Raw genomic sequence first — 72089 nt, 5'->3', positions numbered from 1 at the left:
TCCTCTTTTTGCTCGTTTATTTTGGAAAAATGGGTAAAGTTTTTCGTCTACAAGATTAATGTTATAATGAATAATTTTTAAATAATTTTGAATTTCTTTTTGAGTTTCAGTTTCATTAGCCGTTGAGTTTTTCACGATTTCTAAGTAGGTTTGCAATTTATTATATTCTGTTAAAAGACCGGAAATATCAAAATAGTGGATCATGTGATGGGAAGAAGATTGAAGCCTTGCTTTACCTAAATTTATGGGAAGGATGCCAGGGTTATTTGTAATGTTTCGGTCTGACGAAACGGTAACCATTAGCCAGGTTACGAAGATGTACCTGCAATGGAATTTTCTTGTTTAGTTGGTCGTTTAACATTATCCATATGGAGTTTATTAAATTTTCTGCCGGTTTTTGATTTATTGATTTTAGGTTTTATCGTTTTACGGTCACGATTTGTCTCTAAAATTTCTTCTTTCTTATATCGGTTTCGAACTTTTGATCTAAAATTACTTTTTACGAAGACTGTGTCAGGTAATTTAGTTGGTATGTTTTCCCTATTTTCATTTAATTTGGTTATTAATTTTTCTTTGTTTTCTGTTAGTCGTTTGTTAATTTCTTTAAAAATGATTTGCAGTTTTTCTTTATGAGACTGTAAATGGTTGTTTAAAATTACATATTCTAAATTAATATCTCCAATTTCTTGTTCATTGTTCAAATTCAAAACATTGAAAGGGGTTAGTTTTGTGGTACTGTGGATGGAATTATTATAGGCAATTGTGGCATATAAAATTTTTGTTGAGATTGGGTCTTTAGAAAATTCAGGACGATTGTTGAGTAAATTTAGATGTTCTAAAAATGTTGAATGGAAACGCTCTATAAGTCCATTACTTGCTGGGTGATGAGGGCTACAGAAATGGACATCAATTTTGTGAAGTCGGAAAAATTCTGTTACAACACCGTTATCGAATTCTGATCCATTATCAGTTATAATCAAACTGGGGACAGAATGATGACTAAAGAAAATCAGTAATTTTTTCATTATTTCTATTGCTTGCATGTTTTCGAGTAGATATACTTGAGCATATTTACTGAAAGCATCAATGATTGTTAAAAATTTGTGGGATTGGTATTTTAATACGTCTATATGAACAATCTCGAATGGTTTGGTTGGTGTCGGAGTCAAATTGAATTTTAGCTTCAATGGTTTGCGGTCGTATTTTACAGCTTTACATATTTCACATTTATTGATAAAATTTTGAATAGCTTTTTGCATGTTAGGCCAATAGTAACGGGATGAAATTTTCTGTAAGGTTTCATTAATGCCACGATGATTAGATTTACCGTAATGGTAGTTTTGAATTATAGCAATTTGTTCTTCGGGTGATTCGACGTCTTCTAAAATTTTAAGGTGTCTTTTAAATAGTATTGATTCATTGAAATGTTCTCTTAAAATGTTTCCGGTTATTTCATAAAGTTCGTCCGATGCGAAGTGACATGCATATGATACTTGGGGTATAACATAATTTTTTATAAAGTTTAGGATATTATTTTTCGAATCATTGCGTGAAATTTGGACTGTTATTCTTTGTTTTGAATTTTCAAATAATTTGATTACTACTGGATCTGAAGGATTGTTTGTAACGGAAATGAATTGAATTTGATTTTTGCCAAAATTTAACGGGTCTTCAGAAATAGGTATTAAACAGACGGGGTTTTCTTTGTTAGTATGAATTGTAATGTTATCGTCGCTTTCATGGATATTTTGGTCCAAATCTTTATCGGGTTCTACGCGGGTAGAACTTATGTCATCTTCTTTATTAATGAGTTCTTGATTAAATTTTTTTATATATTCGAATATTGGTTTATCCGAATAATCTGTTTCTGGTTCGGAATTGTCTGGGGTTGTAGCCATGTTTAAATTTGGAGGTCGCGATAAAGCGTCGGCGTTACTATTTAATTTTCCTTTTTTATAGTGGATTTCGTAATCAAATTCTTCAAGACGTAAACGCCATCTGACTAATTTAGAGTTAGGCTCTTTAAGCGAAAAAAGCCATTTTAGTGGTTGATGATCGGTGACTATTTTAAATTTTCGTCCATACAAATAAGGGCGAAAATATTTGGTTGCCCAAACAATGGCAAGCAGCTCCTTTTCGATTGTGGAGTAGTTAATTTCATGTTCGTTCAGGGTTCGCGAGGCGAATGCGACAGGTAAATCGCTACCGATGGTTCCTTGTGAGAGAACAGCACCAATGGCGTAATTACTTGCATCAGTCGTCAAAATAAATTGTTTATCAAAATCTGGGTATTGTAAGATAGGATCATTGGTTAAAAGGTTTTTGCAAAATTCAAAACAATTTTTGTAATCAGTTTCATTTGGGTCAATTTTATGGTCTTTCTTTAGTCGAATAGTTAATGGTTTTGTAATTTTTGCGAAATTTTTAATGAATTTTCGGTAGTATCCAATTAAACCAAGAAAACCTTTGAGTTGTTTCGGTGTTGTTGGAATACTATAGTCTAAAATAGCTTTAATTTTGTCTGGATTTGGTTTTATACCTTCCGGGGTAATGACGTGTCCTAAATAATTTACTTCTTTTTTTAAAAATTCGCTTTTATCCAATTGTATCTTAAAGTTAAATTTGCGTAGTCGGTCAAAAACAGCTGTTAATTTTTGAATTTGTTCTTGTAAGGATGTCGAGAAAACAATTATGTCGTCTAAATACACGATGCAACAGTTATTTACGATACCGCGTAATACATTGTCCATCACACGTTGGAATGTTGATGGGGCGTTTTTCAAGCCGAAGGGCATTCTGACGAATTCGTAATGCCCATTTTCTACCGTAAATGCAGTTTTTTGGACATCGTTTGGGTCTACTTCTATCTGGTGGAAACCGGAAGCAAGATCGATTGTGCTAAAATATTGGCTACGACCCAGCTTATCGAGTATGTCATTGATATTTGGTAAGGGGTAACGATCTTCGACTGTTTGTTCGTTAAGTTTTCGATAGTCGATGACTATTCTCCATTTGCGTTGCCCGGAAGCGTCTAATTTTTTGGGTACTATCCAAATTGGAGAGGACCATGGCGAATCAGAAGGTCGGATTATGCCTTGTTTTAGCATTTTGGATATTTGATTTTGTACCTCCGTTTTGTGAATGTGGGGGTAACGATATGTTTTAGTGTGTATGGGAGTCTCGTCCTTCAAATTAATTTTGTGTTTCACTGCATTTGTAAATGTTAGGTTGTCAGAATCAAAATAAAAAATGTCTGAATAAGATTTCAGCAACTTTACTAAATTTTGACGCTCTTCTTTGTTACAGTGGTCTAATCTTACTTTGGAGAAATCAAAATTTTGTGCTTGAGGTTCAAGGTTGTTTAAATTTGGTATATCAAATTGGTCCTGTGGAATCACTTCAAATGGATGAGAGATGTCGACTTTTGTATGTTTGTTAGTAGGGTTTATTAACGACGTTAAAGCGAAATTATTTTCGACTTTAATGAGACTTTCGTGAATTTCTAGGTCTGAAAATGTATGTTTTGGTAAAAGGGCAGTTCCATTTTTAACGTTTGCAATCTTAATTTTTATTACTTGTTCGGAATTTGGCGGGACTTCGATATGATTATTGTAATCACATAATTTTTTAAAGATTATATCGATTTGGGTATTGGGAAGAAAGAGTTTGCCCAAGTTAAGGTCAATGTTTGCTTGGAGTTGTTTTAAATTATCAATGCCAAGTAAACAATCGAAATATTTGTGAAATTTGAATATATGGAACTTAACGATTTTAGTTTTACTTTTAAAAATTTTGGGACAGGGTATGGAAACGCTAAATTGTTCTTTTGTACAACCGTGCGCTGTAGAAATAATAAACGGGTCATTTTTTATTAATTTAGCAAAGTGAAGTTTTGCTTTTTCTGGATTTATAAACGATTTCGTGGAACCAGTGTCGATTAAGCATTTTAATTTACAGTTTGGAAAGGGTATAACGATATAAGGCAATTGTGAAGGGTTGTCGTCAATATTTAATAATTCAACATGTCCGAGGCTGCTTCTTCTAAAAAAGGTTCTGAATATTGTTCAAAATTTGGTTCAAAAAATGAGGTTGATGCACCGTTATTTGTTTCATTATTATCATCAGGACATTCTTGAATTTCAGATTGGTCATTTACTTCATTTTCGTTGTTGTGCAATTCTTCCGCGTACCAATTTTGCTGAGGTTGTCGAAAATTATAATTTGGTTTATTTGGAACTGTGTTTCTGGTACTTATACTCATTGGAACTGGTTTGTCTAATTGGGTTTGTCGTGGTTTAAAAACGTTAGATTGATTTCGGTTTTGGTTGAAATTTTGCTGACGGTTAAAATTTTGGTGTGGTTGAGGTAAGGGTTTGTACACCATTGGGTTTGGTCTGTTGTGATTAGTTTGGGGTTTTGTAAATTTGGTCTTGTCATTTATGTTGAAATCATTGGTCAAAATTCGTAAAGCGTCGCCCAAACTTGCCGGTTGTCTAGTGGATAAATAATCTCCTAAGGGGTTGTTTAAATGTTTTAGAAAAACTCTTAGGGCCAAATGATTCGAATTTTGAATTAATGCGTCTCTGGCAGTAACGACTACTTGGGTCGAAATATAGCTGATTTGCAGATTCAAGTTTTCTTGAATTCTTGTGAAAAATTCTAGTGGTTTCAGGTTGCCCTGTCGCAAATTACACAATTCGATGGTTAACGTCTGTAAGTCACGTTTGTCCGCGTATGTTGCTAATAACGCAGTTTTGAGGTCGTTCCAGTTTTTAATTTGATACGAAGCTATGTGAGCAGCAGCTTCACCTTTTATTTTATTTTTTATCGATTTTATTAATAAGGTATTTTGAAAATCATTTGCATCTTGTACATTGTAAAACTTATTAATTAACTGTTCACTTGTAGCAATGAACTCGCTTAATAAAGCTTGATTTCCGGTAAATTCCGGTAAAATCTGTAAATATTCAAATTTAAATAATTGTTGATTTTCTGGCATTTTTAATTTTTATTTTTCTTAATACTCAAAAATTTCAAACAATTAATTTTTCGGTTTTCGCCCGAATTTGATAAGATTGGTGCAATTTTTCGAGTCCGAATTTGTTGCAAAATGACATCTACGACTCACCAACTGTACTCCATCTGCCAACGTTGTCTTCAGGTTTTTTCGATAGGCGTCAAAGCGTTGAAACGCACCGTCTTTTGATTGGAAGTCCGTGGAGTTGTCCAGGTCCAGCGGCCACTAGGTGAAAGTCCTCACGCACTTGTTGGGTTCACAATTTTTCGGTGAAAGTCCACAACTTAGATTTTTGGAGGTTCACTTTTTTGGGCACAAGACGTTTCGCCTATCCTACTGACTGCGCCAATTATGTTTCTGAATAAGCAGTTGGCTTTTTTAAAAATTTTATTTCAAGTAATTACAAGCGCGGTGAGACATAGAGTGTCTCCCCTCTACAATTTAGCATATATTTATAATATAAAAAATGTTTACTAAGCATTAAGCACTAAGGGGATATTTTGCACATATAATTTCGATGGATAAAATGAAAATTTACAGTGGAACTTTCACAACAGTAATGGTTATATTATTTGATGATCGTAGATAAAGTAAATTACCGAACAGTCCGGACGAAATCAGGACGGTTGGCAACCCTACACAGAAAACGTTTATATACCAACCTTCAGTCGAAAATATGCTGGAGCCAGTTTGATCCAAATACGTATTGCTATTTTGTTCATATTAAAAGACTTCGATATTTATTAGCTAAAATAGCTTATGGAAAGTTTTAAAGTTAGGGGTAATTTTATTTTTGGTCGCACTCCCAACCCACATAGCACCAATATTCCCCAGTACTTCCTATTTTAGTCCCACATGGGAATATTCCCTTAGGATGATGATGGGAAAGATTTGGGAATTCTATGCTAAGCCTATTGGGAATTCTTAGGGAATAGTTCGGGACCAACCTAAGGAAATCCTATTGAGAATCAATCAAAATCCAAAATATTGATACAGTTAACAGCTAAACTGACTCATTCGTATTATCAATGGTGCCATGAATTTCAACACTTTCAAATTAATCATACTTGTATAAAAAATGAATAAAATTTTACTTTTAAAATTATGTTATACAACTTAACTGAAACTTATTGGCAGCAGAATTTAAATGTACTAAAATTCTATTTTGGTATTAATTAAATATTAATTTTATTTGAAATATATTTTAAACTGAACAATTTTAGCGCCCATTAGTTGATTCAAAACTATAAAAATGTCAACATCGCATTTCACTGAATTATTTTTTTAAATAAAATTATTAAAATTGTAAAATAGTTATTAATTATTGGATCTCTGATTGAAATTATAAATTACATTATCTGTTATTTTTTTGAAGTACATGAATAATTTATATTAGCTAATTTTGAAAGAAAATGCGACGTTGGCTTTTTTATAGTTTTGAAACAGCTAATATATTTAAAATAGGCATCGGTAATCATCGAGATTCAAGGATTCGACCTCGGTGGTCGAATGTGATTGGCGACTCCAAGCGAAGCCGTATTTATGAATGATTCTGGAGTCGCCTTTCTAGTGAAATTGTTGGTACTAATTAGTTTTGCCAACCCATTTCCCTAATTTTTTACTACGTGTTTACTATGTTCAAACGAACAATTTTCTTCTTTTCTACAAAATTACAAACTTTCTAGCACGGTTGTCGCAATCGTGCACCGACCCAGGCAAACACCGACAACCAAACTACTTCATAATTACATTTAACTTTTGATTACAAATTTCACATTAGGATAACCATTGTTTTATATTTACTGTTTTAGTTTGTAGTTTCAATTTGTATATAACAAAATTATTTTTATAATGTAGTGGGGCGTAGTCAGGATGAACATAACACATAAACATAAACACCATTTAGATGATTTATTAAGATGTCGATAGATTAAATGATTAAAATGAAAAGCATGTTAACCGGCCGGCAGCTGTCTTAGGAGAGAGCACAGAATAACAGGTTTTACAGAAACGCATCTGTCCTTGTCCCGATAGAGCGAAAGTGTCACTAGCACATCTATTGTGGCCAGCGCGTACTAAGTGTTATCGCGGGCGATTTGAATTGCCCGTAGTTACTTTTCTTTTAAAGTTTGATTGCATTTTTCGTATTGTTTGTAAATATTCACAACAATAGTTGCTAATAACACTTTCTGATGTTAGACAACTATTGTTGCTGAATATTTACAAAAAATACGAAAAATAAAATATGAGAATAAATAAAGACAATAAACTTTTAATAAAAATTTATTATCACTAGTCAATATACACAATTCGATAACTATAAACTAATGATTGATCCATCAAATTATTTATATTTCCACAATAAAAATGTTCAAAAAAGCACACACACGAAAAAAACCACAAAACAGTACTAATTTCACATAAAACAAAGCCGAAGGCGAACACCAAACAAACCAAGCACAAAATAGCGATTTGCACAATGGCAACTGTCACAGGTCCACTGTTAATTTCTGCCGATATTATAGGTAGCTTCGCTAAAATTGACTATACGTGTGTGCGACATCTGCGATGGCAAGCCGAACTACAGTCGATTTTGAATTTGGCGCCTATACTTGGCTTGGTGCATTTAGGTTTCACCCTTCGACCATATATCATATAGACTGGGCAAGGTGAGATTTGTTTTGAAGCCAACATGTGCAGGTGGGGCAAGTGGTACGCGAATTTGACCCTTAGGTACCCCTTCTCTGATTGGTTCATTCAAAATATTTCCAAGTGTTTCGTTAATATTCGTTAAACTTTGTGTTTCACGATTGTGATTAAAGGGAAAAATTGTGAATTTTAGGCTTAAAAACACTTGTGAATGGGTAAAACTTGGTTCTTGCGTCGAAATATACAGGAGAAAGTATCCACAAGGGCCTAATAATCGGTAATGTCATTCGTAAGTAAAAAACTAATCGTGTTAACCTAAATATGAAAACACACTAATGGCGTCGTAACGTATTCTGATTTTCCGCTTTGATACTGAATATTTTTGAATATTATAACTCTGAGCGCATGTCATAAGGTAGAATTAGAAGTATTTTAACTGAGGCATTTTTTTTCAACTCGTATACATAATTTATTTCTGAAACTTGTCATGTTTTTTCAATTGTTTGCCCCTTGACTACGAGCTGCCATTGAACAAGGAGTAAGCTACCTCTTGCGCCTCACTCCTCTCGCCGTTACATGTTGGCTTCAAACAACCTGCCTACAAATTCGCTTTACGACGAGTCTATACGATATATGGTCGAAGGTTTCACCACCCTGGGAGAGAGCTTCTCCCTCATCGCTGCCAACCTAGTCGCGGAGGACCCCAGCCAGTGGCGGGAGATACAAATCCTACAACTCGGCCATCCTGACTGGTGATCGTCCGCGATCACAAAAATAAGACATGTAAAACAGAATACTAAAGAACTAAAACATTGCAAATCATTTGTTCAACACAAAAGAACCTAAATTGCTAGTTTCCTAACATACAGTGTACATACATAATAATATTTCTGTCCAACAAACCCTATGAACAAAACGTCAAATAAGTACTGAGGATATCATAATTCATAATCTGTATCTCTCTTTTTTTTCACATAAATGTATCATAATCATGCACTCATAAATACATTGGAAAATTCATAATTTATTAAATCAGTTCATAATTCGTAAGTTATTCATAAACAAGTTGGAAGTTACACATAAACAAGAAACTCAGTTTATAAATTCATAAGTAATGGTGAAATGACAATATTCGGGAAAAGGACAAAATTGGGTATAAGAGTAATATCAGAAACGTGTTACTTATTCGTTATTGTTAAGCCAAAGTTTCATCGTGTCCGGGCCACAGACACTTTCGAATGGTATTTGGGTAATCTGAAAATCGTCTACGTCTGTAATCAAATACCGGTCGTTGCCTAGTACCTTCTTCACCTGATAAGGTCCTCGAAATTTCATGATTAATTTTTTACTTACACCTGGTGTAACGTCGACATTTTTGATAACAACATAATCGCCTTGCTTGTATTGAACTGGATTTTTATGACGTTTATCAAAATATGTTTTATTAACTTCCTGTATTTTTGAATTACTGGCTTGAGCCTCGTCACGTAATGTTTCAAGATCAACATCACTGGTAGAATTCAGATAAAGTTGATTTCGCAGAAGATCGTAAGGGTCGTTTTGACTAATTCCAAATAATAGCTGGGCCGGCGTCTTGCCAGTGGCACGTGAAAAAGTATTGTTTACAGCAAATTCGACTTCTGGTAGAGCACGGTCCCATTTATTATTTAATAATGTTAACTTGGACAACATAGGCGTTAAATCTCTGTTAACTCGTTCGATTTGTCCATTTGATTTCGGGGAAATTCGCGCAATCTTAATATGAATTATATTATGTTTTTCCAAAAATTTATCAAACTCGTTAGAGGTAAACGAAGAACCTCGGTCCGAAATTATACGAGTTGATTTACTGTAGTATTGAAAATAATGAGTTAAGCAATTAATTGCCTCTGTTGCTTCTGTGGATTTGACAGAAAAAAAAATTACGAATTTTGTAAAAGCGTCAATTACTTCAGAAACATAGCGTTTCCCTGACGAAGTTTTCTCTAGTGGGCCGTAATGATCCACATGTAATGTCACAAACCGTTTATTTCCCTTATCTATGTTATGCAAGTTCCCTTCTGTTTTGCCGCTTTTTGGGGAGTACATAATACACTTGATGCAATTTTGAATGTATTTTTTGACTTTATCTCTCATGTTGGGAAACCAGTAGACTCGACTAATATAGTCTATTGTTTTATCTAACCCTAAGTGACCTAGGCTATCGTGGGAGTTTATTATTACTTGATTTTCCATAACTTGGGGGACATAAAAAAGAATTTTATCTTTGTTTTTACGGTAAACTAAAGAATTGCGTAATTCAAAATGAGAATCATCGCGGTTTTCCAAATCACATTTAATTTTTTGTATATTCTGATCCAAATTTTGTGCAATTGATAAATTTTGTTCAAATGTGTTTTCTTCTAAAACTAAAATGTTATGGCATCTGGACAAAGCGTCTACATGAACCATTTTTGAAGATTTCCGATGTTCAATGTTAAAATTATAATTCTGTAAGAAAAGTGCCCACCGTGCAATACGGGGGTTAACATCCTTTTTCGCAAGTGTAAGCCGGAAACTGTTGCAATCTGTAATAATTTTAAATGGGATGCCTTGTAAATATACGTGGAAGCGTTTTAGTGCATAAATAACAGCTAAACATTCAAGTTCAAAACTATGATATTTCGCTTCTGTTTCACTTGTACGATGGCTAAAGAAAAATACTGGGTGAAATTTGCCAGATTGCTGTTTTTGTAATAACACTGCCCCAAATCCGTGACAACTTGCATCGCAATGGAGTTCCGTCTCAGCTGTAGGAGAATAAATGCACAAAACTGGTGCTGTAGTGAGGCAAGATTTTAAGACTTCAAACGATCGTAATTGGTCTTGACCAAAGTGAAATTTTGCATCTTTTCGTACGAGATCATAAAGAGGTTTTGCAATTACTGCGAATTGATTAATAAATTTTCGAAAATACGACACTAATCCAAGAAATTGTTGTGTTTCCTTCGTGTTCTTAGGAACTGGAAAATCGAGCACTCCCTGAACATTCTGGGCATTTGGTTGAATGCCTTCATAATTTATTACGTATCCTAAATAAGTGATTTTATAATTTAGGAAAGAACATTTATCTAAGCGGAATTCTAGTTCATATTTCGCGGCTCTAGTGAAAATGTCAGCGAGAATCTCAAATTGTTCCTCCAAAGTTTCAGTTGCAACTAAAATATCGTCTAAGTATACCAAGATTTTATTGTCACGAATTAGGTCATCGAACACTATTTGCACACACCTTTGGAAAACTTTAGGCGCGTTCGTCAGTCCAAAAGGCATTTTTAAAAACTCAAATTGACCAAGAGGTGTGACAAAAGATGTGTATTTTATTGAATCTTTTGCCATTTTTACGTGATAAAACCCGTTTTTTAGATCTAAAGAGCTAAAATATCGCTTGTTTTGCAACCTATCCAACTGATCTTCAATTAGAGGAGTTGGAAAGTTATCTTTCACTGTTATTTTATTTAGCTCCCAAGAGTCAACGCAAAGTCTGACGTCCCCAGACTTTTTCCTAACTAAAACCACTGGGCTACTGTATGGAGAATTACTGGGACGAATAATACCACCATTTATTAGATCATCTAAAATAAGTTTCATTTTTTCTTTTTCAAAAAACGATAACCTTTGTGGTCTGAATGTGATTGGCTGCTCATGGTTTAAAATGATGTTCATCTCAAAGTCATTTTCGATTTTTTGTTTACCAAAAGAAAGTTGATAGTTGTTTCTGTATAAACTCGTTAATCGAATTTTGTTGTCTAAACTTACATCTGGACTAACGCGTAACTCGTTATTAGTTAGTTCTGACTCCGACAAATAATTAATATTCAACATTTTGAAAAATTCGTCGCTATTTTGTAGAGCATTAGCCGGCTTTTGTTTTATGGTAAAAGAAGTTCCGAAAGTGATTTCTAAATTTGACGACATCATAAAATCACGACCCAAAATAATACCAAAAGTCATGGTGTCGTCGGGGACTACATAGAAGCTTATTGGTACCGAAATATCGCTCGCAGTGATTGTGGTCCGGAAACGGGCGATAATTTTCACTGGACTAAAATTAAGACCAGAAAACTTTTGATCGACTGACTCACTTTCATACATAATAGAGGGCACGTATTGTTTTTTAATTAAACTAATCGGACTACCGGTATCAAGTAACGAATCAATTGAAAATATATTGGTGTTATCGTACTCATCTTTCGTTGAAAAATTCACCAGGACTGTATACGGACTGTAGGATGGAGATTCAACCACATGTGTTACCGATCGCTGTACAGGAGGAACGTCCCGCTTTTCAATCTTCACTTGCATCAACTTCTCGTTGCTCAACGGTGTTCCACAGATCCGCAACCGTAACACGAGCCTCGTTCCCTCTTCGGTTTCCGGCAGTCAGCAGCCCTATGACCTATGCCATTACAATTGAAGCATCGAAATACTGACTTTGCATTATGGACTTGTGTAGGCTGGACAACTTTGGAGATCGAAGACGTACTGGGTTTTTGTGGTGGCGATGCTGCTGCCATCCGCTGGGAAACCTTTGATTTTACCCTACTATAGATGTCAAGTTTCTGTTTCAATTCTTCCCATGTGGTGGCTTCATACAAAATGATCTTCCTATCCACCTCATCTGGAATTCCATCAACTATGTACTGAATGACCGCATCCATTTCGATATTTCCCCTGGAAGCCAGTTCTTTCATAATAAGAGAGTATTCTTGCACGGATTCATTTCGCTGCATTTTCCTTCTGGACAACATTTGGTGCAACTCAGCGCTGTTAATTTTTGTGTGGAACTCCCTTATAAGTAATTTCTTCAAGTGAATCCAGGTCTAAATTCCTCTTTCTCCTTGAACTAAGAGTTTGGCCAATCCTGTCAAGGATTTCTTCGCAAACACTAACATTATTCCAACCCATCAACGAGGCAACCTCTTCAAAGTCACTAATCCACTTCGCTATCGGATACGATTGATCGCTATTGAACGGTCTCATTGAATCTTCGATGTCTCTAAACGTCATACTAAAATGAGGTGTCGAATTGGAGCGCATTGAAGCACCGCTTGCTTCAGATAAATTGTCGTCATCTGGTTCCTTTTCTTCCTCTTCATCGGCGGAAATTAACGAATTCAAGTCGGTTAGTTTGGTACAAATGTGGCCTGCAAGCTCCCCAATGCTGCCTTCATAATCAATATTTAAAATCGAGCATACAGCCGTTAAATCTCCTAATGTTAAATTGGTTGATACCCAATCCACCTTTGCGTTAAAATCTTCATCATTTTCGAAAACGAAGCCGGGAAATTCTCTAAGACGCCGTCGATTGCTTCTTCCACTGTCTTTCTCAAAAACTAATTGGTGTAACGCGCGGATTACCGTCACCGATGATTTATTAATTCGATCGGAAAGGCCAGGCACATCACTTAACTTTTCCATGTCGATCTTTTTTTTTTCTAAATCCTCGGTCTTCTAATCGTCGGTCCTCAAATCTCACTTCTGATGTTGTAGTGGGGCGTAGTCAGGATGAACATAACACATAAACATAAACACCATTTAGATGATTTATTAAGATGTCGATAGATTAAATGATTAAAATGAAAAGCATGTTAACCGGCCGGCAGCTGTCTTAGGAGAGAGCTTCTCCCTCATCGCTGCCAACCTAGTCGCGGAGGACCCCAGCCAGTGGCGGGAGATACAAATCCTACAATAATAAACGAGTTTTTTTATATCGAGTACATCCGACTCGAAGGACCATGTGCCGCAAAGCAGGGTGAAGGCGGAGTAAAAAAAATTCTCAAGTCGCGGATGTACTCGATATAAAAAAAAGTCATTTATTATAAAAATAATTTTCTTATATACAACTATGACAGTAATAACTATTACATAACCTTAAAATTGTTCTATTATTATTATTATTATAAAATGTGTTATAAGTGTTTAATTACATTATTAGAACAAAGAAAATTAAATCTGCTGCGTTAAAACAATTTCCAGTAGAAATGTGGTAAATCTGAGTCCATTTTAAATTTGATCACAATTTTGCTGGTCGAAACTTAATTTGATCGCCTTTCTAAAAAGGAACATTGATTATGTAAATAAAGTGTTACGAATACTCATCTTTAATGAAGGAAAGGTCTAATAACAAAAACTGTAACTTGTTGATCTGAAATTTTTAGAATTAGATATAAAAATGTAAGTAGAACGAAAATATCTTTTTGGAGTTACAATTTTATGTTGTAGCTACATGGGATGAATCTGCTGCTTCCTGCTAAGAATGAATAAATAATACCGGTGTGTAAAAAAGTGATACTTAATACTTATCTTTAAAAAACTCAAATTCTATCTCGCCTTTGTTAATCTGAATTTTTTGAATTAGGTAATATAAAAATGTTAAATGTATGAAAACTTATCTTTGGTGTTGGTTTTCCACTTCATTCTTTTCGAATTATACTAAAAATAAAGAAACAATGATTACATACACAAATTATACCAATACTTATTATTAAAAACTGTAAAAATGATCTCTCTATGCTCAACGATGTGAAAGAATGATCAATTTTCGATTTTTCACCGACGAGTCTGTAAGGTTCGTATTGGCATATTTGAGGATGTAATAACATCGCATCCTGCCAATAAACCTTATCAAATATTCAATAGGAAAATTACTGCACGAGTGTGAAAACTGAACTTTTTTCAGTATCTGAAGGAGTTGATCTTGGGCATTCGTTGTGCACGCAATCCAACGATTTTTTTTCATCAGGGCTTTTTCCAATTTGTCGATGAAATCTACAAAAGATTTTGCAGGCATTAAAAGTTTTCCAAAAGTAGTACCCGTGCCATCGTATTTTTCTGTGTGTCTCTTGAAGTGTATGAAAAGTGTAGAAGCGTCAAGTTTATCCATTGCTCTGGCGTACTCTTTGCAGGTTGGGCATGTGTGTTTGCCCAGACACTTCCTGGCCAGATACCCACTGATGTAGCGAACGACGTTTTTCTTTGGAAGATCGTTTCCTCGAAAATCTGTGTTTGTGATGTATAATTTATACATTTATTAAGAATGCTGCATAATTTATTTTTAACTCAAACACTCGTAAATCTGGAAAAACCCGTAAATTGGAATAACTTGCGTGATTTTTTATTTTCGGCTGAGAAATAATAGACCAATAAAATTTCTTAAAACCAATTTTTTTAAATAAGGTACCTTGAGAGATCCTGTTTGACGTGGCATTGTTCCATCTTCCTCTTCTGCTCAAATTTGGATGTTCCCTGGGAGGTTGTTCATCAGCAAGACGTCCACATCCTCGGCGCAGTTGAATGTGTAGGCGCATTGCAATAAATCCACGCAACACACTTGCTTGAATGAACGAAGAAACTGAATTGGTGTTGGATTTACTGAATTGCCACTTTGCTGACGAATTTTTCCGAAGAAATTTTCCAAACAGTCCTGGTTGATTCTTCTTGTCTTCAAATTCCGCCATCCCTCTTCTTTCAATTCTCCCCACAGATTCATCGTTGATTTGATTGTGACCTGGAAACATTTAATGCTTTTTATTTTATTCGTGATTTCTCTCTTACCTGTTTTCGCGTCTGAAAAAACACGATTTTTTTTGAAAAATTGGGTCATTTCATGACGAAATCCGTTCTACTGTGGGGTCCCCTTGTATGGCCGTCGGTAAAGATTTTTCGAGGCTTGGGTACTGGAGTTCAAAATGTCGAAAAGATGATCTATCTTTTCAATGAACTTCGCTGTTCCCAAAGCCAGGGTGGAGATCTCTCCTCAGGCCATGTACGTTGAAAGGGCTATAATGTTAACAATAGTATTAATATTTTTTTAGTTTTGTACGAACCAGACGAAACTGTAGAACTAAGAACTTGTGCCACGTACTTCACCTTCATCTTCTGGAAATTTGTTGGGTGAATGTGAGCTTTACTTAATTTTGGTGTCATCCTGAGGTTTTTATTCTTCTCCAGAACAACTGCTCGACGAACTTCCATGATGCTTTTTTCCCGTCAAAGTGGACGGTGTTCTGCAAGAGAAAATTCCTCATGCACTTCTAAAGGTGTGGGGTGTCGAAGAAGTAGCGTATGGTTTTTCCCTACACCTGAAAATCAGTGTTTAGTCTTGATACCCAAATCACAAGAAAGTTGAATAAAATTGGATCCCATGTCAGACACGACGGCCTTAACACTGAAACCTATATTCAACATTCTCGTAATGCACTCGTGAAAGATCGACTGCAAATCCTGGGCTTTGCAAGTCAAATTGACGAAGAAAAATGCGAGTGGCTGCTCCCAATTTTCTTCAATTCCTCGTGCCATCAAAACCAAGGCGTTTTGTGCTGGTTTGAATTCTTTGCTTTTCCCAATATCGTGGAATCCGATGATCTCGTCTCGCTTCTGGTCGTAGAACAAGTTTGTCTTGAGCGAGACTTCGTCCATTGTGATAATGCACAATTTGGCATTATCATTTTTGGATTTCAGTCTCAGCTGCAAGCTTCTGAAAAGAAAATCAATAAAATCTGGACTATATTGCACATTTTCAGTCATTCTCTTCAGGGTTCTGACTGAAGGAAAGTGATACTTTTTAACCATGATTCGATACGCTCTGGGGCTTGCAAAGTACAATCCCAGAGCGTGTTGTTTGAATTCCCTTGTGAATCGCTTTCTTTTTGTTTTTCTGTTCTTCAAATTGCTGAGGACTTGGGGTGCTTTGCTGAATTGTGGTGGCAGGAATCTGTCGCACGCTTGCTTGAATTCTTCTCCGGAGATTTCCTCTTTCTTGTCTTTTTTCGTTTTCTTCTAACGACTTGTTTCTTGTGTCCAGTTTCTTCCTGAACTTCTTCACGTCTTCTCCTTTGGATCTGATTTCTGCCTTCAGCTTCCTTTTCCTTGGTGTTGCCGCTGAAAGTTCCTTACCTGTTTGTGTTTGCATTGTCCATTTGGAAAGCTCAAACAGTTCAGTCTGAGTTTCAACGTGCTTTTTCTGAATCTCCGATTCGGTTTGGGTGCTCATCTCACAACCCATGATTGGACTGGCTGGAGACCCTACCTCGATGTACCTCCCAACAAAGATCTGGTGTTCATTTAGGATGTAATCGTGGTCGAGTCTCACTGAAATTTCCTGAAATAAATTTAATGTAGGCACAGAGCTAGATATTAAACTGATATTGTGGATGCACTTATTGTCAAAATGAAATCCACAAACCCTAATATTTTTAAGTGGGGTTGATGGGAAGTTAGGGCATTGTTGATTTTATGTTTTTAATAAAAAAACGAATTTTATATTAAAAACCATTAGAAATGAGTTGAATAACGACACTGATTCTTATTTTCACAAAACCTTTATTGTTTCAGCCATAAAAATATTTTTATCGTTACAGCAAATGTGACTAATATCATTCAATACTTTATTCATTAATATGCATGTATGCATGTCCAAGGTCAACAAGCCTCACAAAGCGCGGGAAAATAGTGGCAAATTTGTGGTAACCTTTAATCTGTGTTATGGATTCTCTCAATTATACAGGGTGTATCAGAAATGCGTGTGTTATTTTAACAGATAACAGAGCTCAACAAATGAAATATTTTTTCAATTTGTGATTTTTTAATAAAAGTTTTACAAATTTACTTAAAATTTGGATAAGATAACATACTGCAACGTGTACCCGCCTATGAGTACAAAAACAAAATAACCGAACTATTTGTGTTGTGATAGAAATGGACATATTAAAACAGTGAAAATTGTTGTTATGGATACAAACTAATTATTAAACACTGACCGGCTCGTTTGCACAAAAGAAAGGAGAAAAACAGTGAAAATAATAATTAAGAATTTTGCAAAATGTTATATAGCAAAGTTGTTGAACTTGATGAGTTTTATTACGTGGAAAAATTAATACACATTTTTTTCTTACACCCGGTTTAATATATAAAACAAAAGAATAAGAAAAAATAAAGAAAAATATAATAAACTTTAGTAAAAACAACATGAAACTAACGAAAACATAATTCTCATAGATGACATTAAATTGAGTAAAAAGGAAAAAATTGGAATTGTAGTTCTAAGTCATCTACTTACAAATCGTCGTTGCAATTTTAAAAGAGGATGTTTTTACGTTATCTCTTGTTAAACGATTTCACTTTTCTGAAATAAGCCAACCTGCTTTGGAAAAAAGTGTTTTAAATTGTACCGACGTAGCTGTTATACACAACAAAGCTTTCAATTGTCTCTTTTAAGCATTAAGTTTTTGGAAAAAAATAATTTGTTAAAGTGCAACGACTTGGCATGACATATGAAGGTTTGAGACTGTAGATGGAGGCTTTAAAACCCCTTCAAGAATTGAAGCCTGCGAATAGTTTTTAACGATCATATTTAAAATTAGATACTTAATTTTGTGCTGTTTTTCAAACGAAATTGGTCTGACTAAATATCTTAGAACAGAAGTTTGTATTTGCCTTTTTCTTTGTTTTATATTGATTGACTGCCAGCCAATCCAGTTAGGCAGTTATACCTTGTGAGATGGAAAGGGTTGATTAAATCGACCGCATAGATCTTGTCTCTTCCTACCTTTGAAGCTTTTATTTTCTAAAATAATAGATAATTAAATTATATCGATATTTTTTTTAAAGTTTACCTCCGTTAGCGACTGAACTTTATTTTATGGTCCAACCACTCATTTCTTTTTAAAAATAAAATTATAGTAAAGAAATAGCATTTTTTATTACATTATTTAAATAAATTAGTCGTCGGGAGGTACCCATTTATAACAACTTTGGCTTTTTAACTATTACTTGATCAGTAAAAGCACGTCGCACGTGTAGATTCATTCATTACATAGCTCAGCATATTAAAGCAAGCAACGTCGTCAAATGCGATGTCTAGTCATCATTTGACGGAACATTTTACAAAAATTTCTATATAGGTTGACAGGAAGCTAATTCGCGACCGTATTTTTGTCAAATACAAATTTCAAGGAGAATTCTGGCAAGATTACCTTTATTATTATCCATACTCTTGTTTTCTGACAAAATTTGGATAAAAAAAAAATTTAAATCAATTATTTACTTTCAAAATTGAGACATTACAAACTGTCACAAAAATTCCTGAATGGACTAAAATAACAATTTTGGTTTTAAATTGGCAAAAAGGGAGCAAATTGTTTTTTATTGCTTTTATTTGCTTTCCACTTTCAGATATATTAATTTTTAGAAATCCATGGAATTCGAGCAGAATTTTTTTTAACTTGTTTTTGACATTTTGAGAGTTGGTGTTTGATTTTAGATTTACTAATTCCGGGTATTTCGAGTAATAATCTACGACTACTAAATAATTTTCATTATTAATATAAAATATATTCCGTCCTATTTTTAACCAAGTTATTTTAATTTTCTCATGTGGTATACTAGTATATTACATAACGAGAGTTGTAAGTAACATATTACATACGAGTGGAACGAGTTCCGCACGAACCGCTAGGCGAGTACAGTACTTCCATGAGTACGTAAGTGACTTACAACTCGAGTTATGTACTATACTTTTCCCACGACCATCCATTTTATATCTGTAACTACGAGCTATAATCCATTTTTTTCGTAATTTTAGAAATTATAATTTTTCTATTTTAATTTAATCTTGGTTTTTGTAAATTAGATTAATTTCGAATTTCACATTGATTTGAAAATAAGTACTTATCCTGTTTTCAATAATATTAAGTGAAACAAAAAACATCTTTTAGTTTATATTTATTAAAATTAACTTTTAAATATTACAACACATTTTTTTTTCAGTGCAGGAATTAAAATTGATAGTGAAATTTTTGCAATGTTTCAATATTAATGGTCTAGATGAAGCGTTATACAACAGTTGTAGATGTTGTTGAATTGTTTTCCTCAACGGTAAGTTTTAGATTTTACTCCAGAGAAGCTGAAGTCGCAGCTGTGGTCTCTATTATTTCATCTGCAGTTACAGTCTGACTGTTTTCCTCGACAACTAGAAGTTGAAGCTATTGCCCCCATTATTTTATCTGCAGTTGTAATTATAGTTTGATTGTAAAGAAAATTATCTACATAGCCTTCCGCCACCGCCGAAGAGCGCCGTTCACAATGGCGCTTAAGGGCAAGTAAATCTCCACCAGCATTCACTGAAGAGTGGCTGAGGTTCTGCGAAAACAATGACTTGTATACGCCGAAGGAGTTTGCAGGTTTAAATAGTGCGCAATTTGTGTCGGGACATTATAAATTAATTCCAACAATCTTCTTAGTACATCGTTCTTTTTGGTAATTTATAAAAAATTGGTTAATGTTTGTCTTCTTTAAGTTTAAGACGAGTCTACGTGTCTTTCGCACCCATTATAAACGGCTCCAGATATAACAAATGATCTCTCAATTTTTGTCTTACTTGTGGTAATATTTACAAGAAATTTGTTACCTAAATCTTCAACATCTTACATTTGGAAGTTTTTTAATTCCTGCTTTTGACAGGCTTCGCTTATTTCGATAATTAGAACAGTCTGCAATAAACAAAGAAAATATTGAAACACGGAGAGGGATTTTTTTAAATTTAAATCACTTATTTTTGTTAGCTGTAAATTGAAATCGGGGGCGTCTTCTATAAACTTATTCACTTCAGCAGCTGTTAATACTTTGGATTTTTTAGTTTTGAATTCATCGTTTCAAAAACGATTTTAATTTGCAATACTTACTTAAAAATATTGAGATAATGTTTTACTAATAAAACACTGCGCAGCATCGACTACATAGCTCAAAAAGATGATGGTTTGAATTGTTTGCTTATTTCGATAAATAGGCTAACAACACATTTTCCGAGAAACAATCAACTCCATTTCTTAAACGCCAATCTATGAACCTGCGGTAAACAACTTCGTAACGGGGTTTGGATTTCTCATTTCTGTCTAATTCGCAAAGATTCCATGCATGCGTATTGTGTAGTGTAAAGTTTTGAGTATATTTGATTGTAAAAATAAATTATTTTTTGTAAGAGCTACGTTCCGAGTTCTACGTTTTCGAATTTAATTTAACATTTCGTGGTGTATGTATGCGCCCTAGTTACCGGCTATGAACTGTACGCTGCCTCAGTTCCATAAAAAATACTATTCCACGTTTCGAGTTCCACAGTTTCGAGTTCGATTGTTCGTGTCGTTAGTGGTTTATGTTTCCTTTTAGTTCGCTAGGGCGAGGCCTCAGCCCACTGGCCGGCAAATTTTGTGTTTTGTGTGTTTTATTTATATTTGTAAAGCAAAATGCTCAGTTTTGTCATGTACGTATGCGCGAAAGCTTTGCGAATTAGACAGAGCTGGATTTCTCCGGGAGAAGATCCGCTGTGGCATATTCCGCCCTATTTCTTCTCTTCTCTTAATTGTGGTCCGCAGTTTGGTAGAGGCGATGGTGTTTACTTGAATGTCTGTCGTCGTTAGCATTCTCACTGCCTGGATAATTACCGCTACGTCGATTGAGTCGGCGACATGAAGCAGGCCAGCTCCTCCCTTATTCCATGGTAGGTATATGAGCTCCGGGCTGGCCGGTTCAGGTAGGAAAAGCCATTTCTTGGCGTAGGCTTTGATCCTACTGTCTAGCCTGTTAGTCTTTTTCTTTTGGATCGTCGTGCCTCATAGCAAGAATCCTAGCTTTGGTGATACAAATGTGTTCACTGCATCAATTTTCTGACAGGGGGCTAGAAGAGATTGGTCGATGCTCTCTACCTCCTTCGTCATTCGTTCTATGGTTGCCTTTGGGGTAGTGTCAACATGGTATCTCGTGGGGATGCCTAGGTGTTGGTAGGCTTCTCCTTCGTGAAGGGGGCAGATCTCTTTATTTTGGATCTTCAGTTTTGTCATGTGGCAGGCGTTTCCCTTCGTGTCGAGGTCAAGTATTGCGCATTTGGTAACGTTGAATCGTATCTGCATGTTGTTAGCCACCGCGGAGATGGCATCCATTATTCTTTGGAGGTCTTCGTGATTGGACGCTATTAGCACTATATCGTCTGCATATGCAAGAATTTTAATGACTTTGTCGGCAGTGTTAAACCCACCTTCACAATTCTCGGCTGCTTTTAGCAGAGGATCTGTTGCCAAATTGAAGAAGATGGGGCACAACAGGTAGCCTTGTCGGACTCCCGATTTCATGGGGATAGGGTCGGTCGTTTCCTCACTGCCGAAGCATATTGTTGACGTTATGTTAATGTACATGTAAAATACGAGGTGTAAAATCTCTTGCGGAAGGTTCAAGTTGTTTAGTCTGTCGATTATGCGCTTCTGAGGGATGGATGCAAAAGCACGTTGCAAGTCTAGCCAAGCTATCGCAGCACGTTTGCGCCGTCGTCGTGTTTTGTCCAGGATATATTGAAGTATGAAATTGTGCTCGTGGCAGCTCTCCCAAGGCCCAAATTCTTTTTGTGATGGTGACATAATGTTGTTGTCGATTGCTCAGCGTGCGGGCATCCAAAGGGGGTAATAACTTCTTCATAGAGGGCTTGGGTAACGACTCGGGCTGTGGCTCGTCGGATGGCTCGGCACTGTACAACCCATTTGGTGAATCGGTCTTGCATTACCACCAAGTAACAGTTACCCTTGCTGGATCGAGGTAGCGGTCCTATTAAATCTGTGCTGACGGTTGCCCAGGGTAGAAAGTTCCAGGATGGACACATCTTTCCGGGCGGTTGTTGTTGGGTCGACTTGTATTGTTGGCAAGACGTGCAGTTTCGGACATATTTTGCGGCGTCTCGGAACATTCCTGGCCAGTAATATCGGAGGGCCAGGCGGGCGGTGGTTTTGGCAATTCCTAGGTGTCCTGTGGTCGGAGCGTCATGGTTTTCTTCCAATACTGTGGATTGTATGGGCTTTGGGACACAGAGTTTCCAAGGGTTTCCCAGGTCGAGTTTGGTTGACTCGGACATGTCCCAGAAATGTCGGTATAATCTACCGTTTTGGATTTGATACTCCGAAAAGGCCTGGGGGTTGTTTTCGACTTCGGCTAATTTCTTAGTATACCACGGGCAAGTAATTGTGTCGTCCCACACGGCGGCGAGGCTTGGCGCGGTAAGGCGGTGTGATGCGGCAGTGCGGTCTGTTACGTTTTTGTTTTCGGCTGGTTGTCTGGATAATGCGTCCGCTACGCGATTAAGGACACCCCGGCGGTATTTGATCTCAAAGTCGTATTGTTGAAGGAATATCGTCCATCGGTCGGTTTCTTTAGTGACCTTAGCCATTTTAGTGACTGGTGAACCGTTAGGACGGTAAAATGGTACTCCTCTAATTATGGACGCAGTTTCTTTATACCCCACACGATGGCTAAGCACTCTTTCTCGGTAGTGGAGTAGCCTGTTTCCGGGTGCGTTAGACTTTGACTGGCATCAACGATGACGTGATCTCCCCCGTCTATTGCTGTGTTAGCGCTACCCCCAGTCCAGTGTCTGCCGCATCGGTCTGTAGGACAAATGGTTTGTTAAAGTCCGGGCATGCTAGAACTGGCGCTTCGGTGAGGCTATTTTTTAAGGTCTTGAAAGCGGCCTCCTGTTCACTTGTAATGTGATGGAAGTTGTACCGTAATTAAGAGCCATATTACTTCGTCAAAAAAATTTTTTTGTTAGAAATTTCAAATTTTGTTTTTTTTTCAAATTAAACTAACTTACATACTAATTATAAAATACATTACACTATTAACAAATTTATTAACAACTATCACTGTAAATACATCGTCGACTCTAATAACATTGTATTACACGAAAAACTGTTTATAGAAGTGCTGATGACACACAGTTTGTTTTGACACACTATGCGTTTTATTGTCGTTGGTCACTTTACTCACGTGTGATACGGTTTCACTCTGTTTTTATGCACTGTCACTTCCTTATTATCTATTCTAATATCTATATTTGGACTCTTATCTTCTACAACAGTGTAGGGTCCTTTAAACAAGGGTTGTAATTTATTCTGAATATTGTTTTTAATTAACACTAATTCTCTTAATTTATATTTTGTATTTACGTTACTTTCGTCATGACGAGTTTTACGTGCAACTTTTGATTTCATGAAGTTGTTACGAGCATCTCTATTTACTTCTTGTAACCGATATTTTAATTTAAGAGGATAATCTTCAAAATTGTACTACGGATTTTTTGACATTGAAATTTTAGATAGTAAATTGACAGTTTTCCCAAAAACTAACTCGAATGGAGTATATTTTGTTTCTGAGTGAACAGTATTGTTATAGGCAAAAAAACACCAATATGATACCCAAGAGCTCCATGAATTTGGATGTTTCGCCGCTTACTTTCTCAAATACGCTCCTAAACATTTATGCCAGTTTTCTAATGCTTCTAATGTTTCATGGTGGTAAGCAGTAGAATTAAGTTGTTTTATGCCCAAAAGTTTACAAGTCTCGATCAATACAGAAGTTAAAAATTCAGTACCCTTGTCGATAACAATTTCTTCCGGAATTCCATAACGTAAAATAAAATTTTCAACAAAACTTCTAGCAACTGTTGTCGCTTCTTTAGCAGGATAACCTGCTATGAATTTGCTGAGCTCGCACTGCAAAGATATACAGGATGTATCAGAACTCACTCCCCACCGGAGAGGTGCTAGTGGTAACAGCAATAGAGATGGCAAAAATGCAAAAAAAGTAGGTCTTTTATTCTTAGTTTGCGAAATAGAGAGGTCTCAAAATGACCAATTCCAGAAGCTCTCTCCCAGGTGTACTGCATATAGTAGATGCGTTACTAAGGAATAAAAAATAATTTAAGTGCCCACTTGTATTGTCCGTTCTACTTATTTTTGTTTTCCTAGCAACGTGTTTTGTTTCCCTAATCCTCCAGAGCAAGGCCTTTTGTGATTGGGTATTTTCAAACGTTCTTATCTCCCAAACGCAAAGAGTTAGAATTTTTTTGTAAAGGAACTTTAGCTTCAGAATTGCCTAAATTATACGCACATTTCCTGTGGGGAGTGAGTTCTGATACAGGCTGTATTTATTATCTTCGTAATCTGTTGTTTTTTTTTTTTGAAATTGAAATAAATTTTTTCAAATGCAGAAGTTGTTGTTGTCATAATTACCATTGGTTTTTTTAATGGTCTAGAGTGTTTGTTTTGCTGACAATCATCACATTTCTTTATAAAATTTTTGACATCTTTATGCAAATTACTTCAAAAATAATACCGTTTTATATTGTTGTACGTTCTATGTATGCCAGCGTGACCTCCTGTTGGTAAAATATGAAAATCGTTCAATTTAATTTGTCTCGTTTCCAAACCCTTTACTGTACGAGTTTCTTTGCTGACAGATATCTTTAAATCTTTTCTTTTAATCTCTTTATTAAATTTTATCACATTCTCTAGTAACATTGAAGACAATGACTGCTTATCATCATTATGTTTTATAATTATTAAGTCCGGATTATTATATTTTTCACACATACTTTTCAGGTCTCTCAACGATGCTAACGTTGATCGAAGATCCTGTTTTAAACAAATAAGTTGCAACTCTTTTGAACCAAGTAGGTTATTTATTTTGTAGTAAAAATTTTTATTATTTATAAGTGTTTCAAATTCTTCTCTTGAAATAAGTCTAAGTTCAATTGATTTTTTAGGTCGTTTCTATAATTCCACAACGCCAGGGTGATCAATCCTGTCGCCAGGACCCGAATTAAATCTCCTACTCTCGTTTTGTTTTTTTCTGCATAGATCGTGTTAAAGCGTATACTGTGCCACATACATTATAACCTAGGTTTAGAAGTTCATCTGATGTTATAACAATTTGTGATAAAGCATCCGCAGTAACATTATGTATTGAATTATATATTGAATGTATTGAATTGAAAAATTGTATTCCTCGAGAGTTAACCGAAATTTTGTTAATCTACTCGACGGATTAGTCATGCCAAATAAATAAATTAATGGTCTATGTCTGTGTAAATTATAAATTTTCTTCCATAAAGGTATGGCCTAAAATGTTTTACTGCCCAAACTATCGCTAACAGTTTTTTCTCGATAGTACATTAATTTTGTTTTGCTTTCTTTAAAGAACGACTTGCAAAAGTTACAGGCTTATCATCTCCGTTGGAAAGCACTGCTCCAGTTGCAAAACCTGAAGCATCTGTTTTTTAATGTGAAACAATTATCTTCCGCAAAATTTGGATATTGTAAAATAGGTGGATTAACAAGAGATTGTCTTAACATGTCAAAAGGCGTTTGACATTCAGTTGTCCAATTAAAATGTACATTCTTTTTTGACAAATAGTTTAATGGTGCTGCAATATGAGCAAAATTTTTAATGTATTTTCTGTAATAGTTTGCCATTGCTACAAACCGTTTACATTCGTTTGTGTTTATTGGGACTGGGTAATTAGAAATAGTATGAGCTTTATCTGGATCTGGTAATACACCGTTTGCAGTAATTATGTGTCCTAGATATAAAATTTATAATAAAATTGTAAGTAATTATAAAAAAATTACACTGTTCGGCGATATAAAAAAAACTCGTTTATTATAAAAATAATTCTGTTATATACAAATTGAAACTACAAACTAAAACAGTAAATATAAAACAATGGTTATCTTAATGTGAAATTTGTAATGAAAAGTTAAAAGTTATTATGAAGTAGTTTGGTTGTCGCTGGCATTCTGACCCAATTTAAGGCATTTTGCTGATTGTGCTGACCGCGCAAAAGTGTTTGCCTGGGTCGGTGGACAATTGCGACAACTGTGCTAGAAAATTTGTAATTTTGTAGAAAAAAAGAAAATTGTTCGTTTGAACACACACTTGCTGGGATTTAATTTTAAATTAACATCACGTAATCTTTGTAAAACCTATAAGATTTTGTTATGATTTATTAAATTATTTCCAAAAACAATTAAATCGTCTAAATAAATGAAACAACTTTCGTAATTTAGGCCTGCCATGGCTATTGTCATAGCACGAGAAAAAGCATTTGGACTAATTTTTAATCCCATTGGAAGTCTTTTCATTTGATATTGTCCGCGTTCGGTTGTGAAAGCTGTTGTATATGATCTACTTTTGGGAGCAAGTTCAATTTCATAGTAACCTTGAGATAAGGTCTAAATGTCTAAAATACATGGCTCCTGAGAAAAAATTCAAAATCTCGTTAATACACGGAAGTGGAAATTTATCATCTTTTAGTTGTTTATTTTATAGTCTATTACAAGGCGCCATTTTTTGACACCGTTTTGATCTTTTTTTTTGAAACTATAAGCAGAGGTGCTGATCATTCTGACCTTGCTTCTTCTATTATGTCATTTGCTAACATCTAGTTTATTTGTTTGTGAACTTCAGCTTTTTGAGACTGTGGTAACCGATACGGTTTTACGTATGAAGGAATTGCTGATTTTTATAATTGAAAACGTTTGTAAACATTGAGTGGTATGATTAAAAATAGTATTGGCTTTACTTCAAGTAAATACTACCTAACGTAGCATTTACTTCACAGTATACTTGAAGTAAGTAGTAAAACTAAATACTTCAGATTTTGCTTTATGTACTTTGGTATATAGAGGATAATACTACGGAAATTTCTAATTATCTGTAGTATTTGCTTTATCGTGAAGTATTTACTGAAGTTTTTGCAAAGTTGCTCAAGGAGTAACTTCGATTTCGTGATTACATCAAAAAACTGTTTAAAATAGCTATTTTTACCAATTATAATACAAATCATAGACAAATACGTAAAATTTTATGATTAAAGTAATGCAGAATTCTTCTAGCTTTAATGCAGAATACATAAAATGGATCAGGACCACTATAATCTATAAAAAATCAAATAGGATCAGAAAATTTAATAAAAATGGAAATATTAAAAAAAAATCTCGTTTATCCTGGGTTTCAAGAAAGTGATAAGGATTTTCTTCTTAACCAGTGCGTAAAACGGAAACTGCAAATAGGATAGCGCACACCCAGAGACCCAGAGCAATAAGGCTTACAGATTTGTACCTACTAATACCAAAATAATAATAAAAAAATCCTTCGCATTTGCTTCCCAACACTAGTTTTACTCTCACTCATAGTCAAAATGAGAACTTATTAACTATTGTTGGGAAACTTTATTAAAATTAGTTAAATAAAATCAAAAAGCTCAAATTAAGATTCATTCACTTTGGTAATTAACACGTGTGAACTCTTTCACTGTCTAATTGTGTCTGCCCTGGGGACTGTTTCTGTCCCTCGTCTTCCAGAAAACCGTCTCTCTATTTCCTTGGTACTTCATGATCTGGGGAGTCTCTCCCTGAGTCTTTTTGAGCTAGACACTTCCCATAAACTTAAGTATCATACCACTAGGGCGAGCAAATCGTCACAAGGCTACAAACGCCATTTCTAACACTATTTTCACTTTACAAAAAATAAAAAAATAAATGTCAACTAGTTGACATTAGGAAAGCCGTAACATTTACTACGCACCGAAGTTTTTACTTTATGTAAAAGTTTATACTACAGTAAATGCTACAAAGTAAATGCTTTTACTTCAAGTAAAAAAGAAGACAAGAAAATAAGAAGAAAATAAGTGTGAGTGAGTTAACTCACACAGTCACATTCCTGGAATTGGCCGAACAAGCACTGAACAAAACTGAACACTAGGATTAAACTTGCTGTGCTCATTGTCCATCTAGAAAGTCTCGACTCTGATGCAGGTCACTTCGTAAGACCTCTTTCCGGATCATCTTCCTCAGAGTTTCTTTGCAATATTTTGTTATGAAACTCGCGCCAATTAATGCAATCCCCAAAATTATCAACATCCATTCAGTACGGTTTAAAGAAGCTACTTCGGTGGCATTATTTTGCCCATTTCCAGACTCTTGCACTATAATTCCCTCCTGTTTTGACTGTGTGTTTACCGCCATTTTGACGTTTCTTCAACAATTTCGTATCATCACTATTTCACTATTTTTATTCATTTTTTTTTTAAATCCATTTGGCTGCGCTGGCAGGGTCGCCTTGTAATGTGATGGGAGTTCTTCCGTAATTAAGAGCCACACTACTTTGTCTAAGTCTAATTTATTCGATGTTAGAATACATAATGCCAAAATATGGCGTCGAACTTGGTTATAAGCACAAATAGTAAGGAATACAATCACTGTCGATCTTATGACTAAATTGGGTATTTAATACCTCGGTTGCAGTACCGTCAGCAATTGAGGTGCAGTGGCCGGTCAAGACATTGGCTCCCGATGTGTCTAAATTACTTACATGCTAAAACCTAATTAATTACACATTTTTATTGAAATAGTTTGAAAAAGTAATTTCGACATTTCCTACACACCGAACTTAGGTCACACTACACTCGAAAGCTCAAAGCTCGGTCTTGAGTGAGCTTTGGGTGTGGAGCTTTCGGTTACGTTACTTCTCACCTGAGTGGCGTTGGTTTTCTTTGAGCTTTTAGGATACGGCGGGATTTTTTGGACGAACCACCGATGCACGGGTCCAGACCCGTTGACAGTTGACCACCGCGTATGGGTCCTCTGGGTTCTCGGCTTCGTCGGGCTCGGCTCTCGGTACTTGCTTCTCGGTTTTCTTTCTTCTAGGCTTCCTTGGTCCGATGGTTTCCTGGGGCTCTCCTGCTTCCTCGGCTTTCGCTGGGGAGAACTGAAGAAAAGTGTTTCCTTTTCGCCCTTTTATAACCGGTTTTGGCGTGCAAAACCTCAGCCTTCATGTGATTGGCTGTTAAGACGACTGGTTTTGATTGGTTTCTCTTTATTGGTACTGATGGGTTGCCCTGCAAACCGGTTTAATTAACAGCTGGTTGCATACGGTTGTTTCCCATTGGCGGTTTTTAGTAACTGTGTTACAACTACATGAAATTTTTAACAAACATATTACTACATATCACATAATTAAAGACACATGCAAAGATATCTCTTCATAAAGCCTTTAGTGATTACATTAGTGTTGTTCTGAGGATGATGGAGATAGTGGTACTGTTGAGCAAGTAAAAATATTCAGATTTTCAGCTAGATCTCTAGTTTCCATTTCTCATTTTTCGTAAAATATTAATTTCTTGGTGTAATAATGTGGAAACATTATCTTATATCAGTGTGCGCTTTTTCAAACTGTAGTCGTTCAGAAACGACAAATGATACTCTTGTAGGGCGGTTTTCTTCAAATTCACTCTCTCTCTTTCTCTCGACTTTATCGTCTACTAAATTCAATAATTTGTTTATATGATGCAATTTAACCTTACTTGGTAACTACCTCGACAATACATCTTCGTCGCTATCTATTTTCTTCAAAAGAGATCTTATCTTAGCAAGAACGTTATATAATTTTTGCCTCGTATCTTTATACACTCTTGCAATACTATCAGTAATATGAACCGTCGTTCCTTGTATAACTCTGATCGCATATTTAAAGTTATGTACTCCATTCTCATGTACCGGATGACTTTCAAAGATTGAAGCAAAATACTCTATTGGCAACACTGAATTATTGGCCTCCCTGCTTGCTAGTTATATGGAGCCGTTTCAGCTGACTTCCGTGCCGACGATCGTCGCGTCAGTCGGAAAGTAAATGACAATTGAGTATAAAATTTTGACATTTAAATTTGATAGTCAAAGTTGTCAAATTAAGATTTCAAATTTGTTACCAACCTGACGACTAGAATTACAATCTTTTAAAGTCACCCGGTATTAAAAATTGAATATTCTTCACATTCTTTTCTAGGTCAAGTGTCGACACAATTTCTTTTCTTCGAATAGGCTTAGGATTAGTAGCCTATTCGTATTTACGGCTCAATAACATTAAAAATGCCTTTTATAACGTATATTCAGGGAACCCTGTGTAATACAAGAACATCTTCATCATTATGAGTAAAATATTCTTTCATCTTATATTTATTTACTTCTTCTCTTAAATTTTAATTTTCATCGTTGGCATTACGAATTGCAAGCTCCATAGGAAGGTTTTACATTTTTATTGTTTTCAATTTCTGCTACTACTACTACTCGTCAAGTTTTACACTCAGGCACCTTACACCTCTTAGAAAAAAAAATTAAATAAATAAATGCATTCCACTGCACTCACATGTAATCTCGTTAAGGAAAACATTTTTTTCTATTAATTTTTTGTTCAATAAAAAAGAAAAAACCATTTGACCAAAAAAATCACATTGCTGTCTTTTACATCAATGGATCGAAAATTCGAAATAAAATTATTCTGTAAAAATTTTACTTGAAAAAAATCATTAGGATTTGATTTAAAGCCATTTTGTTATTATTCATCGGGAATTTCATACTAATTTATGAGGGACAAGATTGACTAGTAATAAATATTTCCGCCACTACTTGTTGCTTGTTCCTCATTAACCATCAGCATATTTTCTTTTTCAGCCGATTCATTCACACTAACTTCATTATCAGCATCTTTATTATCCGATAAGGACAATAAGCTAAAGTTAGTATCAGATTCAGACTCTGCTAACGAAATTATCACGAAAGGAATATCATCCACACTGGTAAATGCACCCATATATATCCTATATCTTGCCCAATCGTCTTTAATCAGTTTCTCACAGTGTTTCACAATATTCCTCCACATGTCCACAGTAATACTGGAAAGCGCTTCTTGCCATAAAGCCCCAACCGTGTCTTTCGAGGGGACCTTATGTACTTATTATAGTAAGTTTTACAATAGGCCCATACCAGTTCAATAGGATTGTATTTGACAATGGTAAGAGGATATTTTAAGAACCTCACACCCATTTTGCTTCAGTAGCTCATCAATAACAAATTTCATATTAATTTTGTCGGACAAAAATGGTTTAATTAATCTCACAATTGTTTTTTTTTATTAATCTCTCCCCAAATTCAATATTATGACTTATCAACCACTCTTGCATTACGTTCTTGTTTGCATTAAAAGTGGGTGGTTCACGAACTACAACAGAGTGGTATGGAGCGTTGTCCATAACCAATACGTGTTTTCCTAATGCAGGGATAAGTTGTTTTCCAGCCACCTTTTAAACAATGCGTGGTTCATATTTTTATGGTAGTCACGGTGTTCAGTTTTGCTGTCCAAAAAAGCTACAACCCTTTATGAACCCCCCAGATTCACATCCTGCATGTAAAGTGGTAAAGCGCTTTCCCTCATTCTTTATTTTGCTAGGATTAGCTCGATGGTCATTAACTTTCAACCACATTCGCACCTGTCTTCCATTCTGGTATATCCACGTCTCATCCAAAAATATAAAATTATTTTTTTCATTTAATTTCAGGTGTTGCAGGTACCTTCGCAAAAAAGTATTTTTTTTTAACAAAATGAGGACTTTCCGTCAAAAACCTTTCGGCCATTACATTTTTTGAATCTGTACGCTACAGATTTTACCAATTACACAGTTTTTTTGGATGCCTCTAAATTCATATTTTCTCTGGCATAATCAATCAAATCCTTCATCGTAAAGTACTGTTTTCCATGCAAGTCATATACTCTTTTCAACAGGTCTTCTGTAAAACACATCTGCGTGATAAGGAAAATTCTTCTTCCGTTTTCCAGTTTTGACCATTCTTATTTCTTCCCCACGTTCTGATTGTTGGACGGACTATTGTCCTAACTTGATTGGCACAAATCCAAATAATTTTTTAATTATACTAAGCTGAAGTATTGTTAAATATCACGGCAAAAATATAGGCTACTTTTTCGTAAATATTTGGCTTTTTTACGTAATGGCTGTAAGCCTCTTCCAATTCCCGTATGACCGCTTTTTTCACATCAGCGGTCAGTAGTTTCCGGGTTCGCGTTTTAGTTTCCATTTCAACGAATTTTAATACAACCAACCAAAACATTAATCTGATAGGTACACATTTTCAGTCAAGAAAAGAGAACTTTCACTTCTTGTTGGATTTTCTTGGCGTGGAAATTATCAAAAACAAAGTTTAAAAACCCGACACACCAAGCATTTATTTGAAACACAACGGGTTTCAACCACAAAGTGGTCATCCGCAGGTGAGATACCAAGGACAGCAAAGTGGAAATGAAGTGAACAAATACGTCCATATTTAATTTTAGTATGCGTCAGATCTTCTCTTCTTAAAGCTTTGATTCACATTTATCTGGCGTAAATAAAGAAAGTATTCTACAAATGTAATAAGTACGCACAAACGTTAATACTTGCTTAATACTTACTAATACTTAATAATAATACATAGTACACAAAGCACAGAAATAGTAAATCACCAAAATACTGATGTAAATATCAAAATATTTACCTGAAGAAACGTATATTAGCATATCTGGAAACAACACTTCCACAATTTACGACCATACAAAAGTTTGTCACAGTTTCTAGGCATTTGGTCAATTTAGTGCAATTTAGGGTGTAAGGTTAGTAGAATTGTTTGTTCTTCAGGCTTAGTTACTGTCAAAACTGCTTGCGCTCAATTGCAACTCAGAAACTGCAGCAGGTCAAAATGACAAAAATCGATTGCAATCGATTAATGTATTAAATGTCCCTAAAATGTTATACAAAAGTAATTTTTGGGAAAAACTAATTAAAAAAAAATTTTTAATCTGTAATTTTGATAAACATTTAGCGCAAATGCTCAAATTACCAGTCTCCAACCATTTGGCATTGACTAAGTAAGGTATGTGTAGATATATACTTTGCATAATGTTACGAATACTTTCTTGGACAAGCGAATTCTTTCTGTTAATTCTTCGAAGGTCTGTTAAAATAGACTCTTGACCAATCTAGGAAATATACGCACAGGAAATAAGGGCATCGGGAAAAAGCGCTCAAAGAAAAAAACGCACAAGGAAAAAAAGCGATCATAATTTTTATAATTATGAAAACTTTACAATTTTTTGAAGGGGTGAGAAGGGGTGAGCAAACTAGATAATACTATAAAATTTTTCAAAATTTGTAATCGAGTTCGTGTCGGACTATTTATTGTTAAATGCGTTTTACAGGCGTAGACCTCGTAAAATTATGTGAAACAACCCGTATAGTATAGTATTATTTATTTAATTGTTTTTAACCGTATTTCCATTAGTTAGTTTAGTTTTACTCTCAACATAGCCCTATGTTCCTTCTGAAAAAAAATCATATCAAAGTATTGATATAATTTACGTTACCAATGATTCGTACCAGAGGGCATTCTTTTAAACTAGTTGAGGATAAATTCCGGACTAGCGAAAGACAAGTTTTTATAACAAATATGGTCTTCCATCTATGGAATCTCTTACCGGAGGATGTAGTTTATCTCACAAGAGAGATAAAGCTGTTTTTCTACTCACAAGTTAGTAAATCTGACAGCTTTATCTCTTTTGTGAGAGAAATTTGATTTTTCTCACCGAAAACAATGGTATAATGTACAATGGTATAAGATAAAATAAGATAAGATAAGATAAAATGTATATCACACGCAATCGAAATGCCATTATAAAACTCGTGATAAGTGTCCCACTAAATTAAAGAAAGCACTGATCACATTTTAAAAAGACTTCTAGAAGAATATATAGCTTATAAATAAGTTTCAAAAATGTTACTTAAAGCAGTTGTAAAACACTGAAAAAAATGGCTGAAATTCGACACTTTAAATCATAGTCATAAAAATATTTTTTTCGCAACCCATTGTTTTGCATATTATACAGGCTGATCCATAAAATAATTGTGGCAACACAATTCAACAATCTTGTGGGGTTGTTCGTAAAATAATTTATTGTCAAGAAAAACTGTACCAGGTTGCAGTGTGGCAAATTATGAACAAAAATATTTTCAGATCTGTTGCCAACAGACTCAGTTTTTCTGGATCAATCTGTATTTGATAAAAAATAAGTTTCATTCCGTAAGCAGATGGGTGAAGGACGACCCTAATTCGTATTCTCTATTATCAATTATGGTACAAGTACGTTATAAATAAAGAAAATAAATCACGAGAAAAAATTAAACTGCTTAGAACCTTGAGTTTTTATTATCAATCATTTTAAAATAAGATGTTTTAGTTTAACTAAAAATTCGGCGATAGCATTTTTAATGTGTGTACTTTTCCGTGTCATTTTGTTGTGCGCTTTTTTCTTTGTGTGCTTTTTTTCTTGTGCGCTTTTTTTCTTATGCGCTTTTTTCCTTGTGCGCTTTTTTCCTTGTGCGCTTTATTCCTTATGCGCTTTTTTCTTTGTGCGCTTTATTCCTTGTGTGCTTTTTTTCTTGTGCGCTTTATTCCCCATGCGCTTTTTTTCCTTGTGAGCTTTATTCATTGTGCGCTTTTTTTCTTTGTCCGCTTTTTTCCTTGTGCGCTTATTTCCTCGGCGAATATTTCCGGTCACCACTCTTGACTTTAGGTAACCTCAAAGAAAAAAACATGATTAAATCAGGTGACTATGGTGGATACTCAATCGGACCTCGACGACCTATCATCACCTTTCATTAAAATTGTCATCTTACGGGCCAATTTCAAGTTGTGAGATACGACCGGCGCAAATCATGGTCGCAGCGCAACGTTGCGCGGGTGATTAGCGCCCACACTGCGACCGCGAGATACGACCAATTTTAACTCCAAAAACTGCTATGTCGCAACGTCGTAGCAAACTGGTGCTGTGACGCAAAATTTTGCGCGGGTCACGTGACTTTCGAAACGTCAAATTTTTAATTTGTGATTTGAGTTTCCTCGTTCAAATTCCAAACTGACATGGAAAATCAAGCGTAAGTATTGTTATCATAAAAAATGTATTAACTACTATTTAATTAATGCTAAACATAATTCAAATTATTTGTGTGATTACTTTCAGAACGATTAAAAAAGGCCGGCGGGCGAAAAATTTCACTCCCACGGAGGTCGAAATTTTAATCGTGGAAGTTGAAAACCGAAGAAATATTTTGTTTGGCCCATTGAAAGGGCCATCATTAACGCAATACCATCGCGACAGGGCCTGGGATCAGGTCCTGTCGCATGTAAATTCGGTGGCCCCCTGCGTCCGGTCTGTGGGCGAATTGAAAAAAAAATTTAAAGACCTCAAGTCGAGGACCAAATCGAGAGCTAATGCCCTGCTTAGGGAATCAAGAAAAACGGGCGGGGGCGAAAATGATGCGGCTCCCCTCAATGCATTTGAGGAAAAAATGCTTACCTTTGTGGGAAAGGAAAGCGTTGAGGGAATACGCGGAGGTATCGACACCTTTGCATTCTGTAAAGTTGGTAAGTATACGAACAAGAAAAACGCAATAGTTTGTGACATATTTATTAATGCATTTTACATTTTCAGACAAATATAGTTTTTCGCAACTTACAATTTTGTTTACATGTAATAATCCGTGTTCATTCAAATTACAGAGTCCCATGATCCAGTTCCGCCCCGTCCTGTTTCGCCGCCGCCACGTACTCTTTCCCCGCCGCAATATCCTCTAACCCCGTCTCCACGACATCTTACCCCGCCGCCACGACTTCCTACCCCACCTCCACGACTTCCTACCCCACCGCCACGACTTCCTACCCCGCCGCCACCACTGCCTGCGGAGACTCCAGCCCCCCAAGTACAGAAAAAAAAATTTACAAAGAAATCTGCACTTGATGAAATAAAAAAAACTTCTGCGTTGCAAGCAGAAACAAATGTACTTCTGGGGCAGCTGGTGGCGGAAATACGAGAATCAAGGAAGGAAATCAACATGCTTGTAAATTTAAAAAAGAGAGAGCTAGAGATTAGAGAGGAAGAGTTGGCTATTAAGAAAAAAAAAATTTAAAATAAACTTTTTTAACCAAAAATTTTGTAGTTCAATTTACTTCTAAATTTTTTGTTTATTTTAACTATAACTGCTTGAACCACTTTTAAAGATATAAGGAATTAAAAAAGAAAAACATTTTTTAGTTTGAACAGACTAATTTTAAAGTGGTTATCAAGTGTAAATGTTATCAAGTGTAAATAGTTGCCAATTTTGTTATTCCATTAAATATGGAAATATCTGGTGGGACCACGGAGAGGATGGCAAGTTCCCACCGGGATAGGAAAGGGACAAGGTTTAAATTAATTGGGAAAAACAGTTAGTTGTGTTATTGGGAGAAGTGTTTAATGAATTACGATATAACAAAAAATAACTGTACTTACATTGAATATTGAAAAATTGATCAAAAACGAGTGAGTCAAAATCGAGAGAAAAAAAAGTTTGTAATAGGTAAAAATAAAGTCAAGATCAGGTAAAATGTCGCTTATCGAGTAAAATGTTGTCTAATCAGGTTTCCTCTAACGTCGTTATAATCGGGGTTTTGCGGTCCTTGAAATGGCAAGTCGTCATGAAGTGGATGTTCCTGGAGATCCTCAACTTCTAGGTTGTACTCTGTGCAGATATTGTGCAGCACACAACAAGCAGTCGTTATGGCACAAACCTTGGCTGGACTGTAAGCAAGAGGAGAATCTAAAACATGCCATCGACTTTTGAGAACACCATTTGTTCTCTCCACAGGATTTCGAGTAGAAATGTGAACCGCGTTATAAAGTTGTTCAGGCACAGTGGTTGGGACTGTGACGGGTGTCATAAGCCACGGTTCTTGTGGATAGCCTGAATCACCCACAAGCCAACCTTCTGTAAAATTTCCTGCAACTATTCCATCTCGTACAGCTGAGTTTCTCCAGATGAAGGAATCATGATTTGAGCCAGGAAATGCTGCAAAAACATTAAATATCTTCAAGCTGGAACTTACCACCAGCTGAACATTGATAGAATAATACAAGTGACGATTAAGATATTGTTCAGGAGCCTCGGTACTAGGTTTTTGAATCCTCACGTGGGTACAGTCAATCGCACCCAGAACGTTTGGAAAACCCGCACCATGGCGTGTCATTCCCAAAGCATAAAATGCTTGTTTCACAGTTGGATATTCTGCTGCTGCTGGAAACCGAATAAATTGTGGGGCTACCTCGACCAAAGCTGCAGTCACTTCGTGGATGGCTTTCGACGTTGCACTTTGAGAAATGCGACTGCTGCTGCCTACCATCCATTGGTATGTCCCAGTGGCGTAAAACTGCAGAGCCACATACAATTTATGCATGGGGGTCAAGTGAGAATAACGCCCTTTTTTGGTATTTTTCGTCAGAGCCGGCGAAATGAGCTGCAAAACATAATTAAAAACGGTTCGATCAAGCCGAGTTCGTTGAAAAAGTAGCCTCTCCGGAATGTCGTTCATCAAAAATGGTCTCACTGGATGTTCTTCATTATCACTACGTTCACTATCATCACTGCTTTCACTAGAATTTTCAAGTAAATCATTGGCCAAAGCGGCCAATGCTTGTCGCGCAACCGCCATTTTCACTTGAAATTCAAAATTTGACAGGTCGCAAATCGACTTACAACTGCTCGAGAGGTGTCGCAGCCAACGGTTGCAAATTTGCGCGCAAAATTTGACTTGAAATTAGGAAGCGACGGTAGCATCTTTCATTGCGCCGTTGCTATGTCAATCATGATTTGCGCGGGTCGTAACTCAACTTGAAATCGGCCCGTAAGAACTGACGCACTTAATCCTAAAATCTGGTGGCATTCCGTTTTGCTGAAAACAAATCTTTTCAGCGCAGAGATCTTAAGGACAATGTTTTGTAAAAAAAAAGAACAATCTAAATAATGATGCAAAATGAGCGACTGAAAATGTAGTTAAAATGTAGTTACCTATATTTTGGTAGCATAAGGTTTCAGAATACGAAATAGATTATTGAGAGAACCGATGTATTAAAAGTTGTAAACTTTTTCTAGGGATAAATCCAACTCATCGAATACCACTTTGTCAACTCGCATCTTACATACATCAACAGACAGTTGCTATAATGTGGCAACTCATCGAAAGAACCAAAGAACATTTAATATACAAGTGTTAATTCTATAAACACATGATTACAGTATTCTAGGAACTAAAATGATAAAGTCAACTGTTATAGATTTTTGAACTCGGTGGAAATTACGTTCACATAATGTCTTAATCTGTGAATAGGTATTTTAATACATAAAAATAACATACACGTTTTATCAATTTAAATATTTTATTGAATGAAATAAAATAATTTAAACCAGCAGGTAGTGATTTAAACAAAACAATATAAAATTCTTAAAAAAAAATAAAAAATAAAATTCTTAATACAATAAAAAAGTCTTCTCTAAAGAACATAAAAAGAGTACATGCAAAGCCTTACTGATAGTGTATGTAATGACTACAAGCCTGCAGAAAATCACCAATATTTCAGTCTTTCATCAGCCTTTTGGTATTTATTTCGAGCATACAGTTGCACAACTTGTTCGGCTTCTAAACGAGTGCATATAAAATCGATCCTCATTTGCTCTCTTATACGGTGATTGTATACGGATTTGGGTGATGAGAACTAAATATATTTGCAAATGCGTAATGCCAGGATTCTGCTGAATTGGATGTTCCTGGTAAATCTTCCAACGAAATATTGTTACAGTTCCACATCTCGATTGGAAAACGAGATCTTCTGCGTGGAACAGAAGGTCCAACCCAAGTTGCTATAAAATATTCCAAAAATTCGTTACTTTCTTCTTCCCCAAAGCTTTCTAACAACTCCTGGGACAAAACTTCAAAAGCATCTGAAACTTGCTCTGGAGGGACAAATGAGAGTGCACTGAATGATTTATTGTTCTATTATTGTTCTAAAGTATTCATCATTCCTGTAATTCACAACCATTCCGAACTCGGAAATTTTTCGCCAAATTGCTTGTGAAAAAAACATCCATGTATATTTATATTGGGGATTAGTCTTTTGAAAGTGTTAACTACCGCCATTTCAAAGTCAATTATGACAGTTCTGCTGCTGGACGAATTGCGTCTATTTTTGCCAAGACAGTTGTTAAAGCCCGCTCATAAATAACTTCACTTTTACTGGGCAAAAATGCAAAAATAAAAGGTACTGTTTTATTGAAAAAAACTCCATGGATTACCCATAACTGGTACCATAAATTGGGAGCGCTTTTAAAAGTCCCATCAACAACCCAAGTATCACATTGTATTAAACGATTGACGTCAGTTGTGCAGCCAAATATTATTATGTGATTTGCGTCCTCCGTGCCACTATCACTTAGTATAAAATTTTCTTGGGTTGCTGTTTTCGTTCGTCGAAGTCTAGGTGGTATGTCTATTTCCACCAATGAATGAGGTACCAAACAAATAGCACCTACATTTTTACGTTTTCTACTAACGGTCTTCTGTAATTTTTTTAATTCGGGTAGATGAATTTTAACTCCGTCAGATATTCCCTCTAAAGAACTATTAACTAGATCTCGAGGTGTATTAGGACTTGTAACAGCATTTTCTTTAATAGTAGAATTGACTCTTTTGACAGCAATCTTTGTTGGAGATGGTGCATGATTGTGTGGCTGCCCAAGAAAAACACTATTATTTCTATCAGTAGTAGCAGTTCCTCCGTATTTTAAAGGTATTTCATCGCATCTCCAGTAAGTTTTACCATCAGGACCATCCTTCACTTTATTGTAAGAGTATTCTTGAAAAATTAATTTCCTAGCGCCTCTTTGGGTTTTTATAAAGGTGATCATTTTGATTTTGATTTCTAGAAAACGCATAAGAGTGGGTAACTTCAGCATTATTAATAAATTTACCTGGCAACTCTACGACCTGTCACTCGGTGAGTTGGTTTGTATATAGGTTATGTTGTATATGTTTGGCGCGTATATGATCTGTCATTCGACGAAAGTCAGTCGATGAGTTGGGTACGACCCCTTTTTCTATACCTATTTTCGTCAATCAGGACAGGACCACAACCCGATCTTTCACTTTAGCGTTAGCACCAGGCGGTCCCTTCTCAAAAAATGCAAATAATGTAAAGACACAGAATTTCAAAAATAAGCGATCCATGTTAGTTACTGTTTACACGGAAATTCTAAGATTGTTACTTTTTTATTTATTTTGGCCAAAAACTTGTTAGTGCTGAATAATAACATACCATTCTGAAAATAAAAACTAGTCATATTTATTACTTACAACACCATTTGTCTTTTTTTTATTCTTTCAACAAACAATTCATTTTTATCCCCCGAATGTACAATAAAAAAACAGACGTCTTGAGATGTAGAAGCTAATTCTCTCACGATTTAAATACGTTACAATTATAGAGACTAAGGCCCAATTGTACATTCCACGGTTAAGCTTACGCTCACCCTGAACCTGCCCTAAACTCAAAAACTTACACTTTTCTGATTGTACAAATGACGCTTATCAACTAAGCCTATTTCAAATACAAAATTATTTGAGGGGTGATATTTGGACGTTTCAGCAGAGCTTATGTGGTTCGTAACATTGAGATTTTACGCCACAGGGTCGTTTTTGCAAATTGTTTCGGATTTTTCTGCTACTGCTTGTAGAATTGTATACAAGGTTAGCAAAGCTATTGCTAGATTAGAAACAATTTTTATTAAGTTACCAAATACAAATCAAGAGATCCAAAGCAACAGCAGAGAATTTTATAACATCGCTCGATTTGCAAAATGCATTGGTGCATTGGATTGCACTCCTATTAAAATAACGTCTCCAGGTGGAAATCAGGCCGAAATTTTTAGAAATAGAAAAGGATTTTTTTCGATGAATGTCTAGGCAGTATGCGTTGCACATGCAAAAAATTCAAGACATTGTCGATGGCCAGGTTGAAATCACAATAAATGTTTTTCGGAGAAAAGTCCAAACCTAACTTTGTTGGCGAGTTGGACCCCGGTTATAGAGGGTCCGCAAATCCTACGACAGAGCTGGACCACGATATTAATACGCATATTTGGAATCTGCACTTCCTCTATTTATGTCATACTTTTGCGACCTTGGCTAAAAAAAACTGTTTTTATTACCATTGTAAAGCTCTAATTTCCTCTAAGCTTTCTTTTTATTTGTTCAATATTTTCATATATTACACCTTTAATCACAATTTATTAAAGTACTTACAGATGGCGGCTCAAAGCAGAATTAGGCTAATTCATTCATAAAGTGTTGAAGTACTCTGAACTTTCAGCCTCTGACAACGATTTACAGCGTTTTTTTATTTTCTTCGCACAACATAGCTCTTTTAAAGGTTTGGCTTCGTATTTGCCTTGACAATTTTTTTTTCCGTTGGACCCAATAACATTTCAAGTCTGTGCTTGAATGTTTTTCAAGGTTTGTAATACTTCCCCTTATAAATATAGGGGAAACAAAGTAAATTTAATTGCAAATTGCAAGTGTACGAAAATTTCACAACCGTCACTTGGTTTTTGTCTATACGAAATTTACCAGAAATTTGATGTAGGTTCCAGTGAGAGCACTAGTTTGAAGGCACAATCCGAAAATCTTAATTATAGATGGCTTGTCTTTAACTCCACATTGATCACACAAAATCACATGCTTCGCATTTAGTACTTTCTTTCCTTCAAGCACACATCTACTTTCAGCATTAGCTTCCAAATACTGAAAGATAGCTGAAAGACCTAGGAATAAAACTACGGCTGTCTCAATCGGGACAACATTAAGTTCATAAAAGAAAGATCCTAGTACGCAAGATAAGAACATATGCACAATGAGTCATAAGGCTGACGAACCCCGAAAATTTGGTATCAAATCATAAAAATATATCTAATAAATTACCACTTTTTTTTCTATTTATGTTGTTTTCTCCTATTTTACAGTTGACAACAGAACGATTTTTTCACATGAACGAACTGTGTCGTTGGCAACCGCCAGCCAACACTACCTAGATCTTACCGTACCAGCAAATTATTTTCTTTTAGAATTATCACTTCTGCCGCTTGAGAAGAAAGCTTTGTTTGCATCTTGGGTATAAACCTTCGTTAATTCCTTAGCTGACGATGCCCTCGCTTTCTGCGGTCGCTCTTGCATCACTACAGCCGGGGGATTAACATGGCGGTTTATTTGCTTGATACATAAATAACTATTAATTACTTACTTTAAAGAGCCTGGGTTGTTTTATTTTCATAATCATTCGTATTTTGTATCATTTCCGTATAAAACAAGAAATGATAGTAATTAATAAAGGTAATAACATTTTTATTCAAAACTCAGTTCAGTCTTTTTTAATTAATTACAATTGGGTGTAAGTCTCTTACATATACAAGTGTGTGAACCTGTCTTTGGGAGCCACTTCTTGCGAAAATTTTACATACACAGGTACATTAAAATTACACAGAAAACACAAACCACTACAAAATATCAGTTTGATGGTCCCGTCACTCAATTAAAAACCGGTAATAGTGTCACTGTCTTCCCGTTTTAATCTTTTCTGCCAAAATGCTACTCTCACTGAAATCTAATTTGAAGCATTTTTGAAGTTCAAAATGTGATCGGTAATAAGGATACCTTTATATCAAATTCATAAAGCGCTGTTGTCTAATGGCCATTGTATCAAAATGGTTCCCGATCTCATCAGTTTGTTACAGTTTAAAACAAATGAGAGGAGTTGGGGCACCATACCTTCTAGCACCATCTTCAAAACGTTACTGTTTTTGACTCACTCAGTGGCGCCCCCAACGGTAGTTTTAGTTCCGAATAAGTTTCAATATTTTGTCATGACGTTTTGTCGTCATTAAAACCAACAATAAATGCTCTGAAAACACATGTTACAACTTTTTTTTATTTAAAGGATGTGTTCTGTATTTGGATTGTAAGGAGTTGCAAGTAAAACACAGAGCCCATAAACGAAAACTTTATTTGCTCATGGCTAGAGCCCTACTGCCACTTATCTGCAACTGATAAGCTAATATAAAAAGTTTGATCCACAGCATATCCCCCCCCCTTAAAATAAAAAAATATATATATTTACAACAATTTAATTATATACAAAATTACAATTTACATCGTGGCTTGATATCTGTCTGGAGGGTGTATCCGACTACGTCGTCTAACTTCTCTTGTAAGTGATGTGTCAGATACATCCTCCGCCCCTGGTACTATTTCCCTAGAATTCACAAATTCAGACCTTAAATCAAACCGTGTGGTAAAGGTCTCTCTGATTTAATATTCAGGATAGCGTTTATTTAATTGGCTAATGTGTCCTTTCACCTTTACACCACAATCTAATTCCACAAAATACGTGCCTAAAATTTGTGTAATTCTACCTTGAGTACATTTAACATCGTTTTTTCTAAAATCGCGTACTCATACTGTTTTGTTGCACTTGATTTTTTTATTATCTAAGTCAGTTAAAATTTTGGTTTCTTTTCCATTTTCATTTGCTGGAAGTAATAAAGCAAATCTGGATCTCAGTCGACGACCTAATAACAATTTCGCGGCTGCTACTTTCGTAGCTGCATTGCGTTATTAAAATAAAAATCGATTAATAACTAAATCGAGGTCAGCGGCCTTATTTTCAAAAACACACTTCGTAACAACCTTTTTTATTATACCAATACCGCTTTCGGCTTGATCACTTGTAGATGGATGGTAAGGTGCTCCTGATAATTGTTTCCCAACGAACCGGTATCAGAGACTTCGCCATTCTCTTCTACATATTCCGTCCGGGCTACCACCTTGCCTTTAGGCCACCTTTCAAATCTATCGCCTAAGTTGGTGAGTTCCAGGTACGTTCTTAGGTTAGTTGATCGTACTAATTACATCACGCCACCGTCACGCAGTTATTCCCATCGCCAATTAGCTTTGGCGATATCGCCCAATTTCCCTCCGCTTCAAACTCAGAAAGCACCACCTCAACCATTGTTACACAGTCCGGGTTCTCGGACAACACCACCTTCCTCTTCGGCATCTCCCCATAATCGCCCACGGACAGACTCCCCAAGAGGTCGCTTACCTGGGACAGCTCCGTCTCGCCTCCCAGCACCACGTCACCTTTGCTTAGTGTAGGCTGGCCTAAAATCAAATCCACATTAGAAATCATCTTCTCGACTACCAGCGCCTCTAATTCGATTTTTACAGTGTCGATAGAAATCGACAGTTTCACCTCGCCTTAGGCCAGCGTGAGGCTCTTTCCGAACCTCTTTAAAAACATCTTCGTCGGCTGGACCTGCACCTGGATTCTAGTCAAAATATTAAATTCGTTGCCTGTGTTTGTTAACACCACCAACTCGTGTCCGCCCTCAGTGATCGCCTTTTTCGTAAAAATTGAAAATTTACTCACCGCTTTCACTCCGCCTTCGGGCACTCCTCTTGATTATTGATTTGCTCACCCAAAGCCCCAGATAAAAAGCTATCCAATTTTTTAAAATACGTGAAAATAAATAATTTAACAAATTTTTCACACAATTGGGCTTTCATTAATTCTGAGTGCGGGCAAGTGTCAAAATCAAAATCCAATGTCTGCCTTAGATGGCTAACTACCCGCGCTCGAATTTGTTGTTCATGATAAACAACATTAGGTACAAGTACCTTAAGATGATTATAAGTGGGGAGTAGAACTTTAATCACGTTAACGTTCACATCCATCAATTTTTGTTTATCATGCTGATATTCTAACGTCTGTACCAGCTGATGATGAAGCGGATCTGGATCGCCACTATGCTGTAAATTCATTTGACAGATTTCACATTCAGACACCTCAGATGGGATGTTCCGAATAATAAATCCGGCAATGTAACCTACAGCATATGTTTCAATAAGATCGTCAGTTTCATCATCTGGAAATGATGGTGGGTGCCACTGATCCCTGCGACACTGTTGTTGCAGTGACTCCACTGACCTTAAAGGCTCAGTCGGTGAAAGAAAATCTCTAATTGTGGCCAGCAGAAACTCATCATCTCCCTCACAATTAGAGCCCCGAGAATGGTAGGTCGAAAAATTCCTAATTAATAGAGATTTGTAGTAAGGAACAAATGCCTTACAGGTGGGATTCGTATAGCGAACACCGTATTGCCTCACCTGACCAAAGAAATTCTCCAGCGGATCCTGATTAAAAGCCCTTGCTGGAAAAAACTCATAACCAAGCTTCTGGAGAGTTTCTCGTATCAAGCAAAACCCTTACAGAGTTTGCTGTCATCCTTTTAAACTCTTTGGACGCGCCTGGTGGCGGTCCGCTGCATTTTTTGGGAGGAATTTCATACTGCCAAACATTTGTTTACCTTCAAGCCACACTCTATAATGAAGACTATTTAGTCCTACCATTCTACACAGTGGTTTCTTTGCCGACTTTCCTTTAAACCCACCGTTAACACTGTCAAAAATTTCGTCTACCTTTAAAAGAATCTAGGTAGTGTCACATGCATCAGGTGGCAACCTTTCGTTCCCAGAACTAGCAAACTCATACATTATTGAAGTTATTTTTTGGCTTAAGACCTTTGTTGCTACTGAAACTTTCATCTTTGGAATGCGATTTTTTATCACATGGTAAAGAGAATGCTGCGGTAACAGCCGGAAAACCTTGTCTTCTCTAACTTTTCTATGTACTCCCACTTAGCAACCCCAGTTACTTGCTTCCCCTCTACATGGCAGCTAAACCGACAATCATGTTCTAATAAACGGTTCCTAAGTGCCCTCAAAAGATGAGGTGGATCAAACAATGGAATCACTTCCTGATATTTTCCATCAGGAAGTGGAACCCTGATTACATTGTTTAATACCACCTCATCTTCCGAAGATCGAACTCGTTTCGAACTGTCTATTAGATCCGCAATTGCCTTAATGTTATTGCTCCCCATATTGCATACAGAGGCAATAACATACAACCCGGCTTCAGTAGCTTCAATAATAATTTGTTTAAAGAAACTGACAATACTGCTAGCTTTCATCGCAGATTTACAAAAGGCAAAAGTTACAGGTTGCTTCCACCGTTTGTAAACTCCACGAATCACAAAGATAGCAACATGGTCAGCTACCGCTCTAGTCCTCGTAGTCCCGTCATCTTCAAACCCTACGACTTTATCCTCCTCAAGCAAGTAATCTATATGAGGTTGAATTTGTATCTCATCAAACATGAGAGTACAAATTCGGTTCCTCTCATCTTTCCACTTTCGCTTGCTGAGGATTTTAAATGTATGTTTGGGAATGCCGGGCCTGATTGGAACTTTGTTCAGAGTTGCCTGCAGTGTACGTACTGAAGGGAGCGCCCGTATTGAGGACAGAAATTTGTACCCCCGAGAACTGCTTTTGTAAAAAGCAAAGGCATCAGCCTTCTCTTCGAAGGTAAAGTTTCTGCCCTGAGGTGCACACCCTGCATTCCTTAATTGACTTAAAATATATCTTTGCTGTACAGGAGTAAGATTTTCAATGACATGCCTTACATTTTCCTCTTTGTATAACTTATGAGCAGCCTTGGTGTTTTCTAAAGTTTTTTCCAAACGTCTTACCCTTGAGTTTAAAATTTTTGCAAATTTTAATAGTTTCTTCTCGCGTTCATTGAGCACTGCCCCCTGCGATATTTCCGCGCGTTTTATTAAAGCTGTAAAAATTTAATTAAAATCACTCGCAGTATTTTAAGTTTAACTTACATTCTGTTTTTTTTTTGTATTTTTCGGCTCCTGCCGTTTTTCAAATAGATCTGTAAAAAACATTAAAAATTAATTATATTAAAAACTCATATTAAGAATAATAAAATAATAATTTCGATAGTCTACTAAGCGGATCGTATCATTAGCCAAAATATAGTAGAGTACGGCAGAGTAAGTTGAAACAGCGAAAATGAAGAAGAGACAATGACTTATTAATTGTTTCAAAACTACATTAAAACCAATGTCGCATTTTACCGCATTATTTTTTTAAATAAAATATTTATTTAATTATATTTATTCATTCTTTGAAGTGCATGAATAATTAATACCAACTTAAGAGAAAATGCAACGTTGGCATTTTTGTAGTTTTGAAACAGCTAACACTTATTTTTTTACCAAGTGTTTAGAAATAAATGACATCGTAGTGTGTCTTGCTAGGCTAACGTAAAGTAAATCAATTGTCATTGTCAAAAAATTTGAAATTATGTTGGAACCCTGCCACATTGCCATAGGAATGAAGCCTGGACGACTAATTTTTAATGGAGTTACCAACGTTGAAACAATTTGACAATTGATTTTAATTCCGAATGACTATAGGTCCAATTTAGACATACGCTAGCATAATCATTCATTTTAGATGCCTGTTATATGTCTAAATTATATGTGCAAAATATCCCCTTAGTGCTTAATGCTTAGTAAACATTTTTTATATTATAAATATATGCTAAATTGTAGAGGGGAGACACTCTATGTCTCACCGCGCTTGTAATTACTTGAAATAAAATTTTCAAAAAAGCCAACTGCTTATTCAGAAACATAATTGGCGCAGTCAGTAGGATAGGCGAAACGTCTTGTGCCCAAAAAAAGTGAACCTCCAAAAACCTAAGTTGTGGACTTTCACCGAAAAATTGTGAACCCAACAAGTGCGTGAGGACTTTCACCTAGTGGCGGCTGGACCTGGACAACTCCACGGACTTCCAATCAAAAGACGGTGCGTTTCAACGCTTTGACGCCTATCGAAAAAACCTGAAGACAACGTTGGCAGATGGAGTACAGTTGGTGAGTCGTAGATGTCATTTTGCAACAAATTCGGACTCGAAAAATTGCATCAATCTTATCAAATTCGGGCGAAAACCGAAAAATTAATTGTTTGAAATTTTTGAGTATTAAGAAAAATAAAAATTAAAAATGCCAGAAAATCAACAATTATTTAAATTTGAATATTTACAGATTTTACCGGAATTTACCGGAAATCAAGCTTTATTAAGCGAGTTCATTGCTACAAGTGAACAGTTAATTAATAAGTTTTACAATGTACAAGATGCAAATGATTTTCAAAATACCTTATTAATAAAATCGATAAAAAATAAAATAAAAGGTGAAGCTGCTGCTCACATAGCTTCGTATCAAATTAAAAACTGGAACGACCTCAAAACTGCGTTATTAGCAACATACGCGGACAAACGTGACTTACAGACGTTAACCATCGAATTGTGTAATTTGCGACAAGGCAACCTGAAACCACTAGAATTTTTCACAAGAATTCAAGAAAACTTGAATCTGCAAATCAGCTATATCTCGACCCAAGTAGTCGTTACTGCCAGAGATGCATTAATTCAAAATTCGAATCATTTGGCCCTAAGAGTTTTTCTAAAACATTTAAACAACCCCTTAGGAGATTATTTATCCACTAGACAACCGGCAAGTTTGGGCGACGCTTTACGAATTTTGACCAATGATTTCAACATAAATGACAAGACCAAATTTACAAAACCCCAAACTAATCACAACAGACCAAACCCAATGGTGTACAAACCCTTACCTCAACCACACCAAAATTTTAACCGTCAGCAAAATTTCAATCAAAACCGAAATCAATCTAACGTATTTAAACCACGACAAACCCAATTAGACAAACCAGTTCCAATGAGTATAAGTACCAGAAACACATTTCCAAATAAACCAAATTATAATTTTCGACAACCTCAGCAAAATTGGTACGCGGAAGAATTGCACAACAACGAAAATGAAGTAAATGACCAATCTGAAATTCAAGAATGTCCTGATGATAATAATGAAACAAATAACGGTGCATCAACCTCATTTTTTGAACCAAATTTTGAACAATATTCAGAACCTTTTTTAGAAGAAGCAGCCTCGGACATGTTGAATTATTAAATATTGACGACAACCCTTCACAATTGCCTTATATCGTTATACCCTTTCCAAACTGTAAATTAAAATGCTTAATCGACACTGGTTCCACGAAATCGTTTATAAATCCAGAAAAAGCAAAACTTCACTTTGCTAAATTAATAAAAAATGACCCGTTTATTATTTCTACAGCGCACGGTTGTACAAAAGAACAATTTAGCGTTTCCATACCCTGTCCCAAAATTTTTAAAAGTAAAACTAAAATCGTTAAGTTCCATATATTCAAATTTCACAAATATTTCGATTGTTTACTTGGCATTGATAATTTAAAACAACTCCAAGCAAACATTGACCTTAACTTGGGCAAACTCTTTCTTCCCAATACCCAAATCGATATAAACTTTAAAAAATTATGTGATTACAATAATCATATCGAAGTCCTGCCAAATTCCGAACAAGTAATAAAAATTAAGATTGCAAACGTTAAAAATGGAACTGCCCTTTTACCAAAACATACATTTTCAGACCTAGAAATTCACGAAAGTCTCATTAAAGTCGAAAATAATTTCGCTTTAACGTCGTTAATAAACCCTACTAACAAACATACAAAAGTCGACATCTCTCATCCATTTGAAGTGATTCCACAGGACCAATTTGATATACCAAATTTAAACAACCTTGAACCTCAAACACAAAATTTTGATTTTTCCAAAGTAAGATTAGACCACTGTAACAAAGAAGAGCGTCAAAATTTAGTAAAGTTGCTGAAATCTTATTCAGACATTTTTTATTTTGATTCTGACAACCTAACATTTACAAATGCAGTGAAACACAAAATTAATTTGAAGGACGAGACTCCCATACACACTAAAACATATCGTTACCCCCACATTCACAAAACGGAGGTACAAAATCAAATATCCAAAATGCTAAAACAAGGCATAATCCGACCTTCTGATTCGCCATGGTCCTCTCCAATTTGGATAGTACCCAAAAAATTAGACGCTTCCGGGCAACGCAAATGGAGAATAGTCATCGACTATCGAAAACTTAACGAACAAACAGTCGAAGATCGTTACCCCTTACCAAATATCAATGACATACTCGATAAGCTGGGTCGTAGTCAATACTTTAGCACAATCGATCTTGCTTCCGGTTTCCACCAGATAGAAGTAGACCCAAACGATGTCCAAAAAACTGCATTTACGGTAGAAAATGGGCATTACGAATTCGTCAGAATGCCCTTCGGCTTGAAAAACGCCCCATCAACATTCCAACGTGTGATGGACAATGTATTACGCGGTATCGTAAATAACTGTTGCATCGTGTATTTAGACGACATAATTGTTTTCTCGACATCTTTGCAAGAACATATTCAAAAATTAACAGCTGTTTTTGACCGACTACGCAAATTTAACTTTAAGATACAATTGGATAAAAGCGAATTTTTAAAAAAAGAAGTAAATTATTTAGGACACGTCATTACCCCGGAAGGTATAAAACCAAATCCAGACAAAATTAAAGCTATTTTAGACTATAGTATTCCAACAACACCGAAACAACTCAAAGGTTTTCTTGGTTTAATTGGATACTACCGAAAATTCATTAAAAATTTCGCAAAAATTACAAAACCATTAACTATTCGACTAAAGAAAGACCATAAAATTGACCCAAATGAAACTGATTACAAAAATTGTTTTGAATTTTGCAAAAACCTTTTAACCAATGATCCTATCTTACAATACCCAGATTTTGACAAACAATTTATTTTGACGACTGATGCAAGTAATTACGCCATTGGTGCTGTTCTCTCACAAGGAACCATCGGTAGCGATTTACCTGTCGCATTCGCCTCGCGAACCCTGAACGAACATGAAATTAACTACTCCACAATCGAAAAGGAGCTGCTTGCCATTGTTTGGGCAACCAAATATTTTCGCCCTTATTTGTATGGACGAAAATTTAAAATAGTCACCGATCATCAACCACTAAAATGGCTTTTTTCGCTTAAAGAGCCTAACTCTAAATTAGTCAGATGGCGTTTACGTCTTGAAGAATTTGATTACGAAATCCACTATAAAAAAGGAACATTAAATAGTAACGCCGACGCTTTATCGCGACCTCCAAATTTAAACATGGCTACAACCCCAGACAATTCTGAACCAGAAACAGATTATTCGGATAAACCAATATTCGAATATATAAAAAAATTTAATCAAGAACTCATTAATAAAGAAGATGACATAAGTTCTACCCGCGTAGAACCCGATAAAGATTTGGAACAAACTATCGATGAAAGCGACGATAACATTACAATTCATACTAACAAAGAAAACCCCGTCTGTTTAATACCTATTTCTGAAGACCCGTTAAATTTTGGCAAAAATCAAATTCAATTCATTTCCGTTACAAACAATCCTTCAGATCCGGTAGTAATCAAATTATTTGAAAATTCAAAACAAAGAATAACAGTCCAAATTTCACGCAATGATTCGAAAAATAATATCCTAAACTTTATAAAAAATTATGTTATACCCCAAGTATCATATGCATGTCACTTCGCATCGGACGAACTTTATGAAATAACCGGAAACATTTTAAGAGAACATTTCAATGAATCAATATTATTTAAAAGGCACCTTAAAATTTTAGAAGACGTCGAATCCCCCGAAGAACAAATTGCTATAATTCAAAACTATCATTACGGTAAATCTAATCATCGTGGCATTAATGAAACCCTACAGAAAATTTCATCCCGTTACTATTGGCCTAACATGCAAAAAGCTATTCAAAATTTTATCAATAAATGTGAAATATGTAAAGCTGTAAAATACGACCGCAAACCATTGAAGCTAAAATTCAATTTGACTCCGACACCAACCAAACCATTCGAGATTGTTCATATAGACGTATTAAAATACCAATCCCACAAATTTTTAACAATCATTGATGCTTTCAGTAAATATGCTCAAGTATATCTACTCGAAAACATGCAAGCAATAGAAATAATGAAAAAATTACTGATTTTCTTTAGTCATCATTCTGTCCCCAGTTTGATTATAACTGATAATGGATCAGAATTCGATAACGGTGTTGTAACAGAATTTTTCCGACTTCACAAAATTGATGTCCATTTCTGTAGCCCTCATCACCCAGCAAGTAATGGACTTATAGAGCGTTTCCATTCAACATTTTTAGAACATCTAAATTTACTCAACAATCGTCCTGAATTTTCTAAAGACCCAATCTCAACAAAAATTTTATATGCCACAATTGCCTATAATAATTCCATCCACAGTACCACAAAACTAACCCCTTTCAATGTTTTGAATTTGAACAATGAACAAGAAATTGGAGATATTAATTTAGAATATGTAATTTTAAACAACCATTTACAGTCTCATAAAGAAAAACTGCAAATCATTTTTAAAGAAATTAACAAACGACTAACAGAAAACAAAGAAAAATTAATAACCAAATTAAATGAAAATAGGGAAAACATACCAACTAAATTACCTGACACAGTCTTCGTAAAAAGTAATTTTAGATCAAAAGTTCGAAACCGATATAAGAAAGAAGAAATTTTAGAGACAAATCGTGACCGTAAAACGATAAAACCTAAAATCAATAAATCAAAAACCGGCAGAAAATTTAATAAACTCCATATGGATAATGTTAAACGACCAACTAAACAAGAAAATTCCATTGCAGGTACATCTTCGTAACCTGGCTAATGGTTACCGTTTCGTCAGACCGAAACATTACAAATAACCCTGGCATCCTTCCCATAAATTTAGGTAAAGCAAGGCTTCAATCTTCTTCCCATCACATGACCCACTATTTTGATATTTCCGGTCTTTTAACAGAATATAATAAATTGCAAACCTACTTAGAAATCGTGAAAAACTCAACGGCTAATGAAACTGAAACTCAAAAAGAAATTCAAAATTATTTAAAAATTATTCATTATAACATTAATCTTGTAGACGAAAAACTTTACCCATTTTTCCAAAATAAACGAGCAAAAAGAGGATTAGTTAACATATTAGGATCAATCATAAAAACTATTACAGGAAATATGGACTCCGAAGATAATGAAAGAATAACTAGTGTCATTAACACAATAAAACAAAATCAAAATAACATCGCACATCAACTGACTAATCAATATTCAATTAATCAAGAAATAATTAATAAATTCGAAAAAACTATAAAGGATATCGAACATAACGAGAGAGCATTGTACTCGTTAACATCAAAATTCCAAAACGTCACAAGAAATCAAATAAACACTTTATTTATCAAAGACACCTTGAACCAGCTTAGTCATTTATTCAATGTAATTTTGAATATTGCTCAAGATATTGAAAATTCATTGGCATTTTGTAAATTACAAACTGTTCACCCAAGCATAATAACAAATGAAGAACTTTTCAAAGAACTTTTGAAAATCGAATCTATTTATAAAAATCATTTACCATTTTCTGTAAAATCTGAAAACATTCAAAATTATAAAAGAATTTTGTCAACCAAATGTGTCATTAAAGAATTCGAAATAATTTATTTTCTTTCTTTTCCTTTGTACGAAACACGTGAATTAGAATTATTTTACTTAATACCTCTTCCAGACCAGAAATTTCAAACAATCATACCATCTGCAAAATATGTTTTAAAAGGCGAGTCCTATTTGTGGCCGTTAACAGACATCTGTGACAAAATCCAAAAGGAATACTTCTGTAAAAATGAATTAAGGACCTATGTTAATATTTCTTGTCAAATGGAAATCTTATTTAAAAACACGTTCGAAAAATGTCTTCCAATCCAGCTCAACAGGCTCCAAACTCTCGAATTCGTTCCCGAAATTAATCAGTATCTAGGCATTTTTCCGGTACCAGTTTCCATCAAAAACTTCTTGCTCCAATGTTTTGGCACAACACCAAATCCAAGGTGTCTTTCTCTTCGAAAATCAACTAAACTGCCAAAAATACGTCAATGATCAACTTCTGATTTTTAATGACACAACTGAAGGAAAACCCATAATCCTAGAAGACTTCAGACTTCCCGCAAGAAATAATGTGAAGATTCCCAAGCTAACCTTGAGGACCCTTCAAGTTACAAGTTTAACTAACAACCTGCCTCGACTTCAGATGTACCCCTACGAAGATAGCAAAAATATTTGGCACCTAACCGGAACTGCTATATTGTATTTTGTATTTCTAGCCTTAGCCATCTGGTTTATGATGCAGAAGATAGCATTTCGGCGAAGAAACCAAACGGAAGAAGCCCCTGAGCCAGTAGAACTACCCCGCGATGCCAAATTTTAGTTCTTCTCCGGAGTTTCGGGCTAAGAGGGGAGGAATTATATGTGCAAAATATCCCCTTAGTGCTTAATGCTTAGTAAACATTTTTTATATTATAAATATATGCTAAATTGTAGAGGGGAGACACTCTATGTCTCACCGCGCTTGTAATTACTTGAAATAAAATTTTTAAAAAAGCCAACTGCTTATTCAGAAACATAATTTCTACGATTTACATACTTTGTTGAGAAACTCCTGATGGCCCAGGTTGTGGCTCAGTATTATCCGTTGTGCCAGCCCACGACGATCCAGGTTGTGGCGCAATATTATCACCTGTAAAATGTTCCTAATTATTTTGTGGCCCTATGACGTTATCAATAAAGAATACTATTTTGAATAAACGACATAAAAATGACGGCTAAACTTTACATACTTTGTAAAACAACCTTTGTCATTTCCAATGGAGTGCTGTCAGCCCAAGCAAATGGCTCGAGTGGCGGCTCAATAACATCGCCTGTAAAATGTTCATAATTATTTATGACTCTATGATGGTAATCATATTTAAATTAACAACATTTTTATGAAGAATACTTAGTATAAATCGTACAAAAAACTACTAGTATTTACATACATTGCAAAAGAACCTCAGTCATTTGCTCCTTTTGTGATGGTGTCGTTTCCAGCCAGGATGGTCCGGGTTGTGGTTCAAGAAGTAGGGACATTTGCGCCTTTTTTTTTATTTTTTTTTTTTATTTTTATAGCGGTGGGGGAAAAAAACTCCTACAGGAGCTCCCGGCTTGGATGTCGTAAGCCGGGGAGTGTGGGGTTGGGTCATGCAATGCATCCCGACCCACTAAAAAAACCCACCCACCGCTCTTCCTCACTCCACTCCGGGACCGCCGTAGAGCATTTCTTCAAAGTGGAGGGGGCATTCTCGTCAATATTTAGTGTCCGCCTTTCTAAGTTTGTCTTAGCGGTTCTCGGTCGCGTTCCGCTTCCTCTTTTTTTCTCATGGTACTCTTTATCATCTCACCTACAGCCTTCCAGTTTTCCTCACTGGAAAGGATTTGCTCTTGAAAGTTTTCCACTGTAAGTATTTCTCCTATTTGGTTAGTCATTATTTGTCTATCCTCCTTCCATTTCTCACAGTAAAAAATTGTATGTTTAGCGTCGTGTTTGCTCTCACCGCAGAACCAACACGCGGGTCTATTTTCTTTTTGGATTTTGTTTAGGTACGAACCAAAACAACCATGGCCTGTCAATACCTGAGACCACCAAAAATCGATCTCGCCATGTTCTCTCGTGACCCATTTGTCGATATTAGGGATAAGTCTCTTGGTCCATTGGGCCGTTGACTTATTAGCTTCCCACTTTTTTGCCACTGTTCTAGGGTTTGTCTTCTTGCCTCGCTCATATTAATTTTTGTATTTTTCCTTCTTATCCGTTCGTGGATTAACAGTTTAATTGGCGGGATACCCGCAATAACTAATGCCGCCTCCGGAGAAGTGGTCCTATATCCACTAATTATCTTTAATGCGGTCTTTCTTTGAACTGCAGTAAGTTTAATGACATTTTTGTTAATTTCTAAGGCTTGTTTCCAGGCATCAACTCCGTACAGTAACACACGTGTGATTACCGAGGCTAATATTTTCCGCTTGCTATAGCGGGGGCCTCTTATGTTTGGCATTAATCTGGCCACTGCCGCCCCTATACCCTCTGCTTTTTTGCTTGTTTTTATTACGTGAGTACTGCAAGTCATGTCCGTGTCAATGTGGATACCTAAGTACTTTATACTTGGTCCAGGTGTGACTTCGTGGTCTCCTATTTTAAATCGAATGTTTTTTTTGGGTCTTCTTCTCCCTATCAAGAGGACGGCTTCTGTTTTTTGGTCTGCCAATTTTAGGTTCTGGTCGTTTATCCATGTTCTTACTTTTCCTAGTGCCTTGTTTGTAGTGTCCATTAACTGCTCCTCTGTCCTCCCTAGGGTAAGAACCGCTAGGTCGTCAGCGAAGGCTATCATTTTTACCCCGACTGGCATTTCTATCTCCAGCACCGCATCATACATGATGTTCCACAGGATAGGGCCGAGCACCGAACTCTGCGGAATACCGCATGTCATTTGGATACATTTTCCGTTATCTGTTTTGACCCATCGGTCCTGCAGATAGGCCTGAACTATCTCTACTAGGTAGGGGTCAAAACCTTTCCTCACCATTGCCTCCACGATTTTATTCCACCTTGCTGTGTTGAACGCGTTTTCTATGTCGAGAGCCACCAGAGCGCAGTAGTCTTTTCTCCCATAAGAACCCTCGTTAGCGAGTTTGGCGAAGCTCCAAACCTCTTTAACAGCATCTTTGGTGGATTTTCCGGTCCTGAAACCGTACTGGAAGTCCGATATTAATCTATTTTCTTCTGCATGTTTCTGTATTCTATCTCGTATTAGAATTTCAAAAAGTTTCCCCATACAACTTGTCAAGCAAATGGGTCTAAACTTCCGTTCTTCGCCTTTGTTGTTACTTTTTGGGATGAGTACCAGTTTAGATGTTTTCCATGCCTTGGGAAATTCCCTATCTTTTATCAGTTTATTCATGACCGCTAGGATGATTTCGGGTATCGCTTCAACCGCCGCTATTACTACTTCTGGCAGTATGCCATCATCTCCTGGGGCCTTTCCGGTATTTAATTTTCCTGCAGCTGCATGGATTTCTTCTAATGTGAAGCTTTGCTCCTGTGTACTATTGTTTTTCGTCCACTTTATCTCGGGCACTACTGGGAACAATTTTTTCAAAGCAGTGGTGGTCTCCTCCGTAATGGCAACCAGGTCCTTTTTAAGTTTCCCGACGACTATTTTATAACCTAGTCCCCATATGTCTCTCTCAATATCATTTACCAGTTTGTCCCACGCCATGCCTTTCGCCTTTTGTATCTCTTTCTTTAGTTTTTTTCTAGTTTCCTTATATTTTACTCTACTCTCCTCAGTGCTTCTGGTCCTGTTTTTGTTAGCTCTATTCATTGCTCTCCTTGCGGCTATGCAGTTTTTTCTGGCTTCCGCAATGTCACTGTTCCACCAGTGTACTTGTTGAAACTTGTTGTTGCTCTTAATCTGTTTAAGCTCTCGGTTGCATGCGTCCTCGATAATTGAAGTAACCATTCTCCAGTTATCGGTGCTATTTCCTGATAGCTTTTGAATTAGTATCTTTTGTAGAGCTTCTTTTTTATCAAACTTCCATTTCCATTTTCTTGTTGTGGCTATTCTGTGGGTTTCTTTTTTTAACTCCTCTGGATTATCGGAGTTGGATATTTCAAATGATATGTTATAATGGTCACTCAGGTTTTCCTCCTTTTTTGTGACCTCCCAATTACTGACATAATTTGCAGCCTCCAGGTTTGTGAGGGTGATATCTAAGTGCGATCTTTGGCCCCTCTTTTCAAACGTTGGCTCATTTCCAATGTTTTGAACAATTAGGTCGTTCGAGGATATCCATTCCACATGTGTGATTTCCCGTTGAAGTCACCACAGATTAAAATGGGTCGATTTCTAATTAACCTAATGCTATTTGTTATTCTTTCTAGGACCTTTTCACATGTTTTGACGGACACATTTGGAAAAATATAACAACCATAAACTACACACACACACCTATATCACACACCACAAAGTTTGTATCACATCTTTTTTTGACTAGTTTCAATTCTTTATCACAGATCTGAATTGCAATATCACAACTTTTATCACAGCAGAACTTTCCTTTTTTTACCATCTTTTTATTTGGCTCGCAGATCACAGCTGCTGCATTACTATGGCTTTTGGTTGTTGCCTCGAACAAATCCATTGCTGCTTTGTTTCGATTTAGATTTGTTTGTAGAAATCTTAGAGCCTTTGGTTTTCTATTCTCGTCGTTATTCCTGTCTGCCATATTTATTTTAATCTTGCGGCCACCGTCCTCCGCCGCTTATCTTCCACTGCACTCCGGTATGCGGGACAGTTTGGGGAGTCTGATCTATGACCTTTCTGGTTGCAAATTATGCAGAAGGGGTCATTTCTACAGCTATTCGCTTGATGTCCATCCTGGCCACATCGGAAGCATGCCCCCGCTGGCATTTTGGTCTCTCGGGCACACCTACTTGAGGTGTGGCCGTATCCTTGGCAGTTGTAGCACCTAGTTGGCACCAGGTTTTCGTTGACCCGGCACATATTCCATCCTATGCGTATTCTTTTTTTGTCCAGTATTTTTGCAGCATCTGCTGCTGGGAGGACCGCTATAGCTGTTAATGCTCTGCCTGGTACTGACTTTTTCAACCCATTGATGTCGATGAAATCCACTATCTTATTGTCACCGTACAGTGCTTTACTGATTGCCGCTTTAATTTCCTCGGCGTTAACCTCATGATCGAGATCCTTAATTAGTATCGCAGTTGTGTCTCTGTAGATTTCGGCCTCAACTGTATCCACTTGTTTTAAGATGGCTTCACACAAGGCCTTATTTTCACTGCCTTTAGCTGGTGCTAGTCTTATGGCAATCTTGCCGTTTCTGGTGGATGTCAGTGTTCTCACTTGTGCCTCGAACTTTGTAATGTTGATTTTTGATTTTAATTCCCTTATTAATTCTTCCGGTTGGGTTTTTTTATCTTTCCCTCCAACAATGATTGTCTCATATTTTTTATTTTTAGGAAACTGCCACTGTTTGCCTGTTATTGGCATTGCAGTATTTGGAGAGCTTGTTGTTTTAACTCATTGTGGCCGAACTTGTTTTTGCACCTCCAATAACTTTAGCCGCAAAGGATGCCGGACTATAGAGGTCCACTCTAATTCCAGCTCGACCTGTGATGCATTCTAGCATCCTAAGTTGTACCCCTATACCTACGCCTTCTATTATGGGCATAGATACTTTTGATCGGTTCAGGCGTTCCATTTCATTGATCAGTACACTATATTTCTACCAGATTTGTTTTTCTAGATCAGTTGATTCGTTATTTTTATATACCATTTTAAATATATTGTCACCAACGGGAAGTTGAGCTTCCTCTTAGGTCGAACACCCTAGCGAGGTTGCAAGCTATTGCTGATATCGGAATTTGCGAATTCCGATGAGCAATAGCTAAGTCAGCCTTCCGGTGGTTCGAACTACGGGGTCGCCGTAGAGAAACGTAGAATTCATTCATTCGTTGATAGTCAGTGGAAAGTGACAAAGGGTGACATATGGTCGGTGCCATGAAGAGCTTTATAGCGACTAGAATGTAAGTAAATCTTTACATCACATTAGTGTTAGTTTGGTAGTTAAATATAGACTCTTATGAAAGAAAGCTTCCGTTTTGATTATTGTCCCCTGTCCACCCCGTCACACACGTGACATTATGGTGGAGGCGCCCCAAGATTTCGGAATTTTAAAATGAAGTTCGTATTAGTATGAAAGATTTATAATTGAAAAATTACCGTGACGTGGAATTCGCCGACGGCACGATCGGTGGATAGGAGGCAATATGTTCGCGTAAAAGTTAGGGGTCAGCGAAAATAGGAGTCAATGCCCAAGGGCGAAGAAAGGGAACCGCCACTGACAAGAAGACGGGCAAAGGAGCACGAGTACGCGCAATTTAAACCGCCATTTCGCAGTACCGAAATTTTTGGACAGCAATCGGTACCCCCAACCGGAAGCGTAGAGATAGTGGTGCAAGCGGGAGGTTCATGGAAAACAGTAAGGGAACTGGAGACGATTCTTGAAAGAAGGAAAGACAGAGAGCACGACGAGTCGGCAGGAGAAGAGGACGAAAACGAGGAAAGCGTTAAGGGCACCGAGGAAACAAAAGAGAAACAAGAGACGAAGAACGAAGAAAACGAAGTAATGGCCGACACGACCATCCGCCAGGCTCTGGCTACGGCCAAAACCCCGGCAACGCCAAAATTTTTGTCGCCACCTTCCTTCAATCCAGCCACGGTGGATCCAAATACCTTCATACAAACATACAATAGGGTAGCACTGGCGAACGCTTGGGACGACAACTTAAAAATTGCGTACCTTCCGATTTTCCTAGAAAAAGCGGCGTCGGTTTGGTACAATGAGTACACAGGAGAAGCACAAAACGCTACAAAAACGTGGAGGCAATTAGTGGCAGACTTCCTAGAGGAATTCGGACGAGGAAATTCCACGAAAAACGCAAGAATGAGGTTTGAAAGCCGCAAACAGGGAGTGAATGAAGATATAAAATCCTATTATTTCGAGTTATTGTCGCTTCAACAGGAATATGACCCTCAAATGTCGGATGCGACATTCAGGATGTTTTTCGAGGAGGGTTTGCTGCCACAGTTAGCGGAAACATTTTTGATGTTTAGCGACCCAGAGATGAGTAAGAGAGACATCAAAAATCTTGTCTTCAAAATTAGCGAAGTGAAGAAAAAATCGCTGATCAACAACATTTCAGCGGACAGTGCGTTCGTAACAATGAACGACAGAACGCACCGTCAGCAAACGGAAGCGAACAGGTCACGGACCAGCCACGAGGAAAACCGGAAATGGGAAAATCGGCGACAACAATTCCCAAATACTAGGACCAAGGACGGGAGACCCATCTGTTTTTCTTGTGGTAAACCGGGACATTACGCATCGGTTTGCAGAAATCAAGAAAGAAAGAACTTCGAGAGGAACCCGGCTCCCCAGACGAAAAAATGCTTCATTTGCGGAAAACCTGGACATTTTGCGGCCGTCTGCCGGAACAGGAATAAGAACGAAGGTAGGAGCGACGGAAAAAATTATGCGGGAAAAGAGTAAGGACGGCGTCCGACGTGCGTCCGGATGTCGTCCAAGTCGACAGCATTTTCACAACCGGGACGCCGACAAATATATTATTAATAACGGGGTATCATAGAGGTAAGAACGTAGACGTCATAATAGACACGGGGTGTAGTAATAATCTTGTAAGTAGAGAGTTAGTAGAGAATAAGTTATCAGATAAGAATAGATTATTTTTAAGGACGGTAGGGAACCACAAAATTCCCACCTTAGGTAAGACAAATTTTGAACTACATTTAGGTAATAGGAAATTCGAATTCGAGGCAATCGTAGTTGATAAATTGCCAAGTCCGGTAATCTTAGGAGATGCATTTTTAAAGCGCGAAGAGGTCATCATAAACTACGGGGAAAAAATGATCCATTTCCCGAGAGCAGGAGTGAAGATAAGAACGAAGTCGGAAAATAGGTCAAAGAGTGACGACACAAACACTACCGTACTACAAACGGAGACGAAAAACGCTGACGACATCAAGAAAATCAAAGTGATGACACAGACAGATGTTATTCTCAGACCTGGACGCCCGGTAAGAATTAAATTAGGGACAAGTGTCAAACAGGAAGACGGAAAAGATGGCGAATTCATAAAAAATGAACGATTTTTGGTACCTAGGGGACTGCTGATTGGTTTATTAGAAAAAACCAATAACAATCAACTTGAAACAGTACTCACTTCAAGAGCAAACAACTGCATTCGTGTTTATAAGGGAACAACACTGGGATGGTTACAGGAGGAGGCGGGCGATCTACTTGGCGAAAAATTTTTCTTGTACACGTCGATAAAGAAACACAGCGTGAAACCTGATGACCACAACATAAACAGCTGTTTACCGGAGTCAGATAAAAAGAAAATAAACAAACTATTACAGGAATTCTCGGACATTTTTGCGAACTCAACGTCAGAGTTGGGTAAAACAAATTTAGTAGAACACGAAATAGATGTACAAGGAGCCAAACCCATTAAGTGTAAGCCATACAGGGTATCACACATAGAACGCGAAATTATTAACGACCAAATTAACGAAATGTTGGAAAACAAAATAATCGAGCCGAGCACGAGTCCGTGGGGATTTCCAGTGGTACTGACGAAAAAAAAAGACGGAAAAATGAGGTTTTGCGTCGACTATCGGAAGTTAAATGAAGTGACGAAGAAATGCAACTATCCCATTCCCAACATAGACGACGTAATGACCTACATCGGGCACGACAGTCAATACTACTCAACCCTGGACTTAACAAGCGGATATTGGCAGGTAGCCGTCAAAGAAGAGTGTAAAGAGTACACAGCATTTATCGCTCAGGGTCAAGGTCAGTATCAATTTAACGTCATGCCATTCGGTCTTTGTTGCGCACCAGGAACTTTCCAAGCTCTTATGGACAAACTTTTTTCGGATATGAAGTGGAAGGACATCCTAATCTATTTAGATGACATCATCATTTTTTCGAGGACCGTTGAGGAACACATCGAAAAATTAAAAAGGGTATTTCAGAGGCTTCGAAAAGCAGGACTGACGTTAAAACCAAGTAAGTGCCATTATCTGAAAAAGGAAATCGAAATACTAGGGTTTAAAGTGAACGCTGAGGGCATCAGCGTGGATCAGAATAAAATAAACGGCATTGCAAATATGCCGACGCCAAAATCAGTCAAGGAGGTTCAACGATTTTTAGGAATGTGCAACTACTACCGCAAATTTATTAAGAATTTCTCAGCCATTGCTCGCCCACTACATGAAGTAACAAAAAGAAAACTGAAATTCGAATGGAGTAAGGAACAGGAACAGGCGTTCAACATGCTAAAGGAGAAAATGACGACAACACCAGTTCTTCGAAGATTTGACCCGAACAAGGATTGCGAGTTAAGAGTGGACGCCAGTCTGCAGGGGCTCGGAGCAGTTTTATTACAGGTGGGAGAAGACCAACAAAGCCACCCTATCGCTTTTGTTAGCCGCAGCCTAACAAAGAACGAGAGGAACTTGGGAATTACAGAATTAGAATGTTTGGGGTGCGTGTGGGCTCTATCATACCTAAGACATTTAGTACACGGTAGACACGTAAAAATTGTCACAGATCATAGCGCAATTCGCTGGTTAAAATCAATCAAAGATCCAACTGGAAAACTAGCAAGATGGGCCATAAAATTATCAGAATTTCAGTACACCGTGGTTCATCGAAGCGGGTCAAAACACAAGGATGCTGATTGCTTGTCAAGGAATCCGGTAGCCGAAGGGAACGAAGCCGATGAGGTCGATTGCGAAGAAATCCCAACTTACCTCGTAGAACCAGACGAGTTGAGACAACTTCAGCTAGAGGACGATGAACTAAAGGAATTAATAACCGCAGTGGAAAACGACAATGACACAAATATCCCAATAGGGACAAGAAGAAGGGCAAAAAATTTTTCTCTTATAGATGGGGTGCTATATAAGAAAAACACTCGCGAAGTCGGAAGAGATCACCTACTCGCAATTCCAAAATCTTTAATAGGGGAAATCTTATATAACCACCACAGTGATCCACTAAGCGGACATTTAGGGACAACTAAAACATTGGAAAAAATTCGAGAAAGGTACTTCTGGACTGGACAACAAAAAGATGTGGAAAAATTTGTTAGGGGATGTCCGGATTGCCAGTCTCGAAAAGGTGAAGATTTCAAAAAAGGAGCAGGATTGCTACAACCAATTCCTGTGGGGACAATTTGGTCAATGCTTTCGGTAGATCTCTTAGGACCATTTCCCAAATCGCAGTCAGGAAATACAATGGTAATTGTCTGCACAGAATATGTTTCCAGATATGCAATTGCAGGAGCCATCAAGGACGGTTCAGCAAAGAGCGTCTCAAGATTCATATTCGAAAATGTAATTACCATTTATGGAGCACCGCGTTGTTTTTTGAGTGACAGGGGAACAGTGTTTCGGAGCCAAATGGTAACCGAATTATTGAAATTAATGGGCGTGGCGAAGGACTTATACACAACAGCGTACAGACCACAAACAAACGGACTCGTTGAAAAATACAACAAAACATTAGCGGGTATGTTAGCCATTTTTACCGGGACTGACCAGCGAGATTGGGACGAATACGTAAAACCCACAACGTTCGGGTACAATACAAGCGTGCAGGCAACTACGGGGTACCCACCCTATTTAGTATTGTTCGGAAGACTTCCCACATTGCCGACGGAGGCAAATTTATTGGCAATGCAAGTGGAGAACAAGGACATCATTGAAATTCGGGAAAAACTGCTCGCAATTCAAGCGCAAGCGGCGGCAAATATCACCAAACGGCAAGGATACGACAAGGACCGGTACGACTCCTTTCATCGACATGTGGACTTTTCAGTGGGAGAACAAGTAAAGATGTTCGTACCAAGGCGAAAAATAGGAAAAAGTCCCAAATTGATGTGCCGATGGTTTGGGCCGTACACAGTGGTGAAAAAAGTTAGTGATGTCAACTACGAATTGGAGCTTGGTACGAAAAAGAAGCCAAAACGCGAAGTTGTTCACGTCAGTCGGATTTTGAAATATCACGACCCATGGACTTCTCCGACTCAGGGCCCGTGAAAAAAAATCTGTGTAATTAATAGTGTGTAAGATAGGTTAAGAAACTAATTAAGGGATAAGGGTAGTTTTAGGAAAATTATGAAATAAAAATTAAAATGTATCTTCTTGCAGATTTTTTATTCTTCCCATGACCATGTCTCTAGCAGAGGAAGTCGAAATCAGTACAGGGGTGTACTGGAAAAAGTTACCAGGGACAATTAATTATGAAGCCACCATTCCCCTCACCTATTCGACGAGCTGGAGGTCAAACATGAAGACAGAAAGTGAAATTAACCCGATCAACTATTGTAGCAGAGGAGAAGGAAAAGTCGGATGTAAAATAATCGATGAGATGGGGAGACTTTCGACCATCTATGAGAGGGAACGTTCAATGTTGGGACAAATGGTGGACAGTCAGGTTAAAGCGGGCCACCAAACAAACAGAAGATTTCAAAGGGCGCTGGACTTCATAGCAAGTTCATTCGAATGGTGTTGCGGGTTTGCGACACAACAAAAATTTAATAAGTTGGCAATGACAGAAGGCGAATTAGCACAACACGTGGAAGAAATCCAACGAGGATTAAGCGAAACCTTGAAAAACATAGGTAAGGAGTCACACGAATTTGCAGCGTACCAAAAAGAAGCAGCGACCGCTTTTGAAAAGGTGGAGAAAAGGATGCACATAATCGAAAAACTGGCAATGGACATGACAAACAACAACAATATTCACATGGAGGAGGATGAAAAATTAATCACAGCGGCGGTCTACAACACCTATCTAAATTTAAAAAGGACCTTGAACAACTTAAGGACGATGGAAGAAAACGAAATTGCGACCGCCTGTAAACAACACTTGATACCTCAGACCATCTTACCACCAGCAATTTTGAGAAAAGACCTACAGAAATTAGCCCTACACATCCAGCAACACGATCAGGAACTGGCCATTCCTATGAGTAACATCTGGATGTTATACACGCTACCGATAAGTGATTGCACGCTGACTGGAGGAAACATAACCATACAGGCACGAATCCCAATTAGAAGAAAAGGTTACACCTGGACTCTGTATGAGTTAATCAGTGTACCTTTCGCCTGGTACAACCACACTTGCAGGATTCAACATGAGAGCACATATGTCGCAATTTCGAACGGGAAGAAAACAGAGACGAGAACAATCTCCGGTGTGAGCCTGCACCACTGTCGACCTTTTGAAAATAAATTGTGTTTCCTACCGAGGTTTTTGGCCGATTCGATTCATGGGCCGACGTGCGTAAGAAAATTAATCTCAGGGGGGTCAATCGAAGAATTAGGAAGCCATTGTCCTATGACATGCTACAGATCACAAGCACTGACTATCACAGAGATCGAAGACGAAATATTTATCATGACTCATATTGACGAAAAAGCCAGTATTCGCTGTGACGCACATGAAACCACAATCGGACCTACAAGCGACAAAATTCAACCGGGAGCAAGAAAAATTCACGTGCCCTGTCATTGTACACTTATTTCAAGGGAAGAAGTCTTAATTGAAAAAAGATACCCATGCATAGAGCAGGAAGTGAAGGAAGTATCCGTAGTCCACGTGATACCGGCAATATGGTCCTCGCTTGGTTCACTAGTATTAGGTGAATTTAGACAGAAGGACCAATTAAGATTTACGAACGTAAGCCAATGTCTCAACTTGAACTGGACTCTCACCGTTCCCCATCTCAATCTGACATCAACAGCAAATCGAGTGGAAGAGATAAGAGAACAGCTGAATAATCATAACATCGACCATGAGTTCAGCGCCACATACGCTTTGCACGGTGATACGATTTTACTGATTTGGAACACGGTCCTGTCAGTGTTCGTGGCATACTTGGTGTTAAAAAGGAATCCAGGAGGGATAATAATCGCTCCTACTCCAGGAGTGCACGCTTGGGGTGAGGAGAGCCAATTGGGACACCAAGTGGTTCTCGTGCTCATGCACATAGCATTATTAACCTTTCTTATTTATGTATTAGCAAAAATTATTAAGTTGTGCTGCAGGAAAAGAAATTCAAAAGAAGCAAACTCTCGGCAAGGGTCAAAAATTCGAGAAGAAGAAGGCAGCGCGAGTTCGGAGGAAAATGAAGTACTTTCTCCAAGGCCAAGAGTGAACCACAGGGAAAAGAGTCGGTCGGAGGGACGACTCGAACTGGATGAAGCAAGCCTGCTGTCTTTGGCAAGAGGTCAAAAGACCAGAGTGACTTTGGAGCCACTCCCAACTAGGAGTGAAGTAATGATTCACAACGTAAGTGAAATCTAAAGAGAAAAAAAAAAACAAACACAAAATTAAGGGAGTCATGGGACATAGAGAAAGACAAACAAAAGGGGGAATAGATTTTATAAGGGTACCTAGCTAGTATTATGGGGTTACAAAAAAAAAGGGAAGAAATTTTTGGAAAAAAAAAGCGAGAAATAGTTCATGGTCGGACTGTTGATAATAATATCTGGGTCACAGTCACGGCTAAGGATGAAAGAAGATACCTGACAAGGTCGAACTAACTCGACTTAGTTCGGACTTGTCAGCAAAATAGTAATAATATGTAGTATCTAGGTCAAGAATCATGTAATGTAGTAGAGTCAGTGACTCTGATAGATGTAAATAGGTTAAGGATTGTTTGTAATTGTTGTTTTTTTTTTCTTCTGCCCAACGCCCACGAGAAGAACCTCACAAACCAAAGACAGAGCGGTCGGACAGGGAGAGCTGAAGGAGAGGCAGGTAGCCGTAGAACCGGGGGGATAGGAGAAAACGTCAGTCAAAAACTCAAAATAACATGAAGTGGAGGACTTCCTAAACCAAGCTACAAGCTGGAAGTCCCGACTCTGTGACGTATTGCCGTCGTACCCATTGGGAACAAACAAAGGCGTAGAAACAGTTACTGACTGTAACCTGAAAGGGTCGACACCGTAGAGGACGAGCCCCAAGTCATCATCAGGTCGTTCGAGAAGTACGCCCCAAAGAGATGGACCACCCACCACACATGAGGAACCCTGGTTCACCTACGCCGATCTGAAAGCCTTCCTGGTCCATTCTGGGAAGAAAGAAGACCCCTTCCAAAACATCAGGTGGCATAAGGGATGTTTCTTGAGAAGTGAGGATAACGTGGTTGTGGGTTGTTGGCAGAACTTAGAATTGTAACTGTTAGGTTAGAATAGGAAATAAATTGTCGAGACGACAATCTTGAAGGGCCGGGCATATGTCACCAACGGGAAGTTGAGCTTCCTCTTAGGTCGAACACCCTAGCGAGGTTGCAAGCTATTGCTGATATCGGAATTTGCGAATTCCGATGAGCAATAGCTAAGTCAGCCTTCCGGTGGTTCGAACTACGGGGTCGCCGTAGAGAAACGTAGAATTCATTCATTCGTTGATAGTCAGTGGAAAGTGACAAAGGGTGACATATGGTCGGTGCCATGAAGAGCTTTATAGCGACTAGAATGTAAGTAAATCTTTACATCACATTAGTGTTAGTTTGGTAGTTAAATATAGACTCTTATGAAAGAAAGCTTCCGTTTTGATTATTGTCCCCTGTCCACCCCGTCACACACGTGACATTATACTTCTCTCTTATGTCATTTCCGCCAATTTTCCTTGGGATTGCTGTTGTCAACACCATGTGCGGGGCTCTATTTGTATTCCAGTCCTTAACAGCTAGCTCTTTCAGCTCTGGATATCTGTCTCCGTATAGTTTGTGGATACCTCATCATCATTTACAAACAACGCCAGGTCGCCACTTTTGGCTTGTAATGGGTTGCCTACAGCTTGCCTGACGCGAACAAAAACGTCATCTCTCCACTTTTTCTTAGATATTGTTAAGAAACTGTCATAGTCTTTGGTTTTCACGATTTGAGCTTTGTCAACTTCTTCTTTCATTTTTTTCTTACAGTTGCTGCAAACTGGGCTGTTATCATTATATTTTTGTGTTTCTCCTTGTTCTTCCTTCCGCTGTCGTTTAGTACCATTATGTAGTATGTCTACAACGTCGTTTGTTAAAAACCTAGACATAAGGCTTTTAATACTGTCTATCCTTTCCTTTAGAATTAGACTTCCTTGCTCTCTCTCAACCAAATCTCCTAGGACTAAGATTTCCCCTCCTAGGTCGTGTATGTCTTCGACGATTTTATTTCTGAACAGAAAGTCGTTCAGAGTAACTTGCTCCTGGTCGTTTCCATCGCTGTCAGACTGTCTCCTTCTTTTTTGAGGGATCGATTTGTGTTTTTTCTCGTCCCATTTCAGGTCTAGCACGCTTATATTCATACTTTCGGGACATTTGCGCCTGGGACACTTGCTCCTTTTTACCTGAAGTGGGTCAGATGCGCCCGACCAGGGATCACACCTGTTATCTACTTGTGAACCTGGATCTGGTGGGTCACTTGCGCTCGTTTATATACTCGGTACTTATGTAAAAGCTGAACAAAAAAAATGAATATTGACAGACTTTTGAATACTTTTTATGTATTTGTCTAGAACTGAGTTAAACTGTAATAATTTTCTACAGCATTTACTTACCAAATTGATTCATTCAAAAGATTGTTCTTTTACGGAAAACTGACTTGTACTAAACGCTAATTGAATTAGTATTACATTATTCTTTAAGGCGGCCCCTAAGAACTGTCAAAACGATCAAAAAACGTGTGTTCTTACTTTTATACATATCTCAGAAAATAGACAACGGAGCAGTACTAAATAAAAAGCAAAATGATTAGAAATCAATTTCCCACAAATCTACACATTTTCCATTTAGTATTGAATCCGTGTATTTTTTGGTCTGCTGATCTGGTAAAGTTTTGACTTGGGTGCCAAACGCAAGATCTGCACAGATCGGAAAAAAATACACCCACTATTCACGCACATCATTTGCATGCAAAAATTGATACCCGATACTAGCAATAGCAAGGAAAAAACCTTTAAAAAAATTTCTCTGAGAAAAAGATTTTTGAAGTATTACCCCTTTAAAAATTTTGTTTGAAGTGCCAGTTGGAGGTGGTACAATGGTTTCTGGTTGAAAATTGTTGAACTCATGGTTTTTTGATCATTTTGACAGTTCTCAGGGATCCCATTAAACATTGTTGGGCATTAGTAGATTTGTCAAAGAATTCAAAAATTAAAATTTTAAATTTTTCATGTTTTTTTAGTAAAAAAATTACTGTAATTAGCCGCAGCCCACCTCTCGTAGTAATTAAATACTTGTTAGGAACTGGTAAATTCGGAAATACTTCTTTCTGCAATTGACTCCGTAATGGCGCTTTAAAGAAATGTTTTTACATTACATATTGCCGGACCACCTTTGTCCACCTTTAAAGCAACTAGAGAGTTGAATTAATTGTTACAAAATTTGATAAAAAAAGAATTCAAAATTCTGTCAATATCTATCTTTCTTCTTCAGCTTTTACATAAGTACTGAACATATGGGGGTGCAAGTGACCCACCAGACTCTCAATAACAGTTAGGTAATAGGCTTGATTCCGGATCGGGCGCATCTGACCCACTTCAGGTAAAAAGGCGCAAGTGTCCCGGGCGCAAGTGTCCTGACACCCGCCAAACGAGGGCTATTCACCCGCTTGACTCATTGACGAAACCTCCATAAAAAATTTTTAGGATTCGGGAACCTATGTAGAGGCCTTGGCCGATTCCCACAGTCGGGCACGACACATTTACGGCGTATGTCTTCCATGGGAAATGCCCACAATGACATTGAAAACTAAAACAAATGTGTAAAAGAACAAAAAGCAGAAAAAAATATTGCAGCGCCTGTATATGAAATTTATATAAAGCGCTTTGTCACTGTAATTATCGTAAATAGACAATTAATTAAACATTACATTGCTCTTAAAATTTGTGTTAGAAAGAGATAATAATCGTAGGCAGCTGACAAGGCGCGCCTTAGAGTTTTTGCCTGTTCCTGCAATAAAGTGCCGACAAAGCAAACCTCTTTTATCTGTCCCCGCAATAAAGTGCCAAATGTGTCCTGTATGTATTACGTGACCGACCATAAAGATTTTACTGATTTTTTCCTTAAGACATTAAAACAAAAATTTGTACTCCAAGAATTAGCGCTGATATTTTACTAATGAGATTATGTTCAATAGGCTCATCTAATGACTTACTGGCACCTGTGTGCGTCGGCACACTTGTCACGCAGAAGCCCTGACAGTGTTTAAATCCAAAAATTGGAAAGTTCAGGTGTTAATTAGTCATTTAATTTGAAGTCTTCAGATAAAATAAAAAAAATTAACTTGAAAAAACGTTTAAAGAATGATGAAAATTTTATCGTGTGTTATGCTAATAAACTGATAAGTGATAAGTAATGTTTACCTGATTACTAAAAACAAGAGAGAAAAACCAAATATGGTTTTTCTTCTTTGTAGAAGATCTAGGTATAACTAACTGAATGCATAAATTCAAATTATATGTGCAAAATATCCCCTTAGTGCTTAATGCTTAGTAAACATTTTTTATATTATAAATATATGCTAAATTGTAGAGGGGAGACACTCTATGTCTCACCGCGCTTGTAATTACTTGAAATAAAATTTTTAAAAAAGCCAACTGCTTATTCAGAAACATAATTGGCGCAGTCAGTAGGATAGGCGAAACGTCTTGTGCCCAAAAAAGTGAACCTCCAAAAATCTAAGTTGTGGACTTTCACCGAAAAATTGTGAACCCAACAAGTGCGTGAGGACTTTCACCTAGTGGCCGCTGGACCTGGACAACTCCACGGACTTCCAATCAAAAGACGGTGCGTTTCAACGCTTTGACGCCTATCGAAAAAACCTGAAGACAACGTTGGCAGATGGAGTACAGTTGGTGAGTCGTAGATGTCATTTTGCAACAAATTCGGACTCGAAAAATTGCACCAATCTTATCAAATTCGGGCGAAAACCGAAAAATTAATTGTTTGAAATTTTTGAGTATTAAGAAAAATAAAAATTAAAAATGCCAGAAAATCAACAATTATTTAAATTTGAATATTTACAGATTTTACCGGAATTTACCGGAAATCAAGCTTTATTAAGCGAGTTCATTGCTACAAGTGAACAGTTAATTAATAAGTTTTACAATGTACAAGATGCAAATGACTTTCAAAATACCTTATTAATAAAATCGATAAAAAATAAAATAAAAGGTGAAGCTGCTGCTCACATAGCTTCGTATCAAATTAAAAACTGGAACGACCTCAAAACTGCGTTATTAGCAACATACGCGGACAAACGTGACTTACAGACGTTAACCATCGA

At 36.9% G+C, this 72089-nt stretch overlaps 3 protein-coding genes, 1 long non-coding RNA gene and 1 other non-coding gene across 5 annotated transcripts in view; 3 read left to right on the top strand and 2 right to left on the bottom strand.

Annotated features, from left to right (window-relative positions):
- The window catches only part of LOC135266817 (uncharacterized), an 8567-nt gene extending 3050 nt beyond the window's left edge, over positions 1–5517 (bottom strand). Inside the window, exons 1-2 of the long non-coding RNA XR_010335009.1 lie at positions 5129–5517; positions 1–322 (exon numbers count right to left, since the gene is read on the bottom strand). The exon at positions 1–322 is cut by the window's left edge and continues 3050 nt beyond it. This is a non-coding gene — a long non-coding RNA (uncharacterized LOC135266817). The remainder of the gene's footprint in view (positions 323–5128) is intronic.
- A 29511-nt stretch (positions 5518–35028) lies between these two features.
- Positions 35029–38047, bottom strand: LOC135266713 (putative nuclease HARBI1). Its single transcript, XM_064357875.1, has one exon. It carries the CDS (start codon positions 37921–37923, stop codon positions 36829–36831), a length of 1095 nt encoding a protein of 364 aa, XP_064213945.1. The 5' UTR covers positions 37924–38047; the 3' UTR covers positions 35029–36828.
- An 11940-nt stretch (positions 38048–49987) lies between these two features.
- LOC107398742 (retrovirus-related Pol polyprotein from transposon 297) lies at positions 49988–54702 on the top strand. The gene is made up of 2 exons (XM_015983927.2): positions 49988–52996; positions 53828–54702. Exon 1 carries the CDS (start codon positions 50126–50128, stop codon positions 52922–52924), a length of 2799 nt encoding a protein of 932 aa, XP_015839413.2. The 5' UTR covers positions 49988–50125; the 3' UTR covers positions 52925–52996; positions 53828–54702.
- A 2089-nt stretch (positions 54703–56791) lies between these two features.
- Positions 56792–56862, top strand: Mir3883 (microRNA mir-3883). Its single transcript, NR_038739.1, has one exon. It is a non-coding gene; the product is annotated as a microRNA mir-3883 (primary transcript).
- A 2642-nt stretch (positions 56863–59504) lies between these two features.
- Positions 59505–67705, top strand: LOC135266736 (uncharacterized). Its single transcript, XM_064357976.1, has 2 exons — positions 59505–59737; positions 64953–67705. The coding sequence occupies exons 1-2, from the start codon at positions 59700–59702 to the stop codon at positions 67114–67116; spliced, it is 2202 nt and encodes a 733-aa protein (XP_064214046.1). The 5' UTR covers positions 59505–59699; the 3' UTR covers positions 67117–67705.
- Positions 67706–72089: the final 4384 nt, after the last annotated feature.

This window comes from Tribolium castaneum, chromosome 7 (genome assembly GCF_031307605.1).
Source record: "Tribolium castaneum strain GA2 chromosome 7, icTriCast1.1, whole genome shotgun sequence".
NCBI lineage: Eukaryota > Metazoa > Arthropoda > Insecta > Coleoptera > Tenebrionidae > Tribolium > Tribolium castaneum.
The sequence above is the reverse complement of the archived record's forward strand: the minus strand, read 5'-3'. Positions and strand labels throughout refer to the sequence as shown.

Bases quoted from the DNA above. Each gene is read 5' to 3' on its own strand.
- LOC135266736 (XM_064357976.1), top strand. From the start codon at position 59,700: ATGGTCGGTGCCATGAAGAGCTTTATAGCGACTAGAAT. The intron at 59,738-64,952 runs GTAAGTAAATCT...ATCTTCTTGCAG, and splicing joins AGCTTTATAGCGACTAGAAT to ATTTTTTATTCTTCCCATGA.
- LOC107398742 (XM_015983927.2), top strand. From the start codon at position 50,126: ATGCTAAAACAAGGCATAATCCGACCTTCTGATTCGCCATGGTCCTCT.
- LOC135266713 (XM_064357875.1), bottom strand. From the start codon at position 37,923: ATGGCGGTTGCGCGACAAGCATTGGCCGCTTTGGCCAATGATTTACTT.